The sequence below is a fragment of the Triticum aestivum genome, chromosome 6B (genome assembly GCF_018294505.1).
Source record: "Triticum aestivum cultivar Chinese Spring chromosome 6B, IWGSC CS RefSeq v2.1, whole genome shotgun sequence".
In the NCBI taxonomy this organism is placed as follows: domain Eukaryota; kingdom Viridiplantae; phylum Streptophyta; class Magnoliopsida; order Poales; family Poaceae; genus Triticum; species Triticum aestivum.
Window position 1 is genome coordinate 192,601,953 of NC_057810.1, and position 72,089 is coordinate 192,674,041.

Here is a 72,089-nt window from a genome sequence, read left to right on the forward strand (position 1 = left end):
GATGATAACAATCTGAACATGACGAGAGGTAATTTAGTAAGATAAAAATTTCTACGACCATATTTTCCTCTCTCATAATAATTACATGTAGGATCATAGGCAAATTCAACAAAATAGCTATCACATAACATATTCTCAACAAGATCCACATGCATGTGAAGTTGACACTCTTCCAAAATAGTGGGATTATCATTAACTAAAGTCATGACCTCTCCAAACCCACTTTTATCAAAAACTTCATAAGATTGAACATTCTCCAAATATGTGGGATCTAAAGTTGACACTCTTCCAAACCCACTTTCAATATTATTGCAAACATTATTATCAATCTCATATTCATCGTGGGGCTTAAATAAACTTTCAAGATCATAAGAAGAATCACCCCAAGCATGATCATTGCAACAAGTAGTAGACATAGAAAAACTAGCATCCCCAAGCTTAGGGTTTTGCATATTATTAGCACAATTGACATCAAGAGAATTTATAGTAAAATCTTTGCAATCATGCTTTTTATTCAAAGATCTATCGTGAATCACTTCATAAAGTACTTCATCACAATTTTCAGATTCACGAATTTCAAGCAAAACTTCATAAAGATAATCTAGTGCACAAAACTCACTAGCTATTGGTTCATCATAATTCGATCTCTTAAAAATATTAGCAAACGGATGAGGATTCATAGATCTTAGCTTCTTTGTTTAGTAATAAATACACAATTATTCCAACCAAACAAGCAAATGAGCCAAGTAAGACATTAAGGTAAACGAAAAGACGAACAGAAGAAGGGCGAATAAAACGGCAAGGGTGAAGTGGGGGAGAGGAAAACGAGAGGCAAATGGAAAATAATGTAATGTGATGGAGATGAGTTTGTGATGGGTACTTCGTATGTCCCGGCAACGGCGCCCGAAATCCTTCTTGCTACGTCTTGAGCTTGCGTTGGTTTTCCTTGAAGAGGAAAGGGTGATGCAGCAATAGTAGCGTAAGTATTTCCCTCAGTTTTTGAGAACCAAGGTATCAATCCAGTAGGAGGCTCCTCAAAAGTCCCACGCACCTACACAAACAAACAAGAACTCGCAACCAACGCAATAAAGGGGTTGTCAATCCCTTCAAGGCCACTTGCGAAAGTGAGATCTGATAGAGATAATAAGATAAGATAAATGTATTTTTGGTATTTTATGATATAGATTGGAAAAGTAAAGATGCAAATAAAAGTAGATTGAAAGCTTATATGATAAAAGATAGACCCAGGGGCCATAGGTTTCACTAGTGGCTTCTCTCAAGATAGCATAAGTATTACGACGGGTGAACAAATTACTGTCAAGCAATTGATAGAAAAGCGAATAATTATGAGATTATCTAGGCATGATCATGTATACACTACAAAAAAAATACACTTCCGTGATGATACGTGTTTGTCACAGTAGGTCGCATTTTCTGTCATGCATGTACATCCATGACGATTTTATGACGGAATCAAGATAGTCATACTTGTTCCATGACATTACCAAAATTATCATCACGGAAGTGTCCACTTCCATGACGATAAATCGCGCATCAAAGAAGTGCTTTCGTCAAGGGTGACCGACACGTGGCATCCACCGTAACGGAATGCTGTTAAGCTATCGGGTCGGGTTTTGGATCCGATAACCCATTAACAGCCCCGACCAATGGGGATTTTCCACGTGGCAAATCATGATTGGCTGGAGGAAACACGTGTCGGCTCATCGTTGGGACATATGTCATCCACTCATTGGACAGAAGGTGCCTATGACACGTCAACACGTGGTACGATCCAAGAGAGGCCCATTCCTACGAAAAGGCCGGCCCGTTTGACTTGGTCAAAAGGTGGCGGGCCGGCCCATGTAAAGCTTGTTAATGGCCTGTTCGCATATAGCCCATTTACAGCCCTCTAACCCAAGGCCCGTTATGCCCTATCCGAATTAGGCACAATAGCGTCATTTGGGCCATACAATATGATTCCAGCCCATTTTCACTTCTGGCCCATGTATGGCCCATGATGTCTTTCGGCCCATATGAGGCCCTATGTAACTCTTGGCCTATTAACGGCCCGTGGTGAAACTGGCCCGTAATGAACAGTGTATCACTTTACACCCATTAACGGCCCGTGGTGAAATTGGCCCGTAATGAATAGTATATCACTTTATACCCATTAAAGGCCCGTTATTCCGTTGGTCCGTTTCTAGCCCATGTTATCTTTCGGCCTTCTCAGAGCCCATTTATTCTTGGGCTCATTTCCAGCATTCGTTTACTTACGGCCCATTACTGTCATTTTTTGCTTGTGGGCCAAATTCAGCCCGTGGTTAGAGTCGGCCCGTTTGTGGTCTGTTAATACGTTGGGCTGTTTTCATAGCGTCATCAAATATGGCCTATTAACGATGGCCCGTTATGGTCGGCCCATGAACGGACGATTCCAACTCTAGCCCGTTTAAGACCATAACGCGGCCTGTTATTGGCCCATGTTTGGTCAATCGATCATACGGCCCGTATAAGGCCCACTGATGATATGGCCCGTAGAAGGCCCATTGTTTTTACGGCCCGTAGAAGGCCCATTGTTTCTATGGCCTGTAGAAGGCCCACTGTTTCTACGGCCCGTAGGAGGCCAGTGTCACTATAGTAAATATCAGCCCATGGTTATTGTGGCCTAGTTTTAAAAAATAGGTTATTGTAGCCACTAGCAAACCGCGGAAAAAGAACTGCACTGACTACAAGCAAACAAATAAACAAGACAATAAGGAAATAAATAAGCAAGCAACTTATGCTAGGCTATCACAGCTATTACACATATTACATCCACTGGGCATCAAAGTTCGCCACCAGTGCAAATATAGGGAAAAAAGCAGCATATAAACGCCGCAGCAAAACGAGTCCAGAACTGAAACCACTTCAGAAGAGTTCTAGAAACAATATCCTGGGTACCCATAATGCTGGCAAGATGCTTAGCAAGCTTATTAACTTTCTCTTGTTTGGTGCTTAAATCGTCTAGCGCTTGCTATTGCACAAGAAAGTACGCATCTGAATTCTGCAGGGACTTCCTCAGTCCTTCAGCTTCTTGCCGCAGCACAGCTGACCGATGCCTTTCAGCTTGTAGCTGAGACTGAAGAAGCCAAAATGATTCAGGCAGCGAGTTCGAAGAGCTTGTGCCAGCAGTACTGGCCAGTAACTCGAACACTACATCAACGCAGGACTGTGGGGTTTTCTCACTGTCTACAAGATCATTTTTATCACCTTTCTTGGAGACCAACATGGTTGTCTCACTATCTTTAACCTTATCTGCATTACTTTCTCTACCATTGCATAGTCGAGTGCTCTTCTCCAATATTTTGTTTGCATACTACAAGAGAAACAAGCAGACACATCATAGGTTTAGCATGTAGTATACGAAACTCATTTTGGTAAACTGGTTCAGTAGTAAGGTGGACAGGATAACAACATGAAACAAACATATATCTATGTACTATGGTCACTGTATTGTCCATATCATTCTAGTTTATGTTCCCTAATCAAGATAGAGACACAGTTCAACTCATATATTTTTAAGACACAGCAGCATAGACAGAATATAACTGTGAGAAACTACATAGCATTGGCAGCACTTGTAATGTGCATCACATGAGAACATAACTGTTTATACAACTTAAACTGAAATCAACATAGAGCAAGAAGTTAGAACAACAATCCAGTTAAAGAAATAGGTTTAAAACATACCAATTGCGCCATTGGAGTTTCAATTGGATCCTTCAAATTCGAAAGTAGTCGGTATGAGTAAATACAGTGATGCAACAGGAAATGAGTATGGACCATAGCTACGGAAACTACCTAAGAACAATTGCTCTTCTGCTTTAAACGTGGAGTTTGGGTTAGATGTGGTGGACTTCGTGCTTTGGGCACTACAGTAGCTTTACAAACTGCTCGTGTGGGGGTACTCTATGGTGGACATGGTGATTTGTCAACTAGAAGTGGGTTACTATCCGCTGGGGTTGCAGTTAGATGGGTTGTAGCTGGTTCTCTGCCCAATGGTGTAAGTGTGCAATCTGGAAGAGTCTCGATTATGTGTGGTGGGGATAGTTTGTGGGCCAGTACAACAATGGTTCAATCTACATCGACAGGTAGCACTGTCTTTTGTGAAGAATGGGTTTTTGGTCTCTTAGATACTGCCATCACCCCCTCCAATTCAAATGGCTGATAAACAAGAAAAGAAATTGAACGTACAGACATTGTATGATAGACAGATGTGGTAATTCACATATATGTTGTCTAACCAAACAGGACAGCATAACACAATTTCACATATATGATGCCTAACTAAACAGGATAGCATGACACAATTTCAGATATATGATGTATAACTTAACAGGATATAATGGCATAATTCAACATATGATGAGTACCTAAACAGGATGACATGACAAAACTATATGATGTCTTTCTAAAATAGGTTGGGATGAAATAATTCACATACATGTTGTCTAATTATACAAGATGGCATGATATAATTGACATAATTGATTATTATACTAAGCAGCTGGCACTTGCATGTATGATCTCTAAACTAAGAACATAGAATTCAATATTGTGCATATGATGTCTAAACTAAGCAATGCAAGACACCATATGCATCATATGAGAAATATAAACATTGCAACTTAGAGCATACACCTCAAGTGGGATATAGGACTGGTCATTTGTCTCTGAATCCTCCTCTGAGGAGCTCCCTGTAACCATCGAGATATATGCTTCAACAGGTACCATTGCTTGCTCTAAAGACCTTGCTTTCACTCCAGATTTTTCCATAACTGGCTCAAATGGCTGTTACACATGAAGAGTAGTTCAATATACACAGATTGTCGACAAATGGAATACGTAATTTTAAAAAAGATGACATGAGATAATTCACATATATGATGCCTGGCTCCATGGCGGTGCATAATTCACATATATGATAACTAGCTGAAAAACATGGCATTGCATAATTCACATATCTGATATAGAAAGCAAACAGGAGGCATTCACACAAAGCATGTCTAATCTAAGCAGATGGCATGGCAATGCAAGACACCATATGCATGATATGAGCAATATAACCCAGCCAAGTTAGAGCATGCACCTCGGGGGGGGGGGGGGGGAATACGACTGGTCATCTGTCTCTGAATCCTCCTCTGAGGAGCTATCTATAACCAACAAGAAATCTGCATCGACAGGTAGCACTGACTGCTCAGAAAACCTTGTTTTCACTCCAGATTTGCCCATGACCGACTCAAATGGCTGATGCACCGGAAGATTAGATGAATGTATAAACATTGTTGACCAATGGAATACATTATGGGAAAAAATATGGCACGATACAATTCACATATATGACGACTATCTAAACAGGATGGCATTGCATGATTCACGTATATGATGCCTGGCTAAAGAAGATGGCATTGCATAATTCCCATATACTCCCTCCGTTCCTAAATATTTGTCTTTTTAGAGATTTCAAATGGACTACCACATACAGATGTATATAGACATATTTTAGAGTGTAGATTCACTCATTTTGTTCCGTATGTAGTCACTTGTTGAAATCTCTAAAAAGAAAAATATTTAGGAATGGTGGGGGTATGATATAGAAACCAAACAGGTGGCATTCACACAAAGCAAATCTAAACAAAGCTGATGACATATAAGATGTATAATGTAAGCAATGCAAGGCACCATATACATGATATGACCAACATCAGCATGCCAGGTTAGAGCAAACACCTCAGGTGGTAAATAGGCGTGGTCGGCTCCTTCCAAATCTCCATCAGAACAGTTATCTTCCTCTAGAATACAATCTGGAAATGCAGGAGGGGGGCACTTCGCCCACCATGGAGCGGCATCTGCATGACATTATATTCCCACGGAACGGTCTTCTCTTTTTCTCTACATGTTTAGTACGATTGTGTACAATATCTGACATGCATAATAAAAAAATAGTTAGATTTTGTAAGGCCTAAGGGGTGCATGCAAAAATCATGACTGATGGTAGCAAACGAGTGGATGGATCCAAAACTAATGATAGCAGGTAGATTATAGCTTCAGTTTAAAAAGATAGACAATGGATCATCTATTGTTTGTTGCCCACGCAACATGAACCACATAGAAGACCCCAGATGAACCAGATAGTAGACAGATACTATTCGTTGCTGGCTCGATATGAGACCCATAGGCAATTCAAAACTCAAGTTTGAACGATAAAGTAGCAGGTAATAATAACTGATGTATAACGTAAGCAAACACAAAAGACTGCGACCTCTCTTCCGAAACTGTGTAGTCCTCAGGTTCATCTTCTCAGTCGATGATGGTAATGCAGTTGGCGTGGCTGCCGACAATGGGGAAGATGATCTGAGGCGGCAAAAGAAAGTCTGCAGGGGGGATCTCTGCTGTAGTGAATGCTTCTGTCGATGATGCACCTAGGGTGGGGTGGATGACGGCACGGCAGGAGCAGGACATAACACACAGAGTTTTCTTTGATGCCTATCTGAAAATGAAGTAAATCTGTAAGGGCTCCTTAGAATTGGAGGATTCTATAAACGCAGGGACAGGAAAAACACAGGAATAGGATAGGAATGCACGTGCAGAACAGAGCATTTGGAAACATAGGATTTCAGTCAACCTGGGTGTTTGGCTCACATGAATTGGAAGAACGCAAGAATGGAGAAACAAAGTGATGCGACAAGTGTACAACCTCTTTGGCATAGCCTTATGGACCTCAGCATCATTGGGCTGGACGTGGAGGATGGTGATGACACTAGTAGAAAACGGAGCTTTAGCGCCGGTTCGTAAGGGCCTTTAGTGCCGGTTCCATAACCGGCACTAAAGTGTGGGCACTAAAGGCCCCCCCTTTAGTACCGGTTCGGCACGAACCGGCGCTAAAGTGCCACCACATGGCGTGAGCTCGCGCCCTGGTATGGGGGACCTTTAGTACCGGTTGGTGTTACCAACCGGTACTAAAGGTTTTTTTTTTGAATTTTTTTTTAAAATTTTGGAAAAAAAAATTTTATTTTTTTTTTTCAATTTTTAATTTTTCTGAATTATTTGATGATTTATTCTCTAATCACCTCTCTTAACTGCTCAAGTGTGGATCACTCATTCCAAATCATCTAACTTCCCGACCGGTCACCCATCCCTCAAACTACTCTAGCCCGAGCACGCTTAACTTTCGGGTTCTATTCTCCTTCATTTCCGAGTCTGCACTTGTTGTTTTCCTGACAATAGTAGGATGTCAATCCTATTAACCCTCAGGTGTTTAGCTTGAGCATGAAGTCACACATTTCACCGTTTGAGTTTGAAACTATTATTCTAAAAAACAGTAATTATTTAGTAACGCTAATATTTCTTGAATAAGTTTGACCATAGTTTGACCACAGTTTGACCATAGTTTAACCACAGTTTGACCATAGTTTGACCAGATTTGACAAAAATTCAAAAAATTGAAATAATTATTTAGTAACACTAATATTCTTGAATAATTATGTAGTAACATTAATACTTCTTGAATAAGTAGTTTGACCAGATTTTTAACCAATTTTTTTTAAAAAAACTGAAATTTGACCATATCTTTTTTTCCTTTTGGAATTTGAGGATTCTAAAAAATTCCAAACAAGCCATAGGATGTCTCCACCGGATGCGGATTTTCGTGCTGAATTTTTTGATATATTATACGTTTTTTTCCGACATCGTATGCAAAAGTTATAGTCGTTTTACATTTTCCCTACACTTTTTGCAAAACATGTCCAAATTGTAGTTTTCAAATTTTCCTAACTAGTAGATGTAGTAATATAACTACCTCTCGAAGGATTTTATTTTTTGAAGTTTTTATCATTTTCTTTTGATTTTTCAGAACTAAAATGGCGACACATGGGGGGGGGGTAGAGTTTGAAAATTGCCCTATAGTGCCGGTTTGTGTCACAAACCGGTACTATAGGTCAGACCCCTTTAGTACCGGTTCGTACCATGAACCGGTACTAAAGGTGATCGTGGGGCCCCAGCTTGACGCCAGCCTACCACCACCCCTTTAGTACCGGTTCATGCCATGAACCGGTACTAAAGGTTCAACACGAACCGGCATTAATGCAAATCCGTTCGAACCGGCACTAATGGTACCATTAGTACCGGGCCAAAATCAAACCGGCACTAATGTGCTTCACGTTTGACCCTTTTTCTACTAGTGTGATGCTGGTGTGACTATCGGAGGCGGGGAAGAAGATCCGAGGCCTCTGGAAACGGCGCCGAGGGTACTGCTCCGCTGTGATGGACGGTTCCATCGTTGGAGCAGCTCCGCTAAGGTGTACGGCGACGAGGCTAAAGCAGGACAAGACAGACAACGTTAACCTGAAGTGGGACCCTAATATCATCTGCAATAGATGATGTAAAATACATCACCAAAAAGTTCTAGATGTAAAACGCATTAGCCGTGCCACGGCCGCTCCGACAGATGTTGTAAGTACTGTTCACTCTGAACTTAACTGAAGAAAATGAACTTTACAGTCAAAACTGAATTTTACTGTCGAAACTGATTGAACTAGTAACAGAGCATTGCAATAGATGTTTAGGGAGTTCGAGCACTAGTAGCAGAGAAGCAGTGATCTAAATTAGCAGATGCTCGAGCAGGGAACACACTAGCAGAGAGCAAGTCGTGCAGTAGCACCATGAGCGAGTGCTAAAGCAACAACTCATGTAGCTGCCGGAGGTCGTGCAGCAGCAGCAGCGCAAGCGAGAGCAAGAGCAGAGCAACAGCACGAAAGAAAGTAGGAGCAGTGCAGCAGCGCGACCGACAGCAAGAAGAAAGCCGCAGCGCGAGCGACAGCCGGAGCAGCTGCAGCTAGTGCCATTGTGGAAGTCGCCACCGAGGAAGGAACGACATGGGGGAGAGACGCCGTGGATGATGTGGCCGGCGATGGTGCCATCGATGGAGACCCGCCATGTCTACTCGGTATCGAGCACTGGCAGCCCTGTGAGATCGAATAAAAGATAAAATGTTGCGATGAGTGCAGAACCTCCTTGGTGGCGCCGAGTTGGCCTCGGCTTCATCGGAGGAATTGGTGAGGGTGTTGCGGTTCCGGTGGGGCAGGTCAAGACGGTGTTGTGGGGATTGAGGTGGCGCGATAGACGAGGCGAACATCGGGGCAACTCCTTGGAGGTGGAGGACGGGGCGGCTGATCCGGCGGGATGACGAGATCGACAACGGATCCTCATCCGGTGTGGTGGATGAGGGATGGCGAGCTGTTGTGGTGGACGACGTAGTCGGGGAAGAGTCTCCGGCTGGGCAGCGGTCGGGAGGCCGACGGAGAAGCGTGGGGTTTCATTGGTTTTAGCGGCCTCTGTGGAATGGGGGGCGAAGGGGGAGGGGGGGAGCCAAGCTTAGGGACGCGCTTGTCCAAAATATAGGGTAAGTTTCCAGCGTACCCCCACCAGTCTTGACACTGCGACCTGGAGCTTCTTTTCCGGCTGAGGGGTAGAAGGGGGATTTCGCGTGTATGGGCTGCGGGACCGATTTCGGATGAGGAGGGAGTTCTCGCGCGCGTCCAAATTTCGGGATAACAAGGCACGGCGCGGGTTGAAGAGGCGGGAGTTTCAAAGCAGGTGAGACAAAAGATACTCGAGCTTGAAAATTTCGGGATAACAAGGTGCGGATTCCTTGTTCGGCAGAACAAACTTAACGTGTAAAAGAAAACAATTCATACAAGACACAAGAGAGTCATGTCCCCTTTCACTATATTGCTATAGATGCCATTGAAAAAACTACAAGATAAAAATCAAGAGAACAAGATTACCTTGCACAGTACCAAATCGATTCGCACTTCCCTCAACAACAACAAAAAACAAATCAATTCCCACCAAAGAAAGAGTAATGTCCCTTTTTATATGATTATAGATGCCATGATCTCGAATTTCAATTTTTGAATCCATGTTATGTTGAATTCGAATATATCGTTAGGTGACCTTGCGGTTTATAATTGATGTAGTCGTACATTTTGATCTTCCATCATATATGAACATTTTACTCCACCATGTGAACATATATATTGTCGTATACCATATGGACTAAATTTGAATCAATTTTCCTTATTTGAATACGATAATTTAAATATTATCTTGATAACAAAAAACATGCATATAGCAGTAATCATATTTCACTATGAACTACATGTACCATATGCTCTCCAATTTAAATATTTGTATCCATTTTATGTTGAATTCATATCATAGTAGATTATTGGTCTAGGTAGCGAGATGTTCGGGATAATCTAAACCCTGTTTTCATATGTATAATTTTTGGCTGAATTGGGACAAGTTTTGGTATAAGCTTCTTGCAAAACCGGAGATTCTCTCAACAACCCTCGTGGTTCCGAGAGGGAACGTGTCACACTTTGTGTGTGAAAGGGTATACGCTGTCTCCCCCTTTATTTTATTTACAGAGGCAACATAGAACTATATGAGTGCCCTATTAAATTTTGGAATTATTTCGGGTTCATTTGGCCTTTTTATACATTAATTGAGTTTCTGGACTTTTAATGTGCATAATCTAAATAGGAATTGCATGCACATGCTCCGGTGCACCAAAGTGGGTTAAAAAATCACATGTGTGTCCTTGGTTGAATTTCTTGGTCCCGTGGAAGAAATGAGAATGAAATTCAAACATCTGGGCGTCATGACTCGACCGAGAACATCGAGAAACTTAGATTTTAAATTCTGTAAATCCAAAACTCGCCTGGAAATCATGAAACTTGGCATGGTGTCATGTCACGGCACTAACATGTTGTGGTAAAAAATTGGGCTGATTTGGAAGCTCGTGGTTCTAAGAGGGAACGTGCCACCTTTGAGTGTGAAACGATATACGCTGCCCCCCCTTGAGTTTCTTAACAAAGGCAACATAGAACTACATTATTGCCCTATTATATTTTGGAATTATTCCGGATTTGTTTGTCATTTTTTATACATTAATTGAGTTTCTGGTCATTTAATGTGCATAAGTCAAATTTGAACTACAAGCACATGCTCTCGTGCACCAAAGTTGGTTGAAAAATCACATTTGTGTCCTCGGGTGAATTTCTAGGTCCCATGCAAGAAATGAGAATAAAATTAAAACATCTGGGCTCGTGGCTCGGCCGAGAACATTGAGAAACTTGGTTTTAAAATTCTTGTAAATTCAAAACACATTTGAAAATCATGAAACTTGGCAAGGGTGTCATGTCATGGTACTACCATGCTGTGGTAAAAAAATTGGCCGAATAGGAACAGATTTTGGTATAAGCTTCTTGCAAACCGAAGCTTCTCTCAAGAAGGCCCGTGGTTCTGATAGGGAATGTGCCACCTTTGAGTGCGAAACGATATACGCTATCCCCCTTGAGATTATTTACAAAGGCAACATAGAACTACATGAGTGCACTGTTAAATTTTGGAATTATTCCGGCTTCGTTTGGCCTTATTTACACATTAATTGAGTTTTTGGTCATTTAATGTGCATAATTCAAATTTGAACTACAAGCACATGCTCCCGTGCACCAAAGTTGGTTGAAAAATCACATTTGTGTCCTCGGCTGAATTTCTAGGTCCCATGCAAAAAATGAGTATAAAATTCAAACATCTGGGCATCGTGGCTCAGTCGAGAAGATTGAGAAACTTGGTTTTGAAATCATGAAACTTGGCATGGTGTCATGTCATGGTAGTACCATGCCGTGGTAAAAAAATTTGGCCGAATAGGAACAAATTTTGGTGTAAGCTTGATGCAAATCGGAGCTTCTCTCAAGAAGGCTCGTGGTTCTGGGAGGGAACGTGTCACCTTTGTGTGCATAATTTAAATTTGAAATACAAGCACATGTTACAGTGCACTAAAGTTGGTTGAAAAATTAAATGTGTGTCCTCGGGTAAATTTCTAGGTTCCATGCAAGAAATGGGAATGAAATTCAAAATTCTGGGCGTCGTGGCTGGGTTGGAAACATTGAGAAAATTAGTCTTTAAATTCCTGTAAATCCAAAACACACATGAAAATAATGAAACTTGGCTTGGTGCCATGACATGGCACCAACATTTTGTGGTAATTTTGCAGTCCGATTTGCGAAGGTGCACACATTAACAATCAACAAAGTCATTTTGGAACAAGTGTTTTCACGTTACAATCGGAAACGCAAGTATTATTGAAACCGTGGGCATTCTACTTACTAGTACCATTTACGTGCCGCCACGCGTCCCCATTTTTTATTAGCTAGGAGGCGCCATGCAAGGTAGCTATTTGAGTATGAGAGGCATGCGATCAGACCCCTGCGCATGCTTATCGGGAGGAGAGCCCTTTGACCTCCATCTGCCCTCCACCTCTCTCCCAAGGTGTCCATTAATGGCGCCCGAGCCTCTGTTTAATGGCGTAGCTATGTCTAACACGACTGAGATTTAAGACGGAAAAAAGAAAATCTGAAAGCACGGATCTTGATGTAAGATCCGATGGACCTATATAGCATCTACTATGACTTATAGCAAGACTGATGAATATATAAGGACGATTTGTTGTCTTACATAATTAGAAAGATAATTTAAAAAGCCACATGCGGCTACGCCCGAAATACACAAGGGAAAACAAAGAAGGAAGACAAGGATCTGGCTCGCTGATCTCTACTTTCTTGAAGCATTGCTGCAGGCGGCGGGAACTAGTCTCGCCGGCGAGCGGCGATGAGCTCTTTCGTGTCCTCAAGACGCTGCTTGAGAACATCCACAGATTCCTCCACCAACCATTGGCACTCGTTGCGGAGCATGTCATTCTCGTCCATAAGTTTCTTGACGATGATGCCGGTCCTCTTCAACAAGGCACTGGTCTCCTCCTGCTGGTCTGCACTTCGGACGATCTTCTCCCTCAGCAGGTCGCGCTCGGCCCGGAGCCTCTCATTGCCCTCCCTTAGTTGTCGGATGACGCTGGTAGCCTGTTCAAACGAGGCTTTCATGTCGTCATGCAACCTCGTCCAGCCGGAGATCTGATCCATCTCGCTATGGACAATTGCATGCATGCACCTGTAACAGTCGTCTCCTACTCGTGAGAAATTTTCCCAGGCTGCCGTGGTGCGGTGGGACATCTCTGCTACATTCGCTGCGCGGCGGAACATCTCTGCTACTTCCGTGGCGCGGCCGGACCATTCTGCTGCATCGACGGCGTGGCGGGACCTCCGTGCTGCTTCAACGGCGTGGCGGGACCTCTGTGCTGTTAGTTCCGCGCAGCAGGACATGTCGGCTGCTCTTGCAGCGAGGCGGGACATCTCTCATGCTTTCGCTTCCATGCTCGCCTCTCCCTGGTGGCAATCTCTCGACCTAGAACTCACGCTAGCCATGGCAGATGCAAGGGAAGGATGCTGAATGATTTGTTTGTTTTTGTGGATGAGGAGTTGAGGAGGAATGTGCAGTCATCTTGGCATACTAGTATTTATAACCGAGTACTAATACGCTCCTAAGTGGGAAACCGTTTAGGTTGTGATCGGTGTGAACAGGTTTGCAATTCAATATAACGTGGAGTAATTTGGAATGTGACGAGACGCAAGCTCAAAATTTATTGACGGTTCTAGTTTCGAAGTGCGGCACTATTCCTGGATGGAGTAGTTCTTTTTCTACTCCCTCCTTTCCGGTTTTATAGAGCTTATCTCAAAATTTTAGTTTTTCCATTTTATAAGGCTCAATTTGGTTGTTCCCCAACACATGTTCAGATTCCAAGGTGCATGCAAATATTAAGAGAAAATTGACCAATGCATGTACTTTATGCATGCATGGATTGCAATTAATGCATTGATAAACATAATTTTTTTGAGAAAAACAAGAGCATTAATTAGGTGCTTTTGCAAACTACAAAAAATATTCCACCACTCACCATCATGGTTGGTGTGATTTTTGAATTAAGCCCTATAAACCGGAAAGGAGGGAGTACTGTTGTGTATGTGCAATAACTGGCACCGTTGTATAGAATTATTGCAGTAGGATAGTGGCTAGGAGGATTTGTATACATATCTTACAGTTAATGGGGCGTTCAACAGGAATAGCCGCGTGGCGAGCTCTAGGCTAGTCTTTTTTCAGACGCATTAAACCTATCTCTCGGGACTTCTCGCATGCACCATCGTGTCACCCATAAAAACTTGTACTCTGAGTTTAGTATGTTATACAGGAAGAGAAGAGGTGCACACACGCACTCGTCCTCTCACACACGCGTCTATTTTTTCTCGAAAAGGAGGATGATGACCCCCGGCCTCTGCATCTGGGAGTCACACATGCATCTGTAGCTACGAATTGTAGTGTTCTCAACCATTCGATTGGCTCTATCATGGATGTACCTATATACTAAAACATGTCTACATACATCTATATTTTGACAAATGGAAGGCACGTATTGTGGAACGGAGGGAGTGCTTGTCATCAAAATGGATAAAAAGGGACGTATCTAGAACTAAAATATGTCTACATACATCTCCTTTTATCCATTTTGATGACAAGTAGTACTTCTTACCCAAAGGAACTTTATATCCAACAGACACAAAATATCCGTTCGAGTGTTGGAAATTACTGATCTGATGTCGAAGTAATTGTTGCATCGCCACCAAAACCCACCTTTTCTTAAGCTAAAGTAGACCGAGGTAATCCCTATATTAGCATATTACTAAGATAAACAGAAGGCAATGTAGAAACATTTAGGACGTGAGCTTGTCAATCTGAATATGGAGGGACACCAGCTTAGCCCCGGCCAGCAGCTTGGGCGGAACTGTCAAGAAGGTCAGCTCCTGCACGTCAACGTCGCCGGGATCCTTGCTGCTTGTCACCTCCATTTCCACCTTCACGGCGTCGGTCGTGCCTTTGGGCTCCCCCGGCGGGCCGTTCGCCCACAGCTTGGCCACGTAGTGCGGTAGTGGGGACGCCCCTGCTCTGATGCAGACGACCGACACGGTAATAGGCGCGCTGATGTCGAGCACGCCGCCAACCAAGAAAAACACGCGGCCGTCCTCCTCCACGAACAGCAAGAGTCGTGGCTCCGACAGTGGCACTTGCAGCTGGAGCACCTTGCCGTACTGGATCCTGTGCACGGGCATGGGATGCGCGGTGCTGATGTGGTGGTAGAGCACCGGCGGCGGGCCTTCGTATCCGCAGACGGGCACGGGGCATTTGCAGGGCGCGGGCGGACACACGCTCGGGTGATCGGCAAGCTTGTGGTAAGTGACATAGAGCCCACAACCTTCGTGTGGGCACTCCACCCTCACCGACGAAAGGATGGAGTCCACCGTCGTGTTCCGCATGTCGAAGCCACCACCGCGCTCGCATTTCTAGCACTGCCGCTGGTTCCTGGGGCGCTTGACGCAGCAGCCCGCGTAGGCCAGGTGCCTTCCCTTGCACTGCAGAAATCAATCGAACAACACATCAATCAAGAAACCTGCACCTTGCTCAATCAGCCGAATGGATGAGGTTTATTTGAACCTCATACACTGGAGCGCGTCAAGGGGCAGAGGCACAAGGGGCAGTGGAAGACGGTGAGGTCCATCGAGACCTTAGAGAGCTCCATCCTCGGGTCCTGTTCGGTTTGCATGATCTCGCCCTCCTCGTGCACAACCATCTCTTGACTTGGTCCGGGGCATTACAAAGCTTTACCGTCACATATTTTATACTACTTCAAGGTGCATTAAATCAACACATGCAAGTATCAAAAGGACAGTCACGGCATGCATGCATGCATTGTAATTAATGCATCAATAAATGCAAATTATTGAAATATATCGAGTGCAGTGCTTTAATGTGTCGCATCAACTCGTACATCAAAAAGAAGTTTGATTATCCTCTCCCTCGCGGACATAAATGCACCTGCCTTTGGCTGTATGACAGGTTGGCCACACACCTGTCGGGCCCACCTTTCATACACGCAAAGGCAGGAGTGTCCCTCCCTCGCCCATGAGCGTGGTGGCTGGCAAGACTAAGAGAAGCTTTTGCTACACGCTCTCCCTCCTGCACGCGGTGGACATGCAGCAGTTCAATCGGTGTCAGATGGCCAGAAGCGTACTATAGTACTCCTCCAGTGCAGTAGTACTCCATCATTGTTCGACTTCCCGAAGAGGCGAAGAGCCAAGCGCAGCCCAGACGCTCATGTGGCAGTTTCATGTGTAGAGTAGTCTAGGATAGCGTGTACCGTGCCTGTAAGCTTAAAATCGTTGGGGTCGGCTCCATGCTATGTGGCCGTCTCGAAGTTTAAAAAAATTAAAATAGTCTTCTGGCCCTACCTGTCACCCTGGTGATTGTAGTTTGCACGCTCATCTGGTCAGGACAGGAATATATATTTTAATTTGTTTTTTTTTCGAAAAGGGGGGACTCCCCGGCCTCTGCATCAGAAAAATGCATACGGCCACATATATTTTAATTTGTGGTGAGTAAATGTTAGAGGTTGCAGCAAACATATTGTACAATGCGGGTCTTTCAGCCAAGTTTAGAGGCAAGCATGTGGGGCTAGTGCTATGATGTGTCGCGTCAACTCGTACAACGAGGAGAAGCTTGATTTTACTACACGCCTTCTCTGTAACGCCCCGAATCCGATGTGCCATGTGTCTGCCAGTTATTCGCCGTCGTTGCCATGTCATTTTCTTGCGTGTTGCATTTTGTCATGTCATCATGTGCATTGCATTGCATTGCATTGCATACGTGTTCGTCTCATGCATCCGAGCATTTTCCCCGTTGTCCGTTTTGCAATCTGGCACTCCTATGTCATCCGGCGTCCCCTTTTTGTCTCTTTTCGTGAGCGGGTGTTAAACATTCTCGGAATGGACCGAGGTTTTCCATGCGGCCTTGGTACACCACCGGTAGACTGCCTGTCAAGTTTCGTTTCATTTGGAGATCGTTTGATGCTCCAACTGTTAACCGGGGAACCATAAAGGCCTCTTTTGTGTGCAGACCAACACCCCTCTAAAGTGGCCCAACAACCCATCCAAACCCCCTCCATGCTCTCAGTCTTTCGATCACGATCATGTGGGCGAAAACTGCACCTCATTTGCAGTCTCCTAGCTCCCTCTACCTATATATACTCCCTCTCCCCTGAAATTTACGGATGAAACCCTAGCCTCTCTCCCTCTCAACCGCCGGACGTGTCTGTCCGCCGCCGGACACGTCTGCGCCGCTGCCCGCAGCCAATCCCTGCCTTCCACATGTCCTCCTCTGCCCCAGCCACTGCGCCCTGCCGCCAGGCCTGCCGGGGCCCGAGGCCGGCCCGCCCCGGGCCGCATCTGGGCCGCGCCCCGCGAGCCTCGCCCGTTCGCCCGCCGCCGCCTCCTCAGGGCTGCGCCCGCCGCCACCTTCGCCCCGCTGTCCGCCGGAGCGGCGCCCCCTCGACGCCGTTCGCCGGACCTGCGCCCGACCCCGCCGCCTTGGCCGGAGCCGCCCGCCGGCGCCGCGCTCCTGCGCCCCCGCCACCGTCCTCCGCGCTGGCGCCACCTGCCCCGACGACCTCACCGCGCCGCCCTTCGCACGTGCCGCCGGATCCGGTGACCCCTCGCCGGGATCCGCCTCCGCCCATCGCCGGCCACCCTCCTTTCTCCGTCACCGTGGCCGTGCGGGATCAGGAGGAGCCCCGATCCGCGCCTCTCCCGCTCGCTCGCCCTTGCTGGGCCTCCTCCCTCGCCGGCCACGTGGGCCACGACCTAGCCTTCCCTTCCCCTCCGGCCCAGCGGCCCACTGGTGAGCCTCCCCTCCTAAACCTCGCCTAGGCGTCGTTTAGTAATCTTGCGCTTGCTCTGTTTTTTTCATAAAATCTGCTAAGTCCCTAAAATCATACATTCTGGAGCACTATTCATTATATGATAACTTTGTGTGTCCTGCTCTGTTTCATGCATATGATATATGGAAATGTTCACCAGGAGATGCTCGTCATTTTGTTCCTTTGTGTCATGTTTGTTTGAGTCCATCTTGACTCCCGAATCATCATTAAAAGAGTGCTATAAGATGTTAACTACTGCCTGTTAACAGAACTTGGTGATTTATCTTTTTCATTTAATTTTGTGTGTGCATCCTATGAGCTTGATGTCTACATGAGTTTTGAGATACATCATGCCATCTTTGCAGTGGTGCCATCCATGTATTTTTGTGAGTCGCGTAGTGAGTGCATCGAGCTCGTGAAGTAGGGTACTTGTTGTTGCTGTTTTGCTAGTCTGAATCTGCTATATCATGATGCTATGTAAACCTGCTGCTACAAGTCATTCTATGCATAATATGGAGATGTTCACTAAGGACGTTTTGTTACACATGTCATGCTCTATCCATCCATGCCCCTGGTTGCATTTATAGCCTTCTGTAGCTTGTTGTAATCTTGCTCCAAAGTTGCTAAATAATGTTGCTGTCAGCCTGTTAACTTTAAGTTTAGTTTTGCCATGAGCTTTGCTAGTGATCCATGCACCCTATGAACATGCTCTTGCCATTATTAGCTTTATAAATATGTCATATTACTATTGGTCACCTTGTCATGCCATATATTACTCCGTGGTGAGTGTTACCAGTTCACCAACATGCCTACTTATTGTTGTTCCTGCCATGTCTGAATCTGTCATATCATTTGCCATGTTTGCATGGATGCTACCATCTTTTCTGTTGATCTTTGGATTTAGTTCAGTAAGGAAGTTTTGTTCTTTGTCTTTATTGTTAACATGCCATGCCTTTGTTTGCCATGCTAAGTTCCTGTAACATGTTGTTTGATAGCTCTAAACATTGCAACCTGATGTTATTTCTGTTAAGTCTGTAAACTGTTATTATTTGCAATCTTGCCATGACATTTTGAGCATGTTCTAGTGATTTCTAGAGATAGCTAAGTGTTCATGTTTTGTCATGCATGTCCATGGCTTTTGTTTTCATATTGTGGTACTGTAGCATGTTGTTTTGGTGCTTGCAATATGCCTAGTTGCTGTTTTGGACAACATACCCTTTAACCTTGTATGGTGGGTATGTGTTGAACCGTTGCTCCGTTTTGAGTGTGCTCTATATGAAACTTGCTTAGTTTCACATGTAGTTTCATGTTACCTTGGTGCATCCATGTTTTGAGGTGTGTTCTTGTTGTTTGAATGCATTTTGCATCAATGCCATGTTTAACTTGTTTTGCTCATATCTTATAGGCCGTAGCTCCGAATTAAATGAACTTTATATGTAACTTGACTAAAATCTCGTGTAGATCATCTTGGTGCATCTTAACTTGCTGTTTAAAAACTTGAACATAAGGTTTATTCAGATCTGGAGCAATTTCGAAATTTGCATATGAGGACTTACCGGAATTGTTATATGTTGTTTCCGGCCTCATTTAACCTTGCTTTGATGTGTTGTTCTTGTATGCATCATCTCTTGACATGAGTAGCTTCATGTAGTTTTGTCTTGCATCATACTTGGTTGAGCATGATGTCATGTATATGTGTGGTGTGTTTACCATGTTGTGTGCTTCTTCTCGATAGTTTCCGTTTCGTTGCGATCGTGAGGATTCGTTCGTCTACGCTTGGTTCGTCTTCATGGCTTCATCTTCTTCATGGACTCGTTCTTCTTCCTTGCGGGATTTCAGGCAAGATGACCGTCACCTTGGATCTCATTACTATCATTGCTACGCTAGTTGCTTCATTCTATCGCTATGCTGCGCTACCTATCCCTTGTTCTTCAAGCCTCCCAATTTTCCATGTCAGCCTCTAATCTTTTCACCCTTCCTAGCAAACCGTTGCTTGGCTATGTTACCGCTTTTGCTCAGCCCCTCTTATAGCATTGCTAGTTGAAGGTGAAGATGAAGATTGCTCCATGTTGGATTATGTTTATGTTGGGATATCACAATATCTCTTATATTATTAATGCATCTACATACTTGGTAAAGGGTGGAAGGCTCGGCCTTATGCCTGGTGTTTTGTTCTACTCTTGCCGCCCTAGTTTCCGTCATATTGGTATTATGTTCCCAGATTTTGCATCCCTAACGCGGTTGGGTGATTTATGGGACCCCCTTGACAGTTCGCCTTGAATAAAACTCCTCCAGTAAGGCCCAACATTGGTTTTACCATTTTCCTACCACCTATACCTTTCCCTTGGGAGTAATTAACCTGAGGGTCATCTTATTTTAGCCTCCCCCCTGGGGGCCAATGCTTGTCTAAGTGTTGGTCCAAACTAGAGCACCGTGCGGGACCATCCCTTGGCAACTTGGATTACGTTGGTACATGTACACTTCGGTTATCCGGTGTGTCCTGAGAACGAGATATGTGTGACTCCTATTGGGATTGTTGACACATTGGGCGGTTTTGCTGGTCTTGTTTTACCATTGTCGAAATGTCTTGTAACCGGGTTTCCGAGACTGATCGGGGCTTCCTGGGAGAAGGAATATCCTTCATTGATCGCGAGAGCTTATCATGGGCTAAGTTGGGACACCCCTGCAAGGTATAAAATTTCGAGAGCCGTGCCCGCGGTTATGTGGCAGTTGGGAATTTGTTAATGTCCGGTTGAAGATAACTTGACACCAGATCCAAATTAAAACGCATCAACCGCGTGTGTAGCCGTGATGGTCTCTTTTCGGCGGAGTCCGGGAAGTGAACACGGTGTTTGGGTTATGATTGACGTAAGTAAGAGTTCAGGATCACCTCTTGATCATTGCTAGCTTCACGACCGTTCCGTTTGCTTCTCTTCTCGCTCTCATTTGCGTATGTTAGCCATCATATATGCTTAGTCGCTGCTGCAACCTCACCACTTTACCCCTTCCTTTCCCATTAAGCTTTGCTAGTATTGATACCCATGGTAATGGGATTGTTGAGTCCTCGCGGCTCACTAATTACTACAACAACAGTTGCAGGTACAGGTTATGCAATGATCATGATGCGAGAGCGATGTTTGCTTGTTTTGGGAGTTCGTCTTCTGCTTCTTCGATCAGGGGATAGGTTCCAGGTCGGCAGCCTGGGCTAGCAGGGTGGATGTCGTTTGAGTTTCTGTTTGTGTTTCATCCATAGTCGGATGGTGCTCTTATGTAAGATGATGTTGTATTCGTGAGGCATTGTATGTCTTTTGTATGTATCCCCATCTATTATGTAATGTTGATGTAATGATATCCACCTTGCAAAAGAGTATCAATAGGTTCTATCCTTGGTGGGACCTTCGAGTCTCTTTAGGATACTATCGCATATTGGGCGTGACAAGTTGGTATCAAAGCCTCGACCGACCCTAGGAACCCCCTTGATTGATCTTGTAGTTTGGCCGATGTCGAGTCTAGAAAGAAAACTGTTTTCGGAGTCTAGTTATATCAGAGAGTAAGAATTCTTTTTACTCCTTAGCCTCTTCGTCGCTCTGGTGAGGTATCTTGACGTAGCTGTTTTGAATTACTCCTCTTCCCTTTCAAACTTTCTTTAGGATCACCCAGTTGGTTTTTCGATTGTTGTTCCTTAGCTCTTTGCATCTGGTGCATTTCTCGTCAAGTTGACTCGAGCCTCTTCATCTTTGCCAAGTTTAATCCTAAGTTGTTTTCTTTTTCCCACCCACCCACCCCTTTTTCATCTCGGAGCCGGAGTCCGTATTCGAGTATCCATCCTACTCATGTGAAGCCTTTGCATTCTCTCCTCAATCATTTCAACCGGTGTGTTTTCTCTTCAAGATATTCGTCAGTTCCCCCTTCCAAGTTGCCTTTTTTTTCCGCCCTCCCACCCTGTTCTTCCCGGAGTCTGAGTCTATTTCGAGCATCAATTTCATTCGTGTGGAGCCTCTCCAGTCTTCCCTCAATCATCTCAACTGGTGAATTCTCGTCTCGGTGGACATTCTTCATCTCCTTTTCTTTTTCGGTGGACCCAATTCAAGTTTTTCGTGCGGATCACATTATTTTCCTTGGATCAAGTGTTTTCCCTGCTCGTTCGCCTCTCACCATTCAATCATTCCGGAGTTCAGAAGACATCTCAGGAGATTCGTCTGTGTTCCAATTAATTCGAGGTTGTCACCTCATTTAAATATTTCAATTGTTCCGGTGCATCATCTATCTGTTCAACATCCCTTTTTCCAACGGTGTTTTCTTTTAGTGGGCCCTAACCCACAGGTCTTTTCCCAGGATCTTACCTGACTCTTCTAATTATTCCGGAGCCATTCCTAATTCTTTTTGAGTTTGACGTAAGAATGAATTTCATCAGTCAGATGCCATCTCCAAGATCGCTTTCAAATTCTTTTTATCTTTGGTTCTACCTTTCCTCTTTTTCATTATTCCGCAGTTTCTCAACAATTTTGGTGGTGTTTCTCGTCGTCATTCTCAACTTTGAAGATCAAAGAAGAGTTTCTCTAAATCTTGCTCATTCTCTCGAGGTTTCGTGGTTCTAGCTTCATGTTATCCTCTTGAATTATTCCGTTGGTCAGATATTCTTTCTTACCCATCCAAAGTATGTCAGGAGTTGTTTTCAGTTTCTTTTCACTGAAGGCCATCAGTCCAGAAGAAGTCATCGTCCTCACATTTCAGCTACCATTATCCATTTAACCCGGGGCTTCGTTCAAATGTTCTTCAATCAGCTCGAGTTCTTCCCGCTCTCTTGTTTCTAAATCACCTCAGGCATATTTGTTCGTCTACTTCGTCCCGGTGGTTCATTCTCTTCCATCAGTCATTTTTGAATTCTTATGGTGGTTCATTCAAGATTCTTTTCCCTTGATTATCATTTTAATTCATTCGTTCTTTTCAATCCTACTGGTGGTTCATGAAGACCTTCTCAAGTTTGCGATATGTCACTTCTTAATCCTTTTCAAGTAGAATAAGTAGTATGTAAAATCCATTGGTTGTCATCAATTTAATTTGATGAAGGATAAGCATACAATAAATCTTATTCTTATTTCCTCGTAGTGTTTAATCCCTTCCTTCAGAGTTTGTTCTTGATGAATAAATTCTAGTTCCAAGTGTTTACATCTTTTTCTTTTCCGGAGTTCAAATCTCCTCGGCCATGTCATCGAAACCCCCATCTAAATCACCTCAAGGTTTAATCTTATTCTATCATCCTTCATTCTATCTCACCATCCTTTTGTCACCGGAGTTCTTCATGGTGGTTCTTCATGATTTAATTCATTCTTCAATTCTTCATCAAGATTCTTGTTGGAGGACCTCAATTATTATTATTATTGCATCTCGAAGTGCAATTAAATCTCTGTATTCTTTTGAAGTGGAGTTTTGCATTTCTTCGTTCTTCTAAGCTATCCAATCATTTCCGTTTGTGGCCGGTTATCACCTTAGGATCTTGAGATGTTACCTATAAGACCACAACAAGCTTATTCTTTTGGTTGTTGATTTTCTCAACAACCCCATTCAATCCTTCCCTCTAAGCTCTCTTCATTCCACTATTCCAATTCTTCCAGAGGCATTGTGTCGTGGATCTCGTCAAGTATCATTCCATCCTCTCAAGTTCATGTTATTTTCTTTCCTTGTTCAGCCGGAGTGCTGCATAAATTCCTTCATTATTATTCCTTTTCTATCTTGTCCAAACCCGAGTGGTTTCAAATTCAGTCTTATCCCTTGAGCTTTTGCTTCTTGTCTTATTCAACATTCCTTTTTACTACTCGAGTGTTATCGACTTTGTTCATCCTCTCTCTTTTGTTCTTATTTCACCCCTTCCTTTTTCCCTTCCGTGCATACATGTTCGTCTCATGCATCAAAGCATTTTCCCTGTTGTCCGTTTTGCAATCCGGCACTCCTATGTCATCTGGCGTCCCCATCTTGTCTCTTTTCATGAGCGGGTCTTAAACATTCCCGGAATGGACCGAGGTTTGCCATGCGGCCTTGGTACACCACCGGTAGACCGCCTGTCAAGTTTCGTTCTATTTGGAGATCGTTTGATGCTCCAACGGTTAACCGGGGAACCGTGAAGGTCTCTTTTGTGTGCAGCCCAACACCCCTATAAAGTGGCCCAACAACCCATCCAAACCCCCTCCATGCTCTCGGTTGTTCGATCACGATCGTGTGGGCGAAAACCGCACCTCATTTGGAGTCTCCTAGCTCCCTCTACCTATATATACTCCCTCTCCCCCAAAATTTGCGGATGAAACCCTAGCCTCTCTCCCTCTGAGCCGCCGGACATGTCCGTCCGCCGCCGGACACGCCCGAGCCACTGCCCGCAGCCAATCCCTGCCCGCCACGTGTCCTCCTCCACCACCAGCCGCCGCGCCCCGCTGCCAGGCCCGCCGGGGCCCGAGGACGGCCCGCCCCGGGAAGCATCTGGGCCGCGCCCCGGGCGCCTTGCCTGTTCGCCTGCCGCCGCCTCCTCAGGGTTGCGCCCGCCGCCGCCTTCGCCCCGCCGTCCGTCGGAGCGGCGCGCCCTCGACGCTGCTTGCCGGACCTGCGCCCGACCCCGTCGCCTTGGCCGGAGCCGCCCGCCGGCGCCGCTCTCCCGCACCTCCGCCACCGTCCTCCGCGCTGGCGCCACCTGCCCCGACGACCTCGCCGCGTCGCCCTTTGCACCCGCCGCCGGATCCGGTGATCCCTCGCCGGGATCCGCCTCTGCCCATCACCGGCCACCCTCCGTTCGTCGGCGCCGCTGCCGTGCGGGATCGGGAGGAACCCCGATCCGCGCCTCTCCCGCTCGCTCGCCCTTGCTGAGCCTCCTCCCTCGTCAGCCACATGGGCCACGACCCAGCCTCCCCTTCCCCACCGGCCCAGCAACCCGCTAGTGAGCCTCCCCGCCTAAGCCTCGCCTAGGCGTCGTTTAGTAATCTTGCGCTTGCTCTGTTTTTTTATAAAATCTGCTTAGTCCCTAAAATCATACATTCTGGAGCACTATTCATTATATCATAACTTTGTGTGTCCTGCTCCGTTTCATGCATATGATATATCGAAATGTTCATCAGGAGATGCTCTCAAGTTTGTTCCTTTGTGCCATGTTTCTTTGAGTCCACTTGATGCCCGAATCATCGTTGCAAGAGTGCTATAAGATGTTAACTGCCGCTTGTTAATAGAACTTGGTGATTTATCTTTTTCATTGCATTTTGTGTGTGCATCCTATGAGCTTGATGTCTACATGAGTTTTGAGATACATCATGCCGTCTTTGAAGTGGTGCCATCCATATATTTTTGTGAGTCTCGTAGTGAGTGCATAGAGCTCGTGAAGTAGGGTACTTGCTGTTACTGTTTTGCTAGTCTGAATCTGCTATATCATAATGCTATGTAAACCTGCTGCTACAAGTCATTCTATGCATAATCTGGAGATATTCACTAAGGATGTTTTGTTATACAAGTCATGCTCTATCCATCCATGCCCCCGGTTGCATTTATAGCCTTCTATATCTTATTGTAATCTTGCTCCAAAGTTGCTAAATAATGTTGCTATCAGCCTGTTAACTTTAAGTTCAGTTTTTCCATGAGCTTTGCTAGTGATCCATGAACCCTATGAACTTGCTCTTGCCATGCTTAGCTTCATAAATATGTCATATTACTGTTGGTCACCTTGTCATGCCATGTATTGCTCTGTGGTGAGTGGTACAAGCTCACCAACATGCCTACTTATTGTTGTTCCTGCCATGTCTGAATCTGTCATATCATTTGCCATGTTTGCATGGAAGCTACCATCTGTTTTGTTGATCTTTGGATTTAGTTTGGTAAGGGAGTTTTGTTCTTTGTCTTTAGTATTAACATGCCATGCCTTTGTTTGCCATGTTAAGTTCCTGTAACGTGTTGTTTGTTAGCTCTAAACATTGCAACCTGATGTTATTTCTGTTAAGTCTGTAAACTATTATTATTTGCAATCTTGCCATGACATTTTGAGCATGTTCTAGTGATTTCTGGAGATAGCTCAGTGTTCATGTTTTGTCATGCATTACCTGTACATCATGTCCATGGCTTTTGTTTTCATATTGTGGTACTGTAGCATGTTGTTTTGGTGCTTGCAATATGCCTAGTTGTTGTTTTGGACAGCATACCCTTTAACCTTGTATGGTGGGTATGTGTTGAACCGTTGCTCCGTTTTGAGTGTGCTCTATATAAAACTTGCTTAGTTTTGCATGTAGTTTCATGTTACCTTGTTGCATCCACGTTTTGAGGTGTGTGCTTGTTGTTTGAATGCATTTTGCATCACTGCCATGTTTAACTTGTTTTGCTCATATCTTCTAGGCCGTAGCTCCGAATTAAATGAACTTTATATGTAACTTGACTAGAATCTTGTGTAGATCATCTTGGTGCATCTTAACTTGCTGTTTAACAACTTGAACATAAGGTTTATTCAGATCTGGACCAATTTCAAAATTTGCATATGAGGACTTACCGGAATTGTTATATGTTGTTTCCGGCCTCATTTAACCTTGCTTTGATGTGTTGTTCTTGTATGCATCATCTCTTGCCATGAGTAGCTTCATGTAGTTTTGTCTTGCATCATACTTGGTTGAGCATCATGTCATGTATATGTGTGGTGTGTTTACCATGTTGTGTGCTTCTTTTCGATAGTTCCCGTTTCATTGCGATCGTGAGGATTTGTTCGTCTACGCTTGGTTCGTCTTCATGGCTTCATCTTCTTCATGGACTCTTTCTTCTTCCTTGCGGGATTTAAGGCAAGATGACCATCACCTTGGATCTCATTACTATCATTGCTATTCTAGTTGCTTCGTTCTATCGCTATGCAGCGCTACCTATCCCTTGTTCTTCAAGCCTCCCAATTTGCCATGCCAGCCTCTAATCTTTTCACCCTTCCTAGCAAACCATTGCTTGGCTATGTTACCGTTTTTGCTTAGCCCCTCTTATAGCGTTGCTAGTTGCAGGTGAAGATGAAGATTGCTCCATGTTGGATTATGTTTACGTTGGGATATCACAATATCTCTTATATTATTAGTGCATCTATATACTTGGTAAAGGGTGGAAGGATCAGCCTTATGCCTGGTGTTTTGTTCCACTCTTACCGCCCTAGTTTCCATCATATCGGTATTATGTTCCCGGATTTTGCATCCCTAATGCGGTTGGGTGATTTATGGGACCCCCTTGACAGTTTGCCTTGAATAAAACTCCTCCAGCAAGGCCCAACATTGGTTTTACCATTTGCCTACCACATATACCTTTCCCTTGGGAGTAATTAACCCGAGGGTCATCTTATTTTAGCCCCCCGGGCCAATGCTTGTCTAAGTGTTGGTCCAAACTAGAGCACCGTGCGGGACCATCCCTTGGCAACTTGGGTTACGTCGGTACCTGTACGCTTCGCTTATCCGGTGTGTCCTAAGAACGAGATACGTGCGACTCCTATCGGGATTGTCGACACATCGGGTGGTTTTGCTGGTCTTATTTTGCCATTGTCGAAATGTCTTGTAACCGGGATTCCAAGACTAATCGGGTCTTCCTGGGAGAAGGAATATCCTTCGTTGATCGCGAGAGCTTATCATGGGCTAAGTTGGGACACCCCTGGAGGGTATAAACTTTCGAGAGCCGTGCCCGCGGTTATGTGGCAGATGGGAATTTGTTAATGTCCCATTGAAGATAACTTGACACTAGATCCAAATTAAAACGCATCAACCGCATGTGTAGCCATGATGGTCTCTTTTCGGCGGAGTCCGGGAAGTGAACACGGTTTTTGGGTTATGTTTGACGTAAGTAAGAGTCCAGGATCACCTCTTCATCATTGCTAGCTTCACGATCGTTCCGTTTGCTTCTCTTCTCACTCTCATTTGCGTATGTTAGCCACCATATATGCTTAGTCGCTGCTGCAACCTCACCACTTTACCCATTCCTTTCCCATTAAGGTTTGCTAGTCTTAATACCCATGGTAATGGGATTGCTGAGTCCTCATGGCTCACAGATTACTACAACAATAGTTGCAGGTACAGGTTATGCGATGATCATCACGCGAGAGTGATGTTTGCTTGTTTTGGGAGTTCGTCTTCTGCTTCTTCGATTAGGGGATAGGTTCCAGGTCGGCAGCCTGGGCTACCAGGGTGGATGTCGTTTGAGTTTCTGTTTGTGTTTCATCCGTAGTCGGATGGTGCTCTTATGTAAGATGATGTTGTATTCGTGAGGCATTGTATGTCTTTTGTATGTATCCCCATCTATTATGTAATGTTGATGTAATGATATCCAGCTTGCAAAAGTGTATCAATATGCGGTTCTATCCTTGGTAGTACCTTCGAGTCTCTTTAGGATAGTATCGCATATTCGGCGTGACATTCTCCCTCGCCCATGCGCGGGGTTTCTCATAAACGAGGACAGGATTTTGCTTAGTAGTACTTGTACAACAAGCTATCCGTCCCGCTCGCGGTGGACGGACATGCAGCGGTGGATTCGACACTGTAGAAGCAGTAGTAGTAACATCATTGTTCGTCTTCTCGAAGAGGCGAAGAGCCAAGCGCAAACCGAACGTTGCAGTTGCGAACATTGGAGCACGCATATATAGCCAGGCTCTTGCATGAGACAAAATTGATATGTGAGTCCACTATTATACTAGTACGTACAACTACTTGCTAGTATAGCCCTATAAACTAGAAAGGAGTATTTGCCCTTCTAGAGATTTCAACAAGTGACTAGACTACACCGAGACGGAGTACATATGGAGCAAAATGAGTGAATCTGCACCGTAAATAAATACGTATCGTTTTCCTCTCCGAGGTGCATAATATTGAGTATACTGACTAGTCTCTTTTTGACACGCATTTACGTTTTTTGACATAGTATAGACGCAAACGCTCATATACACGCGCATACACTCACCCCTATGAACGCACACACGCACGGCACTATCATCTTGAAATTTACAAAGTCACCATAGGCAGCTCATCGTCGACGGGTCCATAGGTGCTTGAATGCCAAGGAGGGAGAGGGTAGCGGTTCCCGAGACGTTGAACGGTCAATGATGCATCCTCAATTACATGCAGAGGGAATTAATTGGAGAAGCAGAATAGAGCCAGCACGATGTAAATGCAACAGAGTTTGGACTCTCATATAATAAAGGCGCCCCACCACTCCAATCCATCTACTCCCAAGTCTCTGTGCAACACTGCTCACTCCAATCCAAGACCAAGTGACCAGAAGCCACAAGCACCTATGGAGGCGATGGACGCGACCGGCAGCCGGCTGTGCCAAATCATCCAAGGCGCCGGCCTGCGGCCCCGCACCACGCAGGGTTTCCAGATGGTGCTGGTGACCGCAGGCATCGTAGCACTCGCCGATGTTGGCTTCGCCTCTCGCATGGACGACATGATGGTCAACTCCATCCTCAAGTTCACCGCCTTCAAGAAGCGTGCGGACGACCTTGCTGTACTGCTCTAGCCCACGCGCCCAGGCTCCTCATTGCCTGCCACCCTCATCGGCCTCCATGGTGACGAACTCTTTCAAGCCCTAGTGGCCCTGCAGGTGCCGGAGGTCGCGACGAAGAATGTGCACCTCGAGGCCGCGCTCACCGCGCGGCGCCTCGCCATGCAAGAAACCGTTGACCTGCACATCCACGTCTACGAGGAAATCGTCTACATAGGCCACTACAAGGCAAGCGATGACAGAAAGACGTTGGCCTTCTTCCAATGACTGGAATATTTGGACGCCATTGTTCAGAAGCACGTCGACCTAGCCACGAAAGCCGCTGCTACTTAGGAGTCGTTCGGTGGGCCGGCGCCCTAAGTCGAGGAGGTGGACATCATCGATGGATGCATCTCTTCTTCTTGCCTCCTGTAACCCGCACTGCATCGCCTCGTGGCCTTAATGTTTTATTAGTATAGTACTCCCTCCATTCCCAAATATAAGTCTTTCTAAAGATTCCAGCAAGTGACTACTACATACGGAGCAAAATGAGTGAATCTACACTCTAAACTATGTCTACATACATCTGTATGTTGTATTCCATTTGAAATAGTATCTGAAAAGGCTTATATTTAGGAACGGAGGGAGTATATGGCATTTTTATTCCAGTCGTAACGTTTTCACTGTGAGGTGGGGCCGTAGTTGAGAAAACCCACCCCACCCACCGGGCGTCGGACGAGTTTAGAATTAGAAGAGAGAAATGAGGGAGGAGAGCTAGTTGTAGCACGGACGCTGTTCTCAGATGGGACTCGTGTTTATGGAATAGGAGTACTGAGCACTCGTGCCTCTTTTTTTTTAGAGAAAAATTAGTCGTATGTCTAGTACCACTAGTTGGGTGCGTGCGACCTATAGCTATCATCACTTTAGGTCTCCTTTTTGAACCGTGGCTACGCTTCACTGTACATATTTTTCACGCATTTATCCTCATATATGTACTCCTAGGCTATTTCCACGTGCTCCCATTCGCCGACATGTGGGACATAGAGCATCTGGATCATAGTGCATGCATGACTCGGAGCATATGTCGGGGTACTTTACATTTCAGATCTCACGAATTACATGCAAACCCCCCGCAGAAGAATAAATAAATGAATGAATTACTACATGAAATCGGATTATTTTCGTGGAAACCAGAGCACGTTCATTAAATTTTGGACATAACACGTTTATAAAAAATGACTGAACCTAAACCAGTCTAAGGGCCTCTTTGATTTTTCCCGCAAAAAAGGGCCTCTTTGATTTGCACGATACTGAAAACACGGGAATGGGGAAAGTATGGTGGCGATGAACCAAGACGAGGAGAACTCTAACTCAGTTAGAGGTTAGAGTTAGATTCCCTAAACTAACTCTAAACCAAAGAGGCGTATGGATGGCAGGGTTAGATTGACAATAAATGCTCTTTTTCAATCATTTGACTACTTTGGACCCCATTTCCTGCCGGATTTGGTGTGGCCGGCTCTTCTGTGGCCTCCTCCCGCTCACAATTGACATAAACGAACCATCTATACAAATCAAGCATGAAAACATGATAATTTTTACTTTGTCCATACAAATGAGATATCTCACTTAAACATACAAGTCGTCAATCAAGCTTCACAAAATAAAAAAACACTTCATGAAACAAAGCCTGAGCTAACTCATCACAGAAGTCATTCATGATAGGGAGGGAGCCCTGAGCCCCTCACGCACCGAGGGAGGAGCTTGCCATCATTGCTCTGGAGGAAGGCTCTGTAGAGCCCAAGCCCCTAGAACCCCTCCAATGCCGGTGCTTGCGAGTTGAGGTCGACACCGACATGGGTAGCAGGGCCGCTTGCCGCCGACTGGGAACTTAATCTTTGGGCCTCTAGAAATAATGCAAGCCTGAAATTGAAATACCTAGAAAGGTGAAATGAATCTTTGGGACTCTAGAAATAATGCAAGCCTGAAACTGAAATACCTAGAAAGGTGAACTGAATCTTTGGGCCTCTAGAAATAATGCAAGCCTGAAATTGAAATACCTAGAAAGGTGAACTGAATCTTTGGGCCTCTAGAAATAATGCAAGCCTGAAACTGAAATACCTAGAAAGGTGAACTGAATCTTTGGGCCTCTAGAAATAATGCAAGCCTGAAATTGAAATACCTAGAAAGGTGAACTGAATCCTTCGGCCTCTAGAAATGTTTATTACCTCCTCCAGCAACATCAAACAATTCCATGCGTGCACCACAAATCTATACCAAGTTTGATCAAGATCTACTTTTCCAAATCAGAATTAGCGCTAGAGCAAGCAAGATCAATTATATGGTCGTGAGACAGAGAAGGAATGAACAAACTCACCCCTCTCGCGACCTCCCTAGTAGATGCGCCGCCGCCGCGCACGATAGAGGAAGAAAAACGACTGGTGAAGGGGGAGTAGGGCGACCTTCGAAGGCCGGAGAGAGAGGGCGGTCGGAGTAGGGCGGTGGAGGATGGAAGGAGAGGGTGGCTGGAGGAGAGAGAGGGCGAGCGGCGCTTGGGCGGGCGGCCCTATGGGGAACAGAGAGGAGTCGTGCGAGAGGAGGGGGCAGCGATCTGGTGTGGGCAGGGGAGATTTTTTTAGTTCTATTTTATTGGGCCCGAGGATAACTAACCAAATTAGAACCTCTCCACCGGGCTAGTTTTTTTTAGCTGGGTCAGAGCAAACTAGCTCAAACTAACCCCTCTTGTTTTGATAATTTGAGGCTATTTCAACCCAAACTAGCTCTAACTCAGGGATCCAAACAAAGAGGAGTGTTACTGTACATGCTACAATGTGGACCGTAGCACATTGTTTTTATGGCCATATCACCACATTGTTTTCTACTGCTGGTTCACTAGGCTACCGCGGTTCGCACTGCTGGTTCACTGGGCTGCCGTGGTTTGCACTACTGGTTCACTGGGCTGTCGTGGTTCGCACTCCTCCGACCTGAGTAGTAGTAGTACTAGTATATACCGCATCATTCTTTGCTCCTTCTTACTACTCTGACATGTGGGAGAGCCAGTATCCGGGTCGACGTGTCATGCACCAGATAAGAGCGTGGAACGGAAGGGGGGCATCACCCCGGTCGGAGCGCCAGTAATTCATGACTATAGTGAGTGGTCATATCACAAGTCTTTCCAGCAGTAACGCGCCGTCAAACCGCACAACCCGACTTTCTAGCAGTATGTTTGAGAATGCGCCACTCGCTCACCCTCCTCGCCTCTCTGTCAAACCGCCTACCCGAAAACTGTCACGCGTACTGCCCGGGAAAAGCCCCGCCCTCAACTTTTAACTACGCGGAAATAGTTCGAGCTTGTTCGTTCTATATAAATATAGTACTTACTGTATGTTTATTCACCCGTGGGGTTGTTCAATGAATGGAGGGGCGGGGAGCACAAGTGAACAATACTGTAGTACTACTAGTAGTAAGTACGAGTCGTACAATAGTCACCTTAAATAGAGAGTTTCTTTTCTTTAATGACACGTACACAAATTGAAACGCTTGTTGTGGAGAGAAAAAAGATAATCAGTCCACTATATATGGACGCAGGGGCCTGAGCGCTTGCTTTACTAGGGTTGCTCTCTTCATTCTCTCATCCTCTCCAGATATAAACAAGACAACAGTAGTGACATTTTCTCTCTGCTCACCGCTGGTCATAGATCCGGCCGGATCCCTTTAGCCGGTGTGTGTAGAGGACTAAAAGGTGCATCATTCACGCGGTCATCGCCGCCGAGGGAGGAAACCCACAGCTGCTGGAGGGGTCCGATCCTCTGCCCGTGCCGTTCTCTCCGACACAGCGCTGGCTCGGGACGTCCTCCAACCCTTCTTCCTCCATGCCGTATTATCTGCAGATCCGACCTGCCACCGCCGACATCCTGGCGACCCTCAGGTATAAGTTATTCGAAAGCGGCCTTGCTCTACTGCCCCAGCTCCCTACGTGTCTACATGTGCATCTTTTTCTACTCCCATCAGCTCTTCCAAAGCCACCTAAGTTTTTAGTATTATTAGAGGTAAAGCTACTTCATGCATTCGAATCCAGGGCTTTGTTCAAACAATGAAGAAAGGCGGGAAAGTTGTAGCATGAATCTAGGACTTGATTCAAAGAGGAAATAATATGGTGAAAGTAGTAGAGACCGGATACCCAACCGGTCTCTTGGTTGAAAATGGAAATAATGGGAAAACGCAGTACAAACTGGATAAGGAACATATCTATTATTGGTTGAAAAAAGGATAGAAAGTGGCGGCTGGTGGACAAGTCAACAGAGTATGTCTAGGATTAGATTTGCTGCCATCACATAGTAAAAGGTCTCTAGGATTAGATTTTCTGCCCTCACATAGTAAAAGGTCTCAGGATTAGATTTGCCGCCCTCAAATAGTAAAAGGTCTCAGGATTAGATTTGTTGCCCTCACATATTAAAAGGTCTCCAGGATTAGATTTGCTGCCCTCACATAGTAAAAGGTCTCCAGGATTAGATTTGCTGCCCTCACATAGTAAAAGGTCTCCAGGATTAGATTTGCTACCCTCACATAGTACAAGGTCTCCAAGATTAGGGTTGTTGCCCTCACATAGCATGAACAAACTCGGCATCACCACTTGATGCCTCCTTGTAGGTACATTGTGCCAATGCGTCCACTGTCGAATGTCCTTATACCAACCTTTTGTTGTTGTTAATGTAAGGGCTCATGTAAAATGAAGCGATCACACTATTACCTTAGGGACATGTCTAACCAGTGTTATTGTTAATCTAATGCCTCCAGTGATAAGATGCAATTAAACTATGTTACAAATGGCACTCCTGTTGTTTTCCCTAATATGATAGGTAAGTTGCTCCTTTATGCTGTTGAGTGTCCTGGTGTCCCCATGGTCCCATGCCCTTAAACCAACTCTTTAGCTGTTGTTGATTTACTGTGTCTGGTAAACAAGCAATGCCACCATTAAAGTAATCCCATATTTGAGGAATCTCATTGTTGATCACAATGCTTCTCGTAACATGAAGCATTGATAATGTTTTAAAATTTCTATTATCCGTGCATGATTGCCATGAACATAATTAAGATGCTTCTTTTCCTTTTGTATATGTTTCATATATTCTTATTGACCAGCAACTATTTACTTTCTATCTTTTTGTGTAGATAGGGATATCCATTTCACCTTGTTTCTATTGTGACCTTTTGGTGAACTGCACAAAACACTTTTTTTTGGAATGAGTGTCTTGTGCAGTTCAACTAAAATGTCATGTGGGCAACATCTCTCAATTTTGGTGGAACTGCACAAAAGGTGATTGGAGTTTCCAAAATCTTCGTCAAGTTCTGCTGGTAATCTCTTGCAACATTTATTAGCCTTTGCAAGATGGAGCCGTCACTGTCACCACAATGGCACTTTATTTTAGTGGAACTGCACAAAAGGATAAGAAAATTATAGTTGCACATTACATGAGCTGGACAGCCAACCTTAATGTTCCTCAATTTTAGTGCAACTACTAAAAAAGAACCTGCCAGCTCACAAGAGCAAGTACTTCTTTCTAGCTGAATGATGCAATCTTTGCTTCATTTCAGGTGAACTGCAGAAAAAGGCGCATGAATTGAATCATGGAACTCCAGGCAGACCTCATCCTAGTGGAGCTGCAGGTTGAGTTCAAGGAGGCCGCTATTAAAGTGAAATCATGCTCTCCTGTCTCCTTGTTTGTGATGTGCAAACAGGAATACTCAACTACAGATGTTGTTATGGTCAAGAGCATTCGCCAAGTTCTTTGTTTGTATGACATGGCTAGCCAAGATGGATTTAATCTCGATATTCACTTTATCAAAAGGCTCTAATGGGTTGGTTCAGAATCTTGCAAGTTGGGAATCAATGAGATGTGTAGGAATCTTTGTTGTACTTATTATTTGAATCTTATTTGTTGGTTCTGAATCTTGCAAGCTGGGAATCAATGAGATGTGTAGGCATCTTTGGTGTACTTATTATTTGGATCTTATTTGTTGGTTCTGAATCTTGCAAGCTGGGAATCAATGAGATGTGTAGGCATCTTTGTTGTACTTATTATTTGGATCTTATTTGTTGGTTCTGAATCTTGCAAGCTGGGAAACACGGCATGATGATGCAGAGGAAAACAACCATAACAAACAGTTCAAACTTGGTAGTATTATCTTTGTGAAAGTGCGACAAATGTACTGATCGTGTGCGTCCTGAGAATAATAATTCTAATTGTTGTGCATGTTGATCCTGTGGCACTGATAGAACGAGCCAATGCATTGCTTGTTTTAAGTATAAATTTCTATTAAAGCTAATTAAATTTAAGTAAAGTGACCACTAACTCGTGTTATTACAGTACCAATACAGACCGCTCGTGAACCGATGTGTGGCCGGAGTAGGTTTCTTAATGGAGGCGTTTGAATGCGCCGAGGGTGCATCTTCTGCCGGGCGTGCAGCGGACGAGGGAGGGGTATTAACTGTTGTCGCATGTACACACTCAGCTTACTGTTGAATCTAGTTCCCCAAGAGCTGAAAAACGAACTGATGTCGCCACCTACACACTCGTTCACTCGAAGAGACTCCGATGGTGATCCGAGGGGTGAGCCTGCTGGATATGGACTTCAGCAAGGAGTTCCCCTTTGAGTTCGCCGTTCAGTCCTATGGCTGCACCAAGTTGAATGTGATGTACACCAACGATACGGACTCGATGAAGCTCTGCTCGCCTCAGTCCTATGGCTGCACCAGGTTCTAGAGCATTCGCCCGTTTCATCGGTAGCGCCGACTGCACCTTCACTACGGTGGAGAGAAGGAAGAACGCGACGATTCGGCCATCTGGTGCAACAAGCTTGTCGACATCCAGAAGCAATACGAGATCATCAGCAACGGGCAGGAGAAGGACTCCGTGGTTGACCTTGCTGAGACCATCATCGACCCCTGATACGCCAACATGAAATAAGACAACCTAAACACGTGGGAGGTACCTCTGAATCTAGCCTATAGAACCTACGCGGCCAAGGACGCATACGCATGCTACGACATGTACATACAGATCTTGGACATGAGGGCGTGTTTGCTTCCCGTAACCGATGAGTACACGGACAGCCACAGCGTCATGATCAAGCGTGCCAGGAAGGTCTAGATGTTGTACTTTATCTGTTTATAAGCACCTTTATCATCTGAGTGTTTCATGCATTAGCCTATGTGTTGTAATTATTTGTTTTGTCTAAAATATTTCTTTTAAGAACCCATTAACCTGATTGCTTTTTTAGTGGCTATTTGCTTATGTATGTAACTAGTTCACTTGTCCGTTAAAAAAAACTAGTTCACTCGGCTGCCGTGCTTTGGATCTCCTTCCTCCCAACATATTCCCCTCCTCAGGTGGACCCATCAGGTCTCTGAATATTCTCCCACTTTCTTTTTCGATGTAAACTGAGTTTTCTCCCAGTACTTTTCCATAGAACCAACTCAACTGTCCCACGTCTAGCCTAAAAAATAATAATACCTCATGTACTATGAACTCATCAAATTTAAATGATATTTTATTTCGTAAGTTGAAAGTTCTTACAAAATAATAATAATAATAATTGTTTATAAATAAATTGGCAAGTTAACTCCTAGTGATTGCGTACATAAGCTTGCAAATATTTTACTGACCAATGCAGTAATAGACGTGCAATCATGTGTTTATGTTTTTATAACATTTCTCCGTCTAGCCCAACATGATATTTTTACCCAGACCAGCAAGTCCGTGGATTTCGAGAAAAATGCAAATGGGATTTAAACGGGCTGCATAGATGCTACATCATTGTTTAACCCAGCCCACCAAATGGACTAAAAAACAAATGGACTGGCTGACATGTGGGCTAGTAGGTCGAAGCCTAAGAAGGCATTAGATTTACATCCAACGGCCGGCATTCTTCTTCAATCTCTCGTCTTCTTCCCCCAGCGCTGCCGGAACCGCTTGCTCCAGCCTTCGGCGTCCAGTGGCGTTGTTTTGCGCTCCTCAGCGAAACACTACCCCGCCGACGGCCAGGCCATCCCTCCACTCTGCACCTCCTGTTATTCTTTGCCGAGTGTAGGCCCACCCCGCACCCGAACCAGTCAAGTTTCACACTCCTCTCCGTTTGCGACTCCACTGTCGCGTCTTCCCCATCTCCGGGTCATTCCAGTCTGGGGCCTCGGTGCGCTCGGCGTGGCGTGGTCAACATACGAGAGTCATCGAAAGAGGACTGTATGTGGAGAGCCTGATGGCTGGGACCCACGAGGTCCATGGTCGCACACAAGGAAAGTTCCTCCTTATTACACACTGTACATGGGAAGGGCTTCTGTATTTCACGAAAAAAAATGTTTCCCCGCTGACAGGTCGGACCCACCAGCTATATCTTCGCACGCAAGGAAGTGCCTCCTTATTACGCACAAAAAAATGAACACCCCCCTGCTAGCTGGGACCCACCATAGGACGGAGGGCTTTGCCAACTTAGTCAATATGAACAATTCTAGCTCTAGTGACCGTACGATGTCCATCCAACGACCATAGTACTTTTTCAACCTCTGGTCATCTTGCTCCAGCCGCCCAAAGCAGCACCGGTCGTGCCGCGTGCTCCTGCCTCTCGTGGTCGGCTGTGATGCCGCGGAGGCCTCACCGCCCCCTACTACTCCCACCGCTGGCCCAGGGCATCCCTCTACTCACCCACACCCCCTGTTATTCTGCATCGACGACAGCCTGACGCCGCAGCCAAACCAGTGAACCCTCGTACTCCTCTCCGCGTGGGCATCCACTACCGCGTCTTCCCTGGCTCCGCGTCATCCCCTTCCTAGGCCTCGCCATCGTCCACCGCCTTGGTGCTCTCGGCGCGGCATGGTCAATGTGGTCAACGACCGACTTCCATCAGAAGAGTACTGTACGTGGAGAGGCTGATAGCTGGGTCCATAGACGCAGCTAGGTCCACGGCCACAACCCAGTTTTTTTGTGATTTGCCAAGTAAATTGCTTTGTCAGGCCTGTTGGGCTGCAAATCTTTCAAGACGAGGAGAGCCTCATTCGGCTGGCCGAGAAAATGGCCTATCAGTAATGAGAAATGGGCTGTACATTTTTAAAACACATCAAACCGGCAATTAGTTTCAAATATCTTTTTTTTCATTTCGAGATTTTAAATTGCATTTATTTTTATGCATGGACAATTTGTTGGATTTTATATTGATATACATTTATTTTTAAAATCATTTTGAATGTGACTCGAAATTTCGGGATTAAAAACAGTTCGAACCGCACTGAAATATGCAAAATTTCGTATAATTTTTAACTGTGGCCACAATATGGGCTGTAATGCTAAAAAAATATGGGCTCCAAAAAAACCTTAGGAATTAGCAAATGGGCTGTAAATTATTAGAAATAATGGTAGATGGGTCGTATGCTGTTTTCCACAGATTTGAGGCTTTCCTAAAAAAAGGTTGACACACAAGCAGTGACTATTGGATTTCCATCCAATGGCCGCCGTGCTTCTTCAATCTCTGCTCTTCCTGCTCCAGCCGCTCAAACAAGTGCTGGCAGGACTGCCTGCTCCCTCCTCCCCGCGGCCGGCTGTGCTGCCGCGCAGGCCTCACCGCCCCACCGTACTCCCATGCTGGCCTAGCCATCCCTCTACTCATCCACACCTGCGGTTATTCTCCGGCGACGGTAGACGAACCAGTAAACCCTCGTACAGTTGTACTCCCCTCCGCGTGGGAAACAACTGCCGAGTCTTCCCTGTCGAACTAGTGAACCCTCGTACTCCTCTCCGCGTGGGCATCCACTGTCGCGTATTCCCCGGTGAAAGAACATGCGGTGCCCCCATGTTTGGTTTTGGTAATTGATGACAATCTCTATGGACTAATGGTTGTCTTGAGTTATATTTGAAGGATCTGTCCATAGGCTTTTCTTGAAGTCCATGTGTGGTTTCAAGGAGTTTATGAGTTGACCAAGGTGCTATTAAGGAATTATCCAAAGAATGGTCATGTGAGTGCTGAGCTTATTGCAAGCATGTCTTGAAGAAGAAGATTGTGTGATCATTCATGTTTACCTTCAAGACATCATCCAAATGAAGAGAGTTGGAAAGATTCAAGGTTGATCAAGACTAAGTCAAAGAGTAAATCAAGTTGATCAACACACAAAGCATAGAATATGTACCGAGAGGGATCAAGCGACCCCATGGTATGGTAAGCACTGTCAATTACGCTTTGTGTACTAACCCATGATCTTCGTGAGAGTTCTTTGTGGGGTTAGGTTGTGGTGTGCAAGTTCAAGTGAAGCATCACGAAGAGATCAAATGCTTGAAGCTTGCCGTCCATTGTGGTGACAATGGACTTGTGAAGATGTGCGGAAGAGAGGCTCACCCACAGGAGTATGGGGGAGCAATCAACTAGTCTTCATCGAGCCATCACAATCAAGAAAGGTGGTCCAACTTGAGGGAGTCAAGATCATCATCATCTAGCTCAAGTGGACCATGTGCAAGGCAAAGGTTTGCCCTTGATAGGTTTTCTATTTTACCGGTCTCATGGTAGTTGTGGGAGACCGGGTTATAGGATCGTTTGCCGTACTATCAAGGGGGGCTCTCGATGAGTTTCTTGATCGTATCGTTCGTAGAGAGATCAAACCATTGGATCCTTGCATCATATTTATTGGTTCTTGTTTGGTTCTTCTCCTTGTGAGATTAGGAGCTTTTGGTCATTTTCATGACAAGCTCGAGTTCATCGAAAACAGAGTTCACATGCATCTTCTATGATGTTTTCGGTGTTGGAGGGTATGCCGGTTCTTCTCTGTTCGAGGTGTCACTCCTTTGTTTGCTAAGCATACCTCCCCTGCCTCTTCTTACTATAACCATCTTGATGCTACTCGTTGTCTTGTTTCAAACAAGCTTGTCCTCCCGAGGTGCCGCATGTGCCGGTCGTGCCGCATGCTCCTGCCTCCCGTGGGCGGCTGTGATACCGTGGAGGCCTCACCGCCCCCTACTACTCCCACCGCTAGCCAGGCCATCCCTCTACTCACCCACACCCCCTCTTATTCTGCGGCAATAGCAGCCTCACACCGCAGCCCAACCAGTGAACCCTCATACTCCTCTTCATGTGCACATCCACTGTTGCGTCTTCCCTGGCTCTACGTCGTCCCCTTCCTAGGCCTCGCCTTCGTCCGCCGCTGTGGTGCTCTCGGCGTGGCGTGGTCAATGTGGTCAACGACCGACTTCCATCAGAAGAGTACTGTGCGTGGAGAGGCTGACAGCTGGGTCCATGGCGGCCGCAAGGAAGTGCCTCCTTATTACGCGCAAAATAATTATTCCTCCACCTAACAGCTGGGACCCACCGGACATGCCACCGTATTTCGCGGAAAAAACGTTCCCCCCTGACTGCTGGGACCCACCAGCTACACCTTCACACGCAAGGAAGTGCGTCCGGGCAAAAAAAACACAAAACGATTCGCCCCCCTGACTGCTGGGACCCACCAGCTACATCTTGATACGTCCATTTTGCATCATGCTTTTGTGACAATATTTATTGCATTATGGGCTGTTATTTCACGTTATGTCACAATACTTATGGCTATTCTCTCTTATTTTACAAGGTTTACATGAAGAGGGAGAATGCCGGCAGCTGGAATTCCGGGCTGGAAAAGGAGCAAATATTGAAGGCCTATTCTACGCAACTCCGAAAGTCCTGAAACTCCACGGAATACCTTAAAATAAATAAAGAAAAATCATCGCCAAAGATGAAGGCCAGTGGGCCCACACCCTGCTCACGAGGGTGGGGGGCGCCCCCCTGGGCGCGCCCCCTACCTCGTGGGCCCCCTGGTGGCTCTCCGACGCCCATCTTCTCCTATATGAAGTCTTTCGATGAGAAAAAAATAAGAAGGAACCTTTCGGGATGAGACTCCGCCGCCACGAGGCGGAACCTTGGCGGAACCAATCTAGGGCTCTGGCAGAGCTGTTCTGCCGGGGACACTTCCCTCCGGGAGGGGGAAATCATCACCATCGTCATCACCAACGCTCCTCTCATCGGGAGAGGGCAATCTCCATCAACATCTTCACCAGCACCATCTCATCTCCAAACCCTAGTTCATCTCTTGTATCCAATTCTTGTCTCCAAGTCCGGGATTGGTGCTAGTAGGTTGCTAGTAGTGTTGATTACTCCTTGTAGTTGATGCTAGTTGGTTTATTTGGTGGAAGATCATATGTTCAGATCCTTTATGCACTTTATTACCCCTCTGATTATGAACATGAATATGCTTTGTAAGTAATTACGTTTGTTCCTGAGGACAAGGGAGAAGTCTTGCTATTAGTAGTCATGTGAATTTGGTATTCGTTCGATATTTTGATGAGATGTATGTTGTCTAGCCTCTAGTGGTGTTATGTGAACGTCGACTACATAACACTTCACCATTATTTGGGCCTAGAGGAAGGCATTGGGAAGTAATAAGTAGATGATGGGTTGCTAGAGTGACAGAAGCTTAAACCCTAGTTTATGCGTTGCTTCGTAAGGGGCTGATTTGGATCCATATGTTTCATGCTATGGTTAGGTTTACCTTAATACTTTTGTTGTAGTTGCGGATGCTTGCAATAGAGGTTAATCATAAGTGGGATGCTTGTCCAAGTAAGGGCAGTACCCAAGCACCGGTCCACCCACATATCAAATTATCAAAGTACCGAACGCGAATCATATGAGCGTGATGAAAACTAGCTTGACGATATTCCCATGTGTCCTCGGGAGCGCTTTTCCTATTATAAGAGTTTGTCCAGGCTTGTCCTTTGATACAAAAAGGATTGGGCCACCTTGCTGCACTTTATTTACTCTTGTTACTTGTTGCTCGTTACAATTTATCTTATCACAAAACTATCTGTTACCACTTATTTCAGTACTTGCAGAGAATACCTTGCTGAAAACTGCTTATCATTTCCTTCTGCTCCTCGTTGGGTTCGACACTCTTACTTATCGAAAGGACTACGATAGATCCCCTATACTTGTGGGTCATCAAGACTCTTTTCTGGCACCGTTGCCGGGGAGTGAAGCGCCTTTGGTGGGTGGAATTTGGTAAGGAAAAATTTATTTAGTGTGCTGAAATTTTCTGTCACTTGTTACTATGGAAAGTTATTGTCTGAGGGGCTTGTTCAGGGTATCTTCATCTCGTCCAGTAGAGCAAAGAGTTGCTCCTCAACCTACTAAACCTATTGAAAATGAAACTCTTTTTGAGATTCCTTCGGTTTTGATGGAAAAACTGCTAGCTAACACTTTTACAGGAGATGGAACAAAACATCCTGAAGAACATTTATGCTATGTGGATGATGTTTGTGGTCTATTTAAGCTTGCAGGTATACCCGATGATGTTGTTAAGAAGAAGGCTTTCCCTTTATTGGCCTCGCGAAGGGATACACATTGACATGGTATAGGCTATGTGATGATATGAGATCATGGAACTATAAAAGATTGAAATTGGAATTTCATCAAAAGTATTACCCTATGCATCTTGTTCATCATGATCGCAATTATATATATATATTTTGGCCTCGCGAAGGAGAAAGCATCACTCAAGCTTGGGGGAGGCTTAAAGCAATGTTATATTCATGCCCCAATCATGAGCTCGCAAGAGAAGTGATTATGCAAAGTTTTTATGCTCGGCTTTCTGATAACAATCGCACCATGCTCGATACTTCTTGTGCTGGCTCTTTTATGATGAAGACTATTGAATTCAGATGGAATTTATTGGATAGAATTAAACGCAACTCTGAAGATTGGGACCTCGACGAAGGTAAGGAGTCAGGTATGACACCTAAGTTTGATTGTGTTAAATCTTTTATGGATACCGATATTTTCCGTAAGTTTAGCACTAAATATGGACTTGACTCTGAGATAGTAGCTTCTTTCTGTGAATCTTTTGCTACTTATGTTGATCTCCCCAAGGAGAAGTGGTTTAAATATCATCCTCCCATAGAAGTAAAAGTAGCTGCACCTATTAAAGTTGAAGAAAAAATTGTCACTTATAATGATCCTATTGTTCCCACTTCTTATGTTGAGAAACCACCTTTCCCTGTTAGAATGAAGGATCATGCTAAAGCTTCAACTGTTGTTCGTAAAAGCAATATTAGAACTTATACACCTCCTGAGCAAGTCAAAGTAGAACCTAATATTGCTATTGTTAAAGATCTCTTGTCTGATAATATTGATGGGCATGTTATTCAATTCCAGGGTGAAACTGCTAGAATTGCTAAACCTTGTGATAGAGATAAACATAGACCTGTGGTAGGCGTGCCTGTTATTTCTGTTAAAATAGGAGATCATTGTTATCATGGCTTGTGTGATATGGGTGCTAGTGCTAGTGTTATACCCATTGACTTATACAAAGAAATTATGCATGATATTGCACCTGCTGAGTTAGAAGATATTGATGTTACAATTAAACTTGCCAATAGAGATACTATATCTCCAATGGGAATTGTTAGAGATGTTGAAGTCTTGTGTGGAAAAACCAAATATCCCGCTGATTTTCTTGTTCTTGGTTCTCCACAAGATAGCTTTTGTCCCATTATATTTGGTAGACCCTTCTTGAATACTGTTAATGCTAAGATAGACTGCAAAAAGAATGTTGTTACTATTGGCTTGGATGATATGGTTCATGAGTTTAATTTCTCTAAATTTAGTAAACAACATCGTGAGGAAGAATTCCCTAGTAAGGATGAAATTATTGGTCTTGCTTCTATTGCTGTACCTCCTAGTGATCCTTTAGAACACTATTTGCTAGACCATGAAAATGATATGTTCATGAATGAAAGAAGGGAAATAGATGAAGTATTCTTTAAACAGGAACCTATTCTGCAACACAATTTGCCTGTTGAAATCCTAGGGGATCCTCCTCCACCCAAGGGTGATCCCGTGTTTGAGCTTAAACCGTTGCCTGATAATCTTAAATATGCTTATCTTGATGAAAAGAAAATATATCCTGTCATTATTAGCGCTAACCTTTCAGAGCATGAAGAAGAAAGATTATTGAAAACTCTGAAGAAGCACCGTGCCGCTATTGGATATACACTGGATGATCTTAAGGGCATCAGTCCCACTCTATGTCAACATAAAATAAATTTGGAAGCGGATGCCAAACCAGTTTGTGATCCTCAACGACGTTTGAATCCTAAAATGAAAGAAGTGGTAAGAAAAGAAATACTCAAGCTTCTGGAGGCAGGTATAATTTATCCCGTTGCTGATAGTCAGTGGGTAAGTCCTGTCCATTGTGTCCCTAAGAAGGGAGGTATTACTGTTGTCCCTAATGATAAAGATGAGTTGATTCCACAAAGAATTATCACAGGTTATAGGATGGTAATTGATTTCCGTAAGTTAAATAAGGCTACTAAGAAAGATCATTACCCCTTACCTTTTATTGATCAAATGCTAGAAAGATTATGCAAACATACACATTATTGCTTTCTAGATGGTTATTCTGGTTTCTCTCAAATACCTGTGTCAGCTAAAGATCAATCAAAGACTACTTTTACATGCCCTTTTGGTACTTTTGCTTATAGACGTATGCCTTTTGGTTTATGTAATGCACCTGCTACCTTTCAAAGATGCATGATGGCTATATTCTCTGACTTTTGCGAGAAAATTTGTGAGGTTTTCATGGACGATTTTTCCGTCTATGGTTCCTCTTTTGATGATTGCTTGAGCAATCTTGCTCGAGTTTTGCAGAGATGTGAAGAAACTAATCTTGTCTTGAATTGGGAAAAGTGCCACTTTATGGTTAATGAAGGTATTGTCTTGGGGCACAAAGTTTCTGAAAGAGGTATTGAAGTTGATAAAGCCAAGGTTGATGCTATTGAAAAGATGCCATGTCCCAAGGACATCAAAGGTATAAGAAGTTTTCTTGGTCACGCCGGATTTTATAGGAGGTTCATTAAGGACTTCTCAAAAATCTCTCGGCCTCTGACTAATTTATTACAAAAAGATGTACCATTTGTCTTTGATGATGATTGTGTAGAAGCATTTGAAATACTTAAGAAAGCATTAGTCTCTGCACCTGTTGTTCAGCCACCTGATTGGAATTTACCCTTTGAAATTATGTGTGATGCTAGTGATTATGCTGTAGGTGCTGTTCTAGGGCAAAGAGTTGATAAGAAATTAAATGTTATCCATTATGCTAGTAAGACTCTAGACAATGCTCAAAGAAATTATGCTACTACCGAAAAGGAACTTTTAGCAGTTGTGTTTGCTTGTGATAAGTTCAGACCTTATATTGTTGATTCTAAAGTAACTATTCACACTGATCATGCTGCTATTAAATATCTTATGGAAAAGAAGGATGCAAAACCTAGACTCATTAGATGGGTTCTCCTGCTGCAAGAATTTGATTTAGATATTGTTAATAGAAAAGGAGCTGAGAACCCCGTTGCAGACAACTTGTCTAGGTTAGAGAATGTTCTTGATGACCCACTACCTATTGATGATAGCTTTCCTGATGAACAATTAAATGTCATAAGCACTTCTCGTAGCACTCCATGGTATGCTGATTATGCTAATTATATTGTTGCTAAATTTATACCACCTAGCTTCACATACCAACAAAATAAAAAGTTTTTCTATGACTTGCGACATTACTTTTGGGATGACCCACATCTTTATAAAGAAGGAGTAGATGGTGTCATTAGACGTTGTGTACCTGAGCATGAACAGGAACAGATCCTACGCAAGTGTCACTCCGAAGCTTATGGAGGACACCATGCTGGAGATAGAACTGCACATAAGGTATTGCAATCTGGTTTTTATTGGCCTACTCTCTTCAAGGATGCCCGTAAGTTTGTTTTGTCTTGCGATGAATGTCAAAGGATTGGTAATATTAGTAGACGTCAAGAAATGCCTATGAATTATTCACTTGTTATTGAACCATTTGATGTTTGGGGCTTTGATTATATGGGACCTTTTCCTGCCTCTAATGGATATACTCATATTTTAGTTGCTGTTGATTACGTTACTAAGTGGGTAGAAGCTATTCCAACTAGTAGTGTTGATCATAACACTTCTATTAAAATGCTTAAGGAAGTTATTTTTCCGAGGTTTGGAGTCCCTAGATATTTAATGACTGATGGTGGTTCACACTTTATTCATGGTGCTTTCCATAAGATGCTTGCTAAATATGACGTTAATCATATGATTGCATCTCCTTATCACCCGCAGTCTAGTGGTCAAGTAGAATTGATCAATAGAGAGCTCAAATTAATTTTGCAAAAGACTGTCAATAGGTCTAGAAAGAATTGGTCCAAGAAACTTGATGATGCATTATGGGCCTATAGAACTGCATATAAAAATCCTATGGGTATGTCTCCGTATAAAATGGTTTATGGAAAAGCTTGTCACTTACCTCTCGAACTAGAACACAAGGCATACTGGGCTATTAAAGAGCTCAACTATGATTTCAAACTTGCCGGTGAGAAGAGGTTATTTGATATTAGCTCACTTGATGAATAGAGAACCCAAGTTTATGATAATGTCAAGTTGTTTAAAGAAAAGGTTAAAAGATGGCATGACAAAAGGATACAAAAGCGTGAGTTTAATGTAGGTGATTATGTATTGCTATACAACTCTCGTTTAAGATTTTTTGCAGGAAAACTTCTCTCTAAATGGGAAGGTCCCTACGTTATCGAGGAGGTCTATCGTTCCGGTGCCATAAAAATCAACAACTTCGAAGGCACAAATCCGAAGGTGGTAAACGGTCAAAGGATCAAACACTATATCTCAGGTAATCCTATAAATGTTGAAACCAATATTATTGAAACCGTAACCCCGGAGGAATACATAAGGGACACTTTCCAGACCGTTCAGACTCCGAAAAGGAATAGGTATGTGGTACGGTAAGTAAACCGACTCCAAAACAATTTTTAAGGCAATATTTCTCCGTTTTGGAATATTTAGAAAAATAGAAAAATAAGTAGCAGTCGGGGAGGACACGAGGCCTCCACGAGGGTGGAGGGCGCGCCCTACCCCCCTGGGCGCGCCCCCCTACCTCGTGAGCACCTCGTGTGCCCTCTGGACTCTGTTTTCTTGCACGATACGTATTTTGGTCGGTAAAAATTCATTATATATACTCCCGAAGGTTTTGACACCCGTATCATGCAAATATCCTCTGTTTTTGTTTCGAGCTGTTGCTGTTGTAGGTTAAAGCAAGACGTCTTCTCAAGAGTCAGTCGGAGAGAGCCGGGTATCTAACCCTGCACCGGAACCAAGGGCAAACAGCGACGCTGACCACTTTGGGCCGGCAACGGAGGAAGAGATGGAGGCTGACCTGATGAGAGTAGATGCCATGGAAGATCAAGAAGTCACCTCTCGCCTCCGAGCTGGGTTTATGATGGGGGAACTATAGAGCTTAGCTATTCCAAACTCGGTTATCCCTTCCAATGTTAAATTTCTTTCCTATGAAAATATGAGGAGGAGTGTCTCTTGTTCTCCCGCAGCTATGCAACATCCTTGGGTGCAAGGAGCTTTAGCCATTACAAGAAAGCTTCGCAAGGAAATAATGGACCTCAAGCAGCAAGTCAATAAGCTCGAGGAGGAGAACCGTATTCTGAGGGGAATCATCGCCAAGAATATTACTCCAACAACAAAGAAGGAGAAATAATCACATGGGTATGGGCCCTCCCCTTGGCAACTGCCAAGCTTGGGGGAGGTGCCCTGGTATCGTATCACCATCACAACTCCTATCTTTACCGTTTTTCTTAGTTCGATCCTATTAGTAATATCTTGATTTAGTAGAATAAAGTCATGGCATGATCTAGTTTTGAGTTTTGCTTTACGATCCTTCTTTGTAATCGAGTCCGTGAGCTATATAATAAAGATTAATGTTGAGTCAAGGGCTTGATTATTTTGCCATGATCTTGGGTGAATAGAAGAAACGAATAAAAAGAATCAAAGAGTTCATATTGATCTTAGTGAAAGTAATGACTTCACATAGAGAGAGTATGATGATTAAAAGTTGTTGGGAGTTGGCAAATATAGCTTTGGTCATCATTGCAATTAATAGGAAGTAATAAGGAAAGAGAGGTTTCACATATAGATATATTATCATTGACATCTTTTATGATTGGGAGCACTCATTAAAATATGACATGCTAAAGAGTTGAGGTTGGACAAGGAAGACAACATAATGAGTTATGTTATCTTACATCCGAGACAAAGTATGTTGTCATGGATCCTCTACCATGTTGAGCTTGCCTTTCCCCCTCATGCTAGCCAAATTCTCAGCACCAAGTAGAAATACTACTTGTGCTTCCAAATACCCTTAAACCAGTTTTGCCATGAGAGTCCACCATATCTACCTATGGATTGAGTAAGATCCTTCAAGTAAGTTGTCATCGGTGCAAGCAATAAAAATTGCTCTCTAAATATGCATGACTTATTAGTGCAGAGAAATAAGCTTTGTACGAACTTGTTGTGGACGCAATAAAAGCGACGGACTGCATAATAAAGGTTCACATACAAGGGGCAATATAAAGTGACGTTCTTTTGCATTAAGATTTTGTGCATCAACCCTAAATGCGCATGACAACCTCTGCTTCCCTCCGCGAAGGGTCTATCTTTTATTATTATCCTCTACCTTATGCAAGAGTCATAGTGATCTTCACCTTTCTTTTTTCATTTTATCCTTTGGCAAGCTCAGCATGTTGGAAAGAGTATGATATATATATCTAATTGGATGTAGGGGAGCATGAATTGTTAGAGTTGACATTACCCTTGAGGTAAAAGGTTGTGGGGCAAAACAATAAGCTCCTATCTTTCTCTGTGTCCGATTGAAACTCCATAACCACAAGTATCGCGTGAGTGTTAGAAATTATGGAGGACTAAATGATAGTTGAGTATGTGGACTTGCTTTTGAGCTCTGACATAGACTCTTTCCGATGTTATGATAAATTGCAATTGCTTCCATGACTAAGGGTATAATTTGTTAGTGCCCAATAAGGTTTCTAATTCATGCTTTGGCTTTGTGAAAAGATCATGACTTGAACATGAGTAATCTTATGACAAAATCTATTTATGTTGCTGTTATGAAATAATCATGATGCTTTCATGTCCGTATTTTATTTTTATCGACGCCTCTACCTCTAAACATGAGGAAATATTTATTGTTATCGGCTTTTCGCTTGAGGACAAGCGAGGTCTAAGCTTGGGGGAGTTGATACGTCCATTTTGCATCATGCTTTTGTGACAATATTTATTGCATTATGGGATGTTATTTCACGTTATGTCACAATACTTATGGCTATTCTCTCTTATTTTACAAGGCTTACATGAAGAGGGAGAATGCCGGCAGCTGGAATTCTGGGCTGGAAAAGGAGAAAATATTGAAGGCCTATTCTATGCAACTCCAAAAGTCCTGAAACTCCATGGAATACCTTAAAAAAATAAAGAAAAATCATCGCCAAAGATGAAGGCCAGAGGGGCCACACACTGCTCACGAGGGTGGGGGGTGCCCCCCTGGGCGCGCCCCCTACCTCGTGGGCCCCATGGTGGCTCTCCGACGCCCATCTTCTCCTATATGAAGTCTTTCGATGAGAAAAAAATAAGAAGGAACCTTTCGGGACGAGACTCCGCCGCCACGAGGGGGAACCAATCTAGGGCTCTGGCAGAGCTGTTCTGCCGGGGACAATTCCCTCCGGGAGGGGGAAATCATCACCATCGTCATCACCAACGCTCCTCTCATCGGGAGAGGGCAATCTCCATCAACATCTTCACCAGCACCATCTCATCTCCAAACCCTAGTTCATCTCTTGTATCCAATTCTTGTCTCCAAGTCCGGGATTGGTGCTAGTAGGTTGCTAGTAGTGTTGATTACTCCTTGTAGTTGATGCTAGTTGGTTTATTTGGTGGAAGATCATATGTTCAGATCCTTTCTGCACTTTATTACCCCTATGATTATGAACATGAATATGCTTTGTGAGTAATTACGTTTGTTCCTGAGGACAAGGGAGAAGTCTTGCTATTAGTAGTCATGTGAATTTGGTATTCGTTCGATATTTTGATGAGATGTATGTTGTCTAGCCTCTAGTGGTGTTATGTGAACGTCGACTACATAACACTTCACCATTATTTGGGCCTAGAGGAAGGCATTGGGAAGTAATAAGTAGATGATGGGTTGCTAGAGTGACAGAAGCTTAAACCCTAGTTTATGCGTTGCTTCGTAAGGGGCTGATTTGGATCCATATGTTTCATGCTATGGTTAGGTTTACCTTAATACTTTTGTTGTAGTTGCGGATGCTTGCAATAGAGGTTAATCATAAGTGGGATGCTTGTCCAAGTAAGGGCAGTACCCAAGCACCGGTCCACCCACATATCAAATTATCAAAGTACCGAACGCGAATCATATGAGCGTGATGAAAACTAGCTTGACGATATTCCCATGTGTCCTCGGGAGCACTTTTCCTATTATAAGAGTTTGTCCAGTCTCGTCCTTTGCTACAAAAAGGATTGGGCCACATTGCTGCACTTTATTTACTTTTGTTACTTGTTGCTTGTTACAATTTATCTTATCACAAAACTATCTGTTACCACTTGTTTCAGTACTTGCAGAGAATACCTTGCTGAAAACCGCTTATCATTTCCTTCTACTCCTCATTGGGTTCGACACTCTTACTTATCGAAAGGACTACGATAGATCCCCTATACTTGTGGGGTCATCACATCTTCGCACACAAGGAAGTGCCTGACAGTCAGGACCCACCTGGTCGAAGCATATGTAGCATTGTCGTTCTGGTCGCGAATGTGTATGTACATATATACTGGTCGATGTAGAGGCGCGCACATGTCATAGTAGAGGCGCACACGTAGCATGTACATGTACGTACAGCGGCCAGTGTGCAAGAAAGAAAATACGGCCACATATGTGTACATACGGGCTGGGTCTCGAACGCCTACTCGCGCATACATACGGCCAGGGCTTGTGTACATGGCTGGGTCGGAACGGAGAAACAACATCGTCGTCATGTTCATGGGGAGCCAACCGGCTGGTTCGGAACGAATGTGTCGTCATGTTCATCGGGAGGGCTTGGACGGAATAGGACATGGAACCGAGGCCTGGCATACCGCAGAACAGAGGAAACGGCCTTGTGTTCGACCGGCCAGGTTCGAAACAGGATCCTGTTGATCGGGAGGGGTCTGGCGTACCGCAAAACGAAGGAAACGGACCTCTTACGGTCGAAACGGGGGTCCTGTTGATCGGGAGGGGTGTGGCGTACCGCAAAACAGACGAAACGGACTTGTGTTGGAGTGCTACGGTCGAAACGGGGGTCCTGTTGATCGGGAGGGGTGTGGCGTACCGCAAAACAAACGAAATGGACTTGTGTTGGAGTGCTATGGTCGAAATGGGGGTCCTGTTGATCAGGAGGGGTGTGGCGTACCGCAAAACGGATGAAATGGACTTGTGTTGGAGCGCTACGGTCGAAACGGGGGTCCTGTTCATCGCGAAGGGTGTGGTGTACCGCAAAACGGGACTCCACGAGATACTGTTCATCTCCACCGTCGACCTCCTCTAGCCTCCACGGGCTATCGTCGACCTCCTCCAGCCTCCATGGGCTCCTGTTCATCCAGCCTCCACCGCGCGCTACTCCACTGGCTATTGTTCAACCATCCCTCCATGGGCACCCCTCCACCGTCTACTGTTCATCTAGCCCTCCACGGGGCCGTCCTGTTCACACAGCCCTCCACAACACGGGCCCTGTTCATCCAGAGCCAACGCCACCGCTCACTACCCCCCCCCCCCCCCCGCAACGGTCACTATTCATCCAGAGAGGCAGCATCGGTCGGCTTCAGTTAGCAGCAGTAGCGAAGGAATCGCTCGATCGGGTTTAGTTAACAACCATCGATCGATCGCTCGGGTTCAGTAATGCGTAGCCTGCAGTGCAACCACTTGGGTTCAGTTAGAGCCCAACGCCTCGCTCAGGTTCAGTTAGAGCCAACGCCTCGCACACACGCACGTATGTGTTTGAGAGAAATACACATCTCTCGGCCCCCAACCGCCCACCGTAACCGGGAACTCCCCGAAATTTTCCTTGCCCTCGCTTCTACCATGGTTTTTTTTTGTCATGGACAACCCAAAGAATGTCATGCAGCTGCGTCTTCGGCCCGCCCAGGACGAAAAGCCCATTTTCTGTCATGATTTTTTGTCATAGAAGTAGGAGCCCACCACATCTATGATGATACCGGGTTTTGTCACAATTATCGTCATAGAAGTGTCATATGTATGAAAGGAAAAAAATTCGTTCGGCCCAAAATGTCACGGATGTGTCTTTTTTTGTAGTGATATAGGCATCACGTCTGTGACAAGTAGACCGACTCCTGCCTGCATCTACTACTATTACTCCACACATCGACCGCTATCTAGCATGCACCTAGAGTATTAAGTTCATAAAGAACAGAGTAACGCATTAAGAAAGATGACAGGATGTAGAGGGATAAACTCATGCAATATGATATAAACCCCATCTTTTTATCCTCGATGGCAACAATAAAATACGTGCCTTGCTGCCCCTACTGTCACTGGGAAAGGACACCGCAAGATTGAACCCAAAGCTAAGCACTTCTCCCATTGCAAGAAAGATCAATCTAGTAGGCCAAATCAAACTGATAATTCGAAGAGACTTGCAAAGATAACTTAATCACACATAAAATAATTCAGCGGAGATTCAAATATTTCTCATAGATAAACTTGATCATAAACCCACAATTCATCGGATCTCGACAAACACACCGCAAAAAGAGTTACATCGAATAGATCTCCAAGAAGATCGAGGAGAACATGGTATTGAGATTCAAAGAGAGAGAAGAAGCCATCTAGCTAATAACTATGGACCCAAAGGTCTGTGGTAAACTACTCACAACTCATCGGAGAGGCTATGGTGTTGATGTAGAAGCCCTCCATGGTCGATTCCCCCTCGGGCGGAGCACCGACGAAGGCTCCAAGATGGGATCTAACGGATACAGAAGGTTACGGCGGTGGAAATAGTTTTTTGTGGTCGCTTCTAATGTTTTCGGGGTACATGGGTATATATAGGAGGAAGAAGTAGGTTGGTGGACGCCTGAGGGGCCCACAAGGGTGGGGGGCGCGTCGGGCACCCTCGTGGCTGCCTCGGTTGTTTCTTGACTTGCACTCCACATCCTCTGGATCACGTTTGTTCCAAAAAGATCGCTCCCGAAGGTTTCATTCCGTTTGGACTCCGTTTTATATTCGTTTTCTTTGAAGCACTGAAATAGGCAAAAAAACAGCAATACGGGTTGTGCCTCCGGTTAGTAGGTTAGTCCCAAAAATGATATAAATGTGTAAAGTAAAGCCCATAAACATCCAAAACGGGTAATATAATAGCATGGAACAATCAAAAATTATAGATACGTTGGAGACGTATCAATACGTAGTCCCAATACTTCTTTCTTCCCACACTGCATTGGTAAGTCGAATGGTTAATCTGGTAAGATGGTGCGTCCTTGATATGTTATATGAGGACGTGTAGTCAGACTAGTTGTAGCCACACACATCACACTGGCTTTTACTGTATATTTCATGCGATTACTTTTGGCATATCGAGATCTAAGCAATCTACAATAGGATGAAAAGACTGGCATCCTTCACATTATTGGTGAACTCAGTTCATAGAAACAAGCAATTCAACCATTATGTGGGTAAATCAAAAGCGCCACTGGAATATTTTTCACTACCCCAATGATACACGCAAAAAGGGGCAACGCAACCATAGGGGCTGGTATGGGCGGCCGCCTCGGGTGGCTGGAAAGTGTGCACCTAGTTTGAGTCGTCCAGGTTGGCCCAGGCTAGTTTTGTTCGCCCCAGCGCACGAGCAGGCAATGTACAAAATGAAGAAAATTGTTTCAATTTGGATGGGCCAATAACATAAGTGCAAGGCAGGCCCTATAGGAGGCTCGCGGCCCAAACAAGCGCCTCCCATATCGATCAACAGCAGGAAAAATCTCAATTCATTCGCTCCAGCCTCCAGTCTGGTTCGCTCCTAACCTAGCCGCCGCTGGACAGACCGACACAGCACTTCCTCGAGCCCTCATTGGAGGGCGGTCGCCGGGCTTCAAGCGAACGGAAGGACAAGAAGACAAATATCCAACACTGGGTGTAGCCTGCGTGGGAGGCAGTGGCGGCATCACGGGCATGGCATCGAACTTGCGCAAACAGACAGTTGCATCTTGCAAGAGTAGCATGCATAACGAGCAGGTACATCACATACCTGATTATATCTAATTCAACTCTTCAATTTCTTTCCAATAGTTAAACCTGACGGTGTTGTAAAATTGCTTGTATGTAGGGAATCTATGAGAAAAGGAAACCAATTTCTACTTATTTTATAACTCCCCCAATCAATAGTGAACTGACTGAATCTGATGTATCTAATCAAGTTTCCGGTGCAAACATACAAGCTCATGTTGTTCTTGAGCCTGAAGTGTCTAATGAATAGACTGCTAATGAAGGATTTGATGCAAACATTTTACATGCTCCTAGTGATGAACATATAGTGTCTAATGAGGGATCTAATGCAAGCATTTTGCAAGCTCCCATTGAAGGATTTAGTGTCTAATGATGATCTGCTATGTTGAGAGAGACATAGAGATTTGCAGGCATTGATGACAAGCAAATTATAGTGCATTTTCATGGCTTGAGGAAACGTCGAGGTCATCTACCAGAAAGTCCCCGTATCATGACAACATAGCATAAATACTTTTCTAATTTGTTGTTTGAAACTATTGTCATACTTGTGCAGGATAGATATATTGATATGCAATTTGCGCATTGGTTATAGGTGCAATTACACTTCGATATTTTTAGCCTGAGAACAAATAATTCAAGCAGGTACAGACCATATTTGCAGTCCTTGTACACCATGTTGCATTTTGTGTTTTTTGGTGCTTGCATCATTTAGTGTTTATAATCTGAACTACTTTGGATCATTAGCTGGTTTTCAAAGTGCATGTAGCTTCATATTTCTCAAGTTATGTTGATTTCTGGAGTGCAAGTGCCTTTGTATTTTTTAAGTTAAATGTTCACCCCTGGTAACTTGAATTTGTGGATCCGCCACTGCACACAAATCATACATGAATGCCAGTATGAATTAAATGAAACTTAGGGACTTATGCTAGCTCGTTGTACAGGCTCACTGCAGCTCTGCTTGCGCTTGGGATGTTCCATGTACAAGTCCATGTTACCACTTGCTTGGATGTGCAGGCCTTGTGTTCCTTGCATCCCCCACTGCATTTTGACACGGCAAATGGTTGATCAAATAAGAGGAATCGACCTTGCTGTTGTACTGGAGGACAGATACTTACAAGGCTATACGGGTGTGTAGGATGTGTACCAGATCCCGCAGCGCCATCATGCTTCACTAAAAATGGATTTGCTTGTTTCAGATGATATCTCCAGAAGAAATAAGAGTTAAAGTCAGAGTTGCATAGGCGTGTAAGCTAAGAGAGCAGTGAAAGGATATCCAAACATCATCGAAGTAGTGCACAAGGGAGTGATGTGTGGATACCTAGTTCAGGATGGCGTTTGGGCATGCTCGCCTAGCTAGAGTGCGGGTCACTTCAGAGCCATTGAGGATGATGCGCTGGCGTTGGCTGGCCGCGCATGGATGCCGATCTTGAGTGGCACCGGAGCGCTACGATGCGGTGGACGAGACCGTTGGTGAACCCCCAACGGCCTCGGGGGTGGAGGTGCAACGATGTGCTCGGTGAAGTAGCCCCAGTGAGCTGGGAGACGGCTTCGGTGAAGCGCACCTGATGCGGTGGAAGTCGGTGTCTGTGAGGCACGTCGGTTGCGGTGGCCGATGTTGTCGATGGACCACCCGATGCGGTGGACGAGGGCGTAGATGAGGTAGCTCCGGTGCGGTGGTGAAGCGCGACCATCGTCTTCGTCGTCGTCGTCCGGCACAGAGGTTCTGAAAGAGACGAGATGAGGGGCGATTCGAACTTTGCTTGAGTTGGCAGTGAATTAGGGATTTGAGCAATCTGGGTGCGGAAGGGGATGGTGGAGAAGGGAGATTTTGCGGGGCTGGAACTGGGGCTGCCAGATATTTCAATCCGAAATGTGGAAGCGTGAACATATTTTGTCGTCGTCCTTTTTTGGGGGGAGGGGGGAGGGAGGGGGGGTGGCTGGGTCCTACGCGTCTGTCCGACACATGCGACCACCACGACACGACCCTGCTCTGCCTAGTACGCCTACATTTGAGAATGCAAACAAATCTTCTTTCATTTGCAAATGAATCTGTATGTATTACCATGCCCGTGTTTTCCTTGCAATAATTAGTCATTCGAAACGAGATACTCCCTCTGTTCACTTTTGTAAGTCGTTTCAGACAACTTAAAATGAACTGTTTTGCACATTGTCTGAAATGTCTTCAAGGTCTTATAAAAGAACAGAGAGAGTACAATAAATTAATTAATGAGGAGTTATTTGAAAAAAAATCAAAACGGTATCCATGGTATCCACGCTAAAGTGGATTAGAGTGTGTGTCACATAATTAGTTATTTGAATTAGAGTGTGTGTCACGTAGCGATCTCCAATTCTAATGTGGATTTCGCATTTCGCTGTATCCATGCTACTTTTTTAATACAAATTCATATGTATATGATGAACACCATGGTAGTGAGAAAACTTTTGGATGGATTCAAACATATGACCTACAAAATAGCACAACAAATCGAGTCAATGTCAACTTTTAGAAACCTAGTATGGCACGAACTCGAAATAATCACCCATATGCATGGTCCTCAGTTCAAATCTTACAATGTACACCGAATTGAAACATCGATATTAAGTCTCGTACTATCTACATTCAAATGTTGTTTTTAGCCCCCCCCCCCCCCCCCCCCCCCCCCCGCACACACGCTACATACTTCCTGTATCGGTCAATCTTCCTCTCCTAACCACCTTAGCAAGCTATTGGTTTCCAACACACGTTCATTCTTTCTCTCCATGTTTCGATCTCTAACTCTCTCAACTACACAACCCCCTTTTTCCACTCTGTTACCAAATGTATTTACCTCACATACATGCCATTGCACCCCATGCCGAGCTCTCTCTCTCCCTCTCCCTCTCACGCTCTCGCGCTAAATACATGCATTGCCTATCTAGCCCCCAGCCTCTCGTGCGCACGCATGCACGTTGTCTATCTAGGTCACTCCCTCGAGACTATCTCACTCTTTCTTCCGCACGACGGGCCACACTCGCTCAATCTCGCTCTCTTTATCTGAGTTCCGTTTAACCTCGTTTTCTTTCACACACAAATGATATATCTCCCTGTTCAGGCCTTGATCGACACACTCTATACTCTCTCACGCAGATTGTCTATCTAGGTTAGTCCATCCAAGCCGCCCCCACTCTTTCGACCTCATCTCTCTCTCTCTCTCTCTCTCTCTCTATCTATCTATCTCTCTCTCTCTCTCTCTCTCTCTCTCTTTGTATGTCTTGATTAACCTCACTCTTTCTCGGACAAAAACGATATATCACCATGTTTGGGCCCAATTCGACCTATTCACATTGTATACTCTCTCACGCACATTGTCTATCTAGGTCACTCTCTCCAACCCGTCTCACTCTTTCGATCGCATGACGACCCTATGTGATCAATTGACCTTGCTTCCTCCCAAGCACAAAATATATCTACACGTCTATGACTGGATCATCTCTCAAGCTCTATCTTACATCCCTCACCCTTGCCAAAAGCTCAATCGGACAATATCTCTCCAGAGCATATATATATGTTCAATGAATGTCGGACCACACTCACTTTATCTCTCTATCTATATGTCTCTCGATTGACCTCGCTTTCTCACGTCGTATCTTCCACGCATTGAAGTTACCTCTCCATCCCTTGCAAAGCCGGAGCTATTTACATTGCGAGGGGCACTCCAACCTTGGATTAATTTGTGTAAGCATTTATTCCAGTCGGTTTAGATTATATTTTCATAGCATTCGGCCCACAACTACTCCAAACACTGTTGCAACCCCCGCAACTCCCCTAGTTGATTTCCCTCTGGCTCGGTCATCGCTCTCTTGCATGTCCTTTCTCGCCTTCAATGTCGCACCATGGTATTATTGCAAAAAACTCTGTTGTTCTCTTTAATTATTATAAATAAGCTACAAAACTACACACCGATAGTCCACTTGGAATGGAACAAATTTGGACCCACAAATTAAAGTGCTACAAACTACACACCAAGAGGCCCACATGTCATGAAACAAATTTGGACCCATATACAAATTAAAAAATAAAGGACGGGGATCAAACATGCGACCAGGGCCTTCAAGCCGCACGTCAATAGGCAACATACGTAGAACAGCAATGTTTGTTGTACCCCCCTTTGTTCACATAATGTTTTTATATTACCACAACCTATTTAATGGATAACATGTAATATTATTTTTAGTACTATTCGCCTTCACTTACTGGTGGGTTCCATGTGTGCTCTCTCTCTCTCTCTCTCTCCTCCCCTTCTGCGTTTAGACACACGTGCAAACACGAAGAACTCACGGGCGATGTTGCCGTTGACCATATCTGAAGGTGTTCACAAGTTACGGAACCAGTTTCACATACTAGCAACACTAGTCAGTGTGTACGTGCAATGCACGTTAATTTCGAAGTATATTAAGTGCATGCGGATATTAAGTAGGATATTATTTGCGTGTTATTATGTGATTAGCACTATTTTTGGCATTAAATTAACTGCACGCTAAAAGTGTTGAGCGCTCGACATTGAAGCAGTCTAGGGTCGTTGGATGACAAGGAATACATGTGGCTTGATGACGTTTTATATTTAATTTGATACGGCTCTAGCAGAACATTCAATCGATCAAACCATAGATTTCGTTCAGTCTAACTCCGACTTTAAATTATACGACGATCGATCTAAAATAAACGAAAATGATAAACATTCAGATTTTAAGCATGGCAATCCGAACGTTTTTCATGGCAAATTTAGATTACGCGGTGGCGGCAGGGGCGTCTTGCAGTGGGAAGTGGCTCCTCTGCCGTGCTCTTTGTGTCGTCGGGCCACTGACCGACGGCGACGGCGGCGTCTTGCGCCGTTGTTGGCGTACTCCTGGACGTTGGCCTAACTTCAAGGAATGCCAAAATGTTCTGTTCTTGGGAGCGAGTCAACTGGCGGGAGGAGGCGACTGACGTTGGTGCAAGGAAGCGGTCGACGACGGCAACCATGCCGCTGAGGGGGACACTGGCACCCGTGCGGGGACAGCTGCTATCAATGGCACGGCAGAGACATTCGTGTGGACAGGCACCAGCATGGGTGCACACGTCAGTGCACGTGTAGGCGCATGCGCTGGCAGGTGCACGGGCACCGGCACACGTGTGCCCGTCAGTGCATGCGCAGGCGCATGCGCTGGCAGGTGCACGGGCGCGTGAAAGTCGGCGGGGACCTCGTGGAACTCCGTGGCATCAAGCTCGGCGACAATGTGCGGCTCCCAGCCCATCAATGCCACGGGGTTGGGCGCTGGCGCAGTCGGGGCGACGGGAGCCGGAACAGGAGCGGGGACAGGCGCGGCGTCTTCCCGCAAGGCCAGTTCAAGCTCGTCCCAAAGCGCCTTATGTTCTTGAGACTCCGGCTGGGTGTCTTCCTTAGGAAACTGGAAGACTAAGGGCAGACCATCGTGATGCGGCCAAGTACGATTAGGTCAGGTTGGTTGGAGGTAGACGACGGGAGAATCAGAGAGGAAGAGAGAAGATTGTAATGATATCGGGTAGTGCGGGGTTGATTTTAAACTGCAGTGCTAGCGACATTAAAAGTGGGAGCAATTGGGACGAAGGTGGGCGGCGGAGCCTGGTCAAAGGGCTCGCCTCTTGGTGAGCCTGCACAGCGGTCTGCTCGCATGCCTTCCTATCAGCCGGCACAACGGTCTGCTTGCACGCCTCCCGTTGACTCACACGCTTGCTTGTACGGCACCAGCCGATGAGAAGCGGGACTCGTGGCGGCATGTAAATGCCCACGGTTTCAATAGTGAAAGTGTTTGCCTTAACGTGACAGGTCTTTGTTCCAAAATACCTTGGCTCTTCATTTGTGCAACTTGTCATAAGCAGCTTGTCTCAAATTGAAGAAAAAAATTACGAAGTAGTATTTGTGCCATATCACGTGGCCGTGCTCAGTTCCAAGAATTTATGGTCACTTTTGGATTTTCTGAAATTTAAGATTCAGGATTCCAAACAATATCATAGCCTGCATCATGCAATAAATTTTCAAGCCATACATATGTCCTGTTGTATTTCTTAAGAAAGGATTTGGTCAAACATTTTGCTTAGTTAGACTTCAGACAAGTTATATATGCAGAGTAAAAGGATAATCCCTCCGTACCAGTGCATTGCCTGATATATTAACTCAAGTACTAGGCATGAACAAACGGGTTCAATTCTATGCTCATCCTGGTGTAGTAGTAGTAGTAGTAGTAGTACTAGGCAATGCAGTTGACGGGTGACCTTGGCGAGCGGCGACCGAGGGAATTGAACCGTGCTCGGCACGGTAGGTAATGTTGTCTAGTTACTAATGTTGGGGAATGTAGTAATTTCAAAAAAATTCCTACGCACACGCAAGATCATGGTGATGTATAACAACGAGAGGGGGAGTGTATCTTCATACCCTTGAAGATCGCTAAGCGGAAGCGTTCATCAACGAGGTTGATGTAGTCGTACGTCTTCACGATCCGACCGATCCAAGTACCGAACGCACGGCACCTCCGAGTTCTGCACACGTTCAGCTCGATGACGTCCTCGCCTTCTTGATCCAGCAAGACGGGCGAAGTAGTAGATGAGTTCCGGCAGCACGACGGCGTGGTGACGGTGTTGGTGAAGAACAATCTCCGCAGGGCTTTGCCTAAGCACCACGGAAACTATGACAGAGGATAAACTAGAGTGTACGGGGTTGCCGGCACACGGCTTGGTGTTTCTTGATGTGTCTTTGGTGCTAGCCCTACCCCTCTATTTATATGTTGAGCCTTGGGGTCGAAACTTGGAGTAAAAGCCTCCACAAAGTCGGTTTCACCCGAAAGGCAAGAGTCCTTCTCGGACTCCAGGGCCAGACGCCAGGGTTCCCGGCGTCTGGACCCAGACGCCAGGGACCCTGGCGTTTGGCCCCTGGACTCCGCAAAACTTCCTTTTGCGCTTTTCAAAAACCTTGTGGGCTTTCCCCTTTGGCCCAAATAACATGTTCTTGTTCCCAAACATTTCGGGAAACATCCGGAACCCTTTCCGGTGAATTCTGGAACTCTTCCGGAGATCAAACACTATTATCCCATATATCAAACTTTATCTCCGGACCATTCCGGAGTTCCTCGTCATGTCCATGATCTCATCCGGGACTCCGAAAAACATACGGTTACCAACATACATAACTCATATAATACTATATTGTCAACGAAACGTTAAGCGTGCGGACCCTACAGGTTCGAGAACTATGTAGACATGACCTAGAACTTGTTTCCGGTCAATAACCAATAGCAGGACCTGGATGCCCATATTGGCTCCCACATATTCTACGAAGATCTTTATCGGTCAAACCGCATAACAACATACGTTGTTCCCTTTGTCATCGGTATGTTACTTGCCCGAGATTTGATCGTCGGTATCCAATACCTAGTTCAATCTCGTTACCGGCAAGTCTCATTACTTGTTACGTAATACATCATTCCGTAACTAACTCATTAGCTACATTGCTTGTAAGGCTTATAGTGATGTGCATTACCGAGAGGGCCCAGAGATACCTCTCCGACAATCGGAGTGACAAAACCTAATCTCGAAATACGCCAACTCAACATGTACCTTCGGAGACACCTGCAGTAGTCCTTTATAATCACCCAGTTACGTTGTGACATTTGGTAGTACCCAAAGTGTTCCTCCGGTAAACGGGAGTTGCATAATCTCATAGTTACAGGAACATGTATAAGTCATGAAGAAAGCAATAGCAACATACTAAACGATCAAGTGCTAGGCTAACGGAATGGGTCATGTCAATCACATCATTCTCCTAATGATGTGATCCCATTAATCAAATGACAACACATGTCTATGATTAGGAAACATAACCATCTTTGATTAATAAGCTAGTCAAGTAGAGGCATACTAGTGACTATATGTTTGTCTATGTATTCACACATGTATCATGTTTCCGGTTAATACAATTCTAGCATGAATAATAAACATTTATCATGAAATAAGGAAATAAATAATAACTTTATTATTGCCTCTAGGGCATATTTCCTTCAGTCTCCCACTTGCACTAGAGTCAATAATCTAGTTCACATCGCTATGTGATTTAACACCAATATTCACATCTGCATGTGATTAATACCCATAGTTCACATCATCATGTGATCAATACCCAAAGGGTTTACTAGAGTCAATAATCTAGTTCACATCACTATGTGATTAACACCCAAAAGAGTACTAAGGTATGATCATGTTTTGCTCGTGAGAGAAGCTTAATCAATGGGTCTGTCACATTCAGAGCCGTATGTATTTTGCAAATATTCTATGTCCACAATGCTCTGCACGGAGCTACTCTAGCTAATTGCTCCCACTTTCAATATGTATCCAGATTGAGACTTAGAGTCATCTGGATTGGTGTAAAAGCTTGCATCGTTGTAACTTTTATGACGGGCTCTTTTATCACCTCCATAATCGAGAAACATCTCCTTAGTCCTCACTAAGGATATTCTTGACCCATATCCAGTGATCTACTTATTAGATCAAAATTGTATTCCTTTGCCAAACATAGAGCAAGGTATACAATAGGTCTGGTTCACAGCATAGCATACTTTATAGAACCTATGACTGAGGCATAGGGAATGACTTTTCATTCTCTTTCTATTTTCTGCAATGGTCGGGTCTTGAGTCTTACTCAACTTCACACCTTGTAACATAGGCAAGAACTCCTCCTTTGACTGTTCCATTTTGAACTATTTCAAAAATTTATCAAGGTATGTACTCATTGAAAAATCTTATCAAGCGTCTTGATCTATCAATATAGATCTTGATGCTCAATGTGTAAGCAGCTTCATCGAGGTCTTGCTTTAAAAAACTTTTTATTCAAGTATCCTTTTATGCTATCCGGAAATTCTATATCATTTCCAATCAACAATATGTCTTGCACATATAATATCAGAAATGCTACAGAGCTCCCACTCACTTTCTTGTAAATACAGGCCTTTCCAAAAGTCTGTATAAAACCATATGCTTTGATCAACTCATCAAAGCGTATATTACAACTCCGAGATGCTTGCACCAGTCCATTGATGGATTGCTAGAGCTTGCACACTTTGTTAGCATCTTTAGGATTAACAAAACCTTCTGGTTGCATCATATGCAACTCTTCTTTAATAAATCCATTAAGGAATGCAGTTTTGACATCCATTTGCCAATTTCATAAAATGTGGCAATTGCTAACATGATTCGGACAGACTTAAGCATCGTTACGAGTGAGAAAATCTCATCATATTCAACACCTTGAACTTGTCGAAAACCTTTTGCAACAAGTCGAGCTTTGTAGATAGTAACACTACTATCAGTGTCCGTCTTCCTCTTGAAGATCCATTTATTTAACATGGCTTGCTGATCATCAAGCAAGTCAATCAAAGTCCATACTTTGTTCTCATACATGGATCATATCTCAGATTTTATGGCCTCAAGCCATTTCGTGGAATCTGGGCTCATCATCGCTTCCTCATAGTTCGTAGGTTCGTCATGGTCTAGTAACATAACTTCCAGAACAGGATTACCGTACCACTCTGGTGCGGATCTTACTCTGTAAGACCTACGAGATTCTGTAGTAACTTAATCTGAAGTTTCATGATCATCATCATTAACTTCCTTACTAATTGGTGTAGTAGTCACAGGAACAGATTTCTGTGATGAACTAATTTCCAATAAGGGAGCAGGTACAGTTACCTCATCAAGTTCTACTTTCCTCCCACTCACTTCTTTCGAGAGAAACTCCTTCTCTAGAAAGGATCCATTCTTAGCAACGAATGTTTTGCCTTTGGATTTGTGATAGAAGGAGTACCCAACAGTTTCCTTTGGGTATTCTATGAAGACGCACTTCTCCGATTTGGGTTCGAGCTTATCAGGTTGAAAACCTTTTTCATATAAGCATCACAACTCCAAACTTTAAGAAACGACAACTTAGGTTTACTTCTAAACCATAGTTCATACAATGTCATCTCAACGGATTTAGATGGTGCCCTTTTAACGTGAATGCAGCTGTCTCTAATGCATAACCCCAAAACGATAATGGTAAATCAGTAAGAGACATCATAGATCGCACCATATCCAATAAAGTGCGGTTACGACATTCGGACACACCATAATGTTGTGGTGTTCCAGGTGGCGTGAGCTGTGAAACTATTCCACATTGTTTTAATTGAAGACCAAACTCGTAACTCAAATATTCATCTCCATGATCAAATCGCAGAAACTTTATTTTCTTGTTAAGATGATTTTCCACTTCACTCTGAAATTCTTTGAACCTTTCAACTATTTCAGACTTATGTTTCATCAAGTAGATATACCCATATCTGCTCAAATCATTTTGTGATGGTCAGAAAATAACGATACTTGCCACGAGCATCAACACTCATTGGATCGCATACATCGGTATGTATTATTTCCAATAAGTCAGTAGCTTGTTCCATTGTTCCGGAGAACAGAGTTTTAGTCATCTTGCCCAAAAGGCACGGTTCGCAAGCATCAAATGATTCATAACCAAGTGATTCCAAAAATCCATCTTTATGCGCTTTACACCGATATGACCCAAACGGCAGTGCCACAAATAAGTTGCACTTATCATTATTAACTTTGCATCTTTTGGCATCAATATTATGAATATGTGTATCACTACGATCGAGATCCAACAAACTATTTTCATTGGGTGTATGACCATTGAAGGTTTTATTCATGTAAAAAGAACAACAATTATTCTCTGACTTTAAATGAATAACTGTATTGCAATAAACATGATCAAATCATATTCATGCTCAACGCAAACGCCAAATAACATTTATTTAGGTTTAACACTAATCCCGAAAGTATAGGGAGTGTGCGATGATGATCATATCAATCTTGGAACTACTTCCAACACTCATCGTCACTTCCCCTTCAACTAGTCTCTGTTTATTCTGTAACTCCTGTTTCGAGTTACTAAACTTAGCAACCGAACAAGTATCAAATACTCAGGAGCTACTATAAACACTAGTAAGGCACACATCAATAACCTGTATATCAAATATACCCTTGTTCACTTTGCCATCCTTCTTATCCACCAAATATTTGGAGTAGTTCCACTTCGAGTGACCATTTCCTTTGCAGTAGAAGCGCTCAGTTTCAGGCTTTGGTTCAGCTTTGGGCTTCTTCGTGGGAGTGACAACTTGCTTGTCATTCTACTTGAAGTTCCCTTTCTATCCCTTTGCCCTTTTCTTGAAACTAGTGGTCTTGTCAATCATCAACACTTGATGCTCTTTTCTTGATTTCTACCTTCATCGATTTCAACATCACGAAGAGCTCGGGAATTGTTTTCGTCATCCCTTGCATACTATAGTTCATCACGAAGTTCTAGTAACTTAGTGATGGTGACTAGAGAATTCTGTCAATCACTATCTTATCTAGAAGATTAACTCCCACTTGATTCAAGTGATTGAAGTACCCAGACAATCTGAGCACATGCTTACTAGTTGAGCGATTCTCCTCCATCTTTTAGCTATAGAACTTGTTGGAGACTTCATATCTCTCAACTCGGGTATTTACTTGAAATATTAACTTCAATTCCTGGAACATCTCATATGGTCCATGATGTTCAAAACGTCTTTGAAGTCCCGATTCTAAGCCGTTAAGCATGGTGCACTAAACTATCAAGTAGTCATCATATTGAGCTAGTCAAACATTCATAACGTCTGCGTCTGCTCCTGCAATAGGTCTGTCACCTAGCGGTGCATTAAGGACATAATTCTTCTGTGCAGCAATGAGGATAAACCTCAGGTCACGGATCCAATCTGCATCATTGCTACTAACATCTTTCAACACAATTTTCTCTAGGAACATATCAAAATAAACATATGAAAGCAACAATGCAAGCTATTGATCTACAACATAATTTGCAAAATACTACCAGGACTAAGTTCACTATAAATTAAAGTTCAATTAATCATATTACTTAAGAACTCCCACTTAGATAGACATCCCTCTAATCCTCTAAGTGATTACGTGATCCATATCAACTACACCATGTCCAATCATCACGTGAGATGGAGTAGTTTCAATGGTGAACATCACTATGTTGATCATATCTACTATATGATTCACGTTCGACCTTTCGGTCTCCGTGTTCCGAGGCCATATCTGTATATGCTAGGCTCGCCAAGTTTAACCTGAATATTCCGTGTGTGCAACTGTTTTGCACCCGTTGTATTTGAACGTAGAGCCTATCACACCTGATCATCACGTGGTGTCTCAGCACGAAGAACTTTCGCAACGGTGCATACTCAGGGAGAACACTTCTTGATAATTAGTGAGAGATCATCTTAAAATTCTACCGTCAATCAAAGCAAGATAAGATGCATAAAGGATAAACATCACATGCAATCAATATAAGTGATATGATATGGCCATCATCATCCTGTGCTTGTGATCTCCATCTTCGAAGCACCGTCGTGATCACCATCGTCACCGGCGCGACACCTTGATCTCCATCGTAGCATCGTTGTCATTACACCATCTATTGCTTCTACGACTATCGCTACCGCTTAGTGATAAAGTAAAGCAATTACAGGGCGTTTGCATTTCATACAATAAAGCGACAACCATATGGCTCCTGCCAGTTGCCGATAACTTCGGTTACAAAACATGATCATCTCATACAATAAAATATAGCATCATGTCTTGACCATATCACATGACAACATGCCTTGCAAAAGCAAGTTAGACGTCCTCTACTTTGTTGTTGCAAAATTTTACGTGGCTCCTACGGGCTTAGCAAGAACCGTTCTTACCTACGCATCAAAACCACAACGATAGTTTGTCAAGTTGGTGCTATTTTAACCTTCGCAAGGACCGGGCGTAGACACACTCGGTTCAACTAAAGTGAGAGAGAGAGACACCCGTCGGTCACCTTTAAGCAACGAGTGCTCGTAGAGGTGAAACCACTCTCGTGTAAGCGTACACGTAATGTCGGTCCGGGCCGCTTCATCTCACAATACCTCTGAACCAAAGTATGACATGCTGGTAAGCAGTATGACTTATATCGCCCACAACTCACTTGTGTTCTACTCGTGCATATAACATCTACGCATAAAACCTAGCTCTGATACCACTGTTGGGGAACGTAGTAATTTCAAAAAAATTCCTACACACATGCAAGATCATGGTGATGTATAACAACGAGAGGGGGAGTGTATCTTCATACCCTTGAAGATCGCTAAGCAGAAGCGCTCATCAACGCGGTTGATGTAGTCGTACGTCTTCACGATCCGACCGATCCAAGTACCGAACGCACGGCACCTCCGAGTTCTGCACATGTTCAGCTCGATGACGTCCTCGCCTTCTTGATCCAGCAAGACGGGCGAAGTAGTAGATGAGTTCCGGTAGCACGACGGCGTGGTGACGGTGTTGGTGAAGAACAATCTCCGCAGGGCTCCGCCTAAGCAATACGGAAACTATGACGGAGGATAAACTAGAGGGGACGGGGTTGCCAGCACACGGCTTGGTGTTTCTTGATGTGTCTTTGGTGCTAGCCCTACCCCTCTATTTATATGTTGAGCCTTGGTGTCGAAACTTGGAGTAAAAGCCTCCACAAAGTCGGTTTCACTCGAAAGGCAAGAGTCCTTCTTGGACTCCAGGGCCAGACGCCAGGGTTCCCGGCGTCTGGACCCAGACGCCAGGGACCCTGGCATCTGGCCCCTGGACTCCGCAAAACTTCCTTTTGCGCTTTCCAAAAACCTTGTGGGCTTTCCCCTTTGGTCCAAATAACGTGTTCTTGTTCCCAAACATTTCGGGAAACATCCGGAACCCTTTCCGGTGAATTCCGGAACTCTTCCGGAGATCAAACACTATTATCCCATATATCAAACTTTATCTCCGGACCACTCCGGAGTTCCTCGTCATGTCCATGATCTCATCCGGGACTCCGAACAACATTCGGTTACCAACATACATAACTCATATAATACTATATTGTCAATGAAACGTTAAGCGTGCAGACCCTATGGGTTCGAGAACTATGTAGACATGACCTAGAACTTGTTTCCGGTCAATAACCAATAGCGGGACCTGGATGCCCATATTGGCTCCCACATATTCTACGAAGATCTTTATCGGTCAAACTGCATAACAACATACGTTGTTCCCTTTGTCATCGGTATGTTACTTGCCCGAGATTTGATCGTCGGTATCCAATACCTAGTTCAGTCTCGTTACCGGCAAGTCTCTTTACTCATTACGTAATACATCATTCCGTAACTAACTCATTAGCTACATTGCTTGCAAGGTTTATAGTGATGTGCATTACCGAGAGGGCCCAGAGATACCTCTCCGACAATCGGAGTGACAAAACCTAATCTCGAAATACGCCAACTCAACATGTACCTTCGGAGACACCTGTAGTACTCCTTTATAATCACCCAGTTACGTTGTGACGTTTGGTAGTACCCAAAGTGTTCCTCCGGTAAACGGGAGTTGCATAATCTCATAGTTACAGGAACATGTATAAGTCATGAAGAAAGCAATAGCAACATACTAAACGATCAAGTGCTAGGCTAACGGAATGGGTCATGTCAATCACATCATTATCCTAATGATGTGATCCCATTAATCAAATGACAAAACATGTCTATGGTTAGGAAACATAACCATCTTTGATTAATGAGCTAGTCAAGTAGAGGCATACTAGTGACTATATGTTTGTCTATGTATTCACACATGTATCATGTTTCCGGTTAATACAATTCTAGCATGAATAATAAACATTTATCATGAAATAAGGAAATAAATAATAATTTTATTATTGCCTCTAGGGCATATTTCCTTCAACTAAAGCATCCCTCCATTGTTCATCGGCAGTCATTATGGACCAGGGACATGAGGGGATTTTCCTAGGGCTGGAATTCTGGCCGCCAGATATTTTGACTCGAAACGCGGAGGCTCGACTAGTTGGGGTTGCCTAATGTGTGTACCACGCACGCCACCAGAAGGACACGATCCCTTTTTTTATTTTTTTATTTTTTTAGGATCAACACGAGCCAAGGTCTGGCTGGTACGCCATTGGGTCCTACCATTTGAGAATACGAAAGGAACCTTTTAAATTGCCGAACGAATCTATGTGTATTACAATGCCCGTATTTTCCTTGCGAATACTAATATCAACATGGTAATTGATTTATGACGAGTTGTTGAATTAGAGTGAGTTTGTGATATAGTGATCTCAATGTGGATTTCACATTACATGGTATCCCTAGTAAGTTTTTCAATGCAAATTCAAATTCAAAATATGAACAATATGGTGGTGAGAAAACTTTGTATGTAACAAGCATATGACCACACACACAGAGAGAGGGACACACACACACACGAACACAACAACAATCCAATAAGTATAGTGCATCTATTTTTCCAAACCATGCATGTATGACACGAATTCAAAAATACTCCTTTTGTTTCTAAATATTAGTCTGTTAGAGATTTCAACAAGTGACTACATATGGAGCAAAATGAGTGAATCTACACTCCAAAATATGTCTATATACATCCCTGTGTGCCAGTCCATTTGAAATCTCTAAAAAGACTAATATTTTGGAACGAAGGGAGTAAAATGTAAGACATGCATGGTCCTCAATTTAATATTTAAAATGAACATGAAACTGAAACATGAATATTAAGTCTAGTACTACAGTACATGCAAATGTTGTGTTTAGGCGGAGCTATGATTGTCGGGGGTCAACCCCTCGACCTTAGATAAAATTGTGAAGCTCTGTTTAGGGTTGTTTAGATTACATTTGTCCCCACCCTACCAACCCAAGATTGGTTGTGCACCCCCCCCCCACCCCTCCTCCCTGGGAGAATATCATGTGCCCCCATACCTTAGATGCTATATGCTGATACGAGTTGCTTGGAGCTTGTAGATCTGAGATATAGCAGCTCATATGATGTCTTAATATTTTTACAGCAAACCTTGATGAATCTGAGAATTGCACACAATTTGTACAAAAAATACTCATATGCCATTGGATCCCATATCCAATGACCTCGAAGCTCGTATCACCGTAGCATCTAAGATGAAGGAGAACATCAGATTCTCCTGTATGTAAGAATATCATGTGGTACCACACATTAGATGCTTTGGTGATACAAGCTCTTTGGAGCCATTGGATTTGTGACCCAACACCTCCTCGGTGGTTCGAATGGTTTACAGAAAATCCCCCAAAGAGTTCGGCCACTGCTTACAAGCACAAAGACTGCTCAGATGCCATTGGATCTTAGATCAAACACCCTCGAAGCTTGTATCACCATAGCATCCAAGCTGCGAGAGCACCTTATGTTTTCTCGCACGGGAGAATATGAGGTGCTCCCGCACCATAGATTCTATGGTGATACGAGTTCAAGAAGATCTAACGGCCCACAGTAGGAGGTTTGAATGTTTTTGCAATATACGGCTGAGAGAGTTTGGGAATTGCGCAGAAAGTACAAGTACTACGCATGTGCCATCTGATCACTGATCATACGACCTAGATGCTCATATCACCGTAGTGGATAATTAAGCTACGGGGAGCACCTAATATGAGCAACGGGGAGCCGTTGGATCCAAGATGCAGTGGCACACACGAGGCCTGAATGTTTTATTTGCAAAAATCCTTTGGAGAGTTTGGAAATTGCACATAATTACAAAGACTACTCCCAAGCCATTGGATCTCACTTCCAACGGTGTAAAAACTCATATCACTATAGCATCTAAGCTGCAGGGTGGATGTGATATTCTATGCCGCTATCATTTTTGTTCGTAAACTTGCAAAATATGTGTAACTCGTGCCGTTACCTCTCTAACCGCACAAAGTGTTTGTTCAAAAAAACCATCCTACACTGAAATGTCGGAACAACACACGGGGGTCCCACTTGTCATTAATCAAATTTGGACCTAAAACTAACAAATCTGAAAGACGAGATTCGAACTGGCAACCTAGACTACAAAGCGTAAGTCAATAGCCTAAAACAACAACGGTTGTTGGCTTTGTCCCATAACTTGATTTTATATAGTATTATGTTGAATAGAGTAGAGGGAGTGCCTCGTCAACACATGCATGACCGTTGACTAACTTACTGGTGGGTCCCAGGTCTGCGATCTCTCTCTTCTGTCCATCGTCTAGCCTTTGCACGGGCACACACGAAGAGCGGCGCTAGCTTGCCGTGGTGTTATTACAACTAAAAAAGCTTGGAAAATAGAAGAATCGCTTAGAACAAGAGACGTTGTGGCTGGTCGAGACGGAGCTAACCACACCTATCCTCCGTACCACGTTAGCATGATGAAGCTGTGTGGCTAGTGGGGTGTTTTCGACCAACTGGCTGGGTCCCGAGGTCAAACTATAGGTACTACGTCTGATACAGTATATTTTTACACACACATTTTTCCTCCATGCCAAGACGTGGCACACCCTACCACGCGGTTTCTGGGTCCTCCCGGGTGGTGCACACATATATTGTTCCTGACGTGGGATGCCCTACCACATGGGTCCTCCTCGATCATAGTGCCGAAGCAAGTAAATGAGTCGTCAAATCACGAAAGAACACCTTTCCCGCCGAGTACATTAGTGAAGCATTGTGGCTAGCTAGTTGGGCTAGTTCGACCGATTAGCTAG